Raw genomic sequence first — 63,570 nt, forward strand, 5'->3', positions numbered from 1 at the left:
ATCGCAATAATCGAAGAATACATATTCTTTCATGTTTGCTACGTGTAACTGCAAATTGTTAATAATAAAATAATTGATTTTACGTGAAGAGGATTATATCCTATATACAGCACCGCAAGATTGCAATAACATTGCAGCAACATTTTTCTGCAATATCGTAATATTGCAGAAACATTGCGAAATATTGCTACAACGTTGTTATGATATTGCAGCAACAGTAAAATGTCCGCCTACAAAAATATTACAATATAATATTACAGCAACATAGCAATATAATATATATGCAATAATGCTTTATGTATATTTATCGACATAATATCCTTAAGATATGAAAAAAATAATAAGAAATTTGGCCTATAAGAGTCAGGATCTATAGCGTGTATATAGTTTTTCTGTATTATAATAATAACGAAATTATAAAATGTAAATTTTTCAGTACACATTCGACTTCCTTCAGCGACAGAGAATATCTAAGAGAAATAAGAAAAAACTCAATTTGCAATTGCGTAAATTCACAATTTCTTTGTATCCGAAATATTCAGATATCCGGATGCAAAAAGATTGTGGTGAATTTACGCATACAACGAGTTTTTTCACATCTCTCTTGTCTTTATATAATCTCAAAATTTATTTATTAAAATCTGAAGTATCTTGCATATTAGAAAATTATTATCAAATTTTTGATTTTATATAAGAATGGAAACTATTAAAAGAATTCTTAGTCCAATGTCTCAGTCCCCTGTATTGGGGTCACATCATACGATGTTAAACTAACAAAATAGTTATTATATCTTTTTAATCTTACTTGCCGCTCTTTGTAAACTTTATATAATCATCGTGATTAAAAATTAAATGCGGAATAGATAGAACAACATGCGCTGCATCATAGTGGTAAACGAATGAACTAGCGATTATTGAATACTTTTTTTGTAATATTTTCGGAATGTTGCTGTAACATTGCTAAAGTTATATTGTAAAATAATGTCTTTGCAATATTTCTGCAACATTAAACTGCAATATGCAATATTACAATGTTGCAGCAATGTTGTTGCAAGCTTCAGTACTGTATGGGATGAAATTTATCGACACGCAGGCATAAATTTTAATGGCTCAACGTGCGTGCCCGCGTTAAAGAAAGAGGAAGTGCAATTTATGGCGTGTATCCTCCCCATTCGTGCCACATTCCATTGTCGAGATGATACATGTTGAAATATATTGTTATTTGTTCCAACGGAACAATAACGACGGCTACGTAATTATGCTTCTCTAAGTTTCACTATTTTCGCTAAGTTTCGCTAGTTAGAAAACTCGAAAACTCGCGAATACGATAATGATGTAATCGCTGCGCGACAGAATAAGATTATAGCAACAAATGGTTGAACCCTCTGGAAAAATGATTTTCGAGCGGATTAATAAGAATTTTATAAAATCATGGCTATCTATGACACGCATAATCATTGGCGCATTACAGCAAGTGGACGGTTACACACCTGGCGTGGACTATCCAATTTACAATTCGGTGCCGTTCGGACTCGCGTTTACCTGTGGAGGAAAGTTACCTGGATATTATGCCGATCCCGAAGCCAGATGTCAGGTGTGTCCATATGGTCACCGAACAGTCTCATTTCAATAATCGAGATTATTTAAATGTGTGTACGCGCACACGTGCGTACTATCATATCACTACCTGCTGATCTCATTAATAAAGATAGAAAAGAATGAACTCATATAAGAAATCGTTCTTACGAGTAATTTGCAAACTATTTTGAAAACTGAAACTTAAATATAAAACTAAATATAAATGTTAAAGATTATTTTTTTAAAATATAGATTATTATATAATTTTATTTTGCTCGGAAATATTAAATATGAAAAGATTTATTTGAAAATAGTCGTAATCAAAATTTGTTGTCGTCGTCGATGAATTGAATAAAAAAAAAGATAAATATTGATATTTATGATTCAAGGTGTGGCATTGGTGCTTGCCAAATGGACGTCAGTTTAGCTTCCTCTGCCCAAATGGTACAGTCTTTAGTCAAACGACTCGCGTTTGTGACTGGTGGTTCAAGGTATATACGTATATATATATATAGTATTTGACATAGATACTGTTCTTAGAGATAATTATTTTTAATTGTGATCTTAATTCTGTAAATTATATTTTCGCCACTGCAGGTCGATTGTAACGATTCACCGAGACTTTACGGCAACAACGACGAGCTCTATAGAGATGTGAATGGGAACAAGATTTAACAACTCCTATATTTTAATTAATAGTTGATTGTGTACATTAATAAATTCTTTTATAAATAATTTTTCGCCAACGCAACGCTATCCGAAATACTATTCGTATTCAGCAAAGTATTGAAGTACTGAATTCCTAGCTTGCCGATGCAGGAAAGTAACAAGGATGTCTGCTTTATTTATCGCTGTTAAATAAAATAAAATTTGCTCGAAAAGGATTAGACATTTTTTATAATTGTATAAATCGAATGCTTATGTCATCACGAAACATCGTTTTATTTTTAGAAACATATATGTTTCTGCTTCCTAGCTGCATGCTATATAAAACTTTCGAGAAATGTTAATGTCATATATATGTATACGTGTATAGATATATCATAAAAAAATTATAAATTAAACAATACAACTTCGGTTTTTTTTTCTTTTTTTTTTTAAACAGCGAATTAATCGCAACTAAAAAAGCGTTATTTGAAGCATCGAAGAAAATTCGCGTCGGACAATTTCTTGGCATGATTGGACAATAGAAAGTAAGAGCTCGTGACTGACCAGACGAACCCCACCCTCTTCTCTATCTTTCTCCCACCGATACTAACTTCGACCACTTAACTGCTATACTTTTACATTTGCGTTTTGCATGCTTGCCTCGTTACGCGAAACAGCTTTTCATCCTGTTTCGCAATTTCGTCTCACCGATCCAAGAATGCGCTTAACTTTACAGTTTATCACGTTCGTGCATCACGTTATAAAAGATTCCATCGCATTCGATTATAAAGTCTTCCGCATAAAAACATATTTATAGAACTCCAAGGATAACATGACGAACACTCTCTTAATTGAAAATGGTCTTATAACTGTAATGATAATAAAAGTGACGGGGAAATTAATCGGCTCCTATTCTTTGTATGCATTTACGGTCTCCTTTCGATCTGAGACGATAAGAAAAAAGGTAGAAAAGAATGGGGGAAAGAGACAGAAGGATACATCATAAAATTTATATATCGAGATACGAATATTAAACCGCAAATGACTTCTTATATTTCGTACGTCAAAATTAATATAACGCATCGAATAAGTCAAATGAATCTGCGATCATAAAAATTATTAAAGGCAATCTTTCGACGACCAACACGAAAAGATCATGCCAAACCTGATTTCGTATATTCGACCTTCCGCGCGAAGAAAGACCACAATCGCGAGCGAGGATGAAAAAAAAAAAAGAGGAAAATGGAGAAAACGAAGAATGTCGTCCTTGGTCGTCGATGATAGAGGAAAAAAGGATTCGTCGACTTCTCAAGAGACCAAGAAAGCGCCGCGAATCCCGTATAGTGAACAAAACTTGTGACACGAGGCCAGACGCTCCTTTCTTCGTAGTAAGCAGGATCCACTTCACTTAGCCGATTATCGATGAGATTTCTAGTATTTTCAACTAAAAATAAAGTCTATTCTAACATTTATATTTCATTTAATTTCTCACCAATTAACGATACAAAGACAATAACATCTACTTTTTATCAAGAATGGAATTTATCCTTAGCAAATAAATAAAACTATAAATGCGAATTAAATTGGCAAAACTCAAAATATAAATGATGCGTCTTTTCCTCTATTATTATGTAACCAATGCGATGAATTTTTCGCTTCGCACTATGTTACATGATGTAACATGAGGAATATGATAATTCTTATAACCAGTTTCTAATGATTACTGCGCTTCCCACGTGTAACGAGAAAGGGAAAACCTTCCCACGTATAACGCAATTGACACATGTATTGCTATTTTCTTCAAATGTCATTAGAAGTCGTTAATAAGACACATATAAATCCTATGCTTAGTGTCGTGTTAGGAGCGCTTTAATCTCATGGAACAGTCGAATAGAGGATCCGGTTATTCTCTTTGGTATCGGTGACAGCATCTATTCGACCGTGAAGATAATTTATTGAAAATCCGAAGAGATGGGAATTTGTACGCGTGATATCTCTACGAGCATTACGAAAGACTCGTCGCGTAGGAAAAACTAGCTCCCTACATTTCGACAGGATTCACATCACGATACTTTTATCAGTTGAAAAGTCAATTGAGACTAGTCATCTGTGCGACTATTTCTGGCATCTATCGTCAAGATATTAACGCTCGACGTTCCACTTTCACTCGACGCATCTCTGATTGATCTTTCGTACGCGTATCCTTCCAAGTGTGCCCAGGCTAAGTTTATTCGGTGACAGATGAGACGAAGGGATCGCGGCGGCCTTAGAAACCCCCGAAGGCAGTATAAAAGACCTTTGATAAAAGTCTCGATCGATCTGCCTCCACTTCATGATAAACGCATATACCTATTTATCATGACAATAGGTGTCGAACCGCTTCGCATTATGACAAATGTCATAAAAACTTAACTGCGCTCAGATCGACCGATTTCATCCACTCCCATCTGTCATTCAATTAAACATAGATCTCTCACAAAGCTCGAATATAACAACGACGCTTAATGCGTCGACCGTAATGGATCAACAATAGAAATCGAACATCCGCATATAATATATGTCACGCCCGTCGTAATTACACGTCAGTGCAGTTTGTTGTAAAGCGGAGTCGGAGATTAATCCTATGGCCGCAATGCGAGAGCAAATATCGCACGCAGCAATGACCTTACCAATTCGATATCAAGCCCCCTTTCCGGATGTGTATGTGTGGGTGCGGGTGATACGTCTGTGTGTTTTTCTCGTTCCGTCAGGTGGCGACGCAGGTGTCCGTCTCTCTACGTGCCTGTGCCTTTCTCTCGCGCGAACCTGGGGCCTCGAGTCTCCTCGAGAAGATTACGCCAATGCTCGGGATGGGGCCCCAAAGACGCCAATGTGCCGCTCGACTCCCTCTCCGCCTTGTCGCCGATCGTAGAAAGCTCTCAACCAGACGATGGTGGTCAGAGCCCAACGCTCCTGCTGGTGGCTTTTCCACTTCCATCGCGCAGTCTTCTGGCCGGACCGGACGCCGCGATCTCGCCCTGCACCCGCGCGAAAAACCTTCTTGTCCTGTCTCGTTTAATTTTCGCGGCCGAAGTACCGAAAGTAAAGCCAAACGGCGAGCATTTTCCCGGTGGCATATACGCATCAGTTTTTCGCTCGACGAAAAGTGCACGCGACTGCTCGCTCTTCTTCTTTCAATATACCCTTTTGAAATATACCTGTGAATTTGCATTTCAAGTGCCGGTCGATGTAAGGACGGTGGTTTCATGAGGAATTAGCGAAGAACTAGCGGAGCCGAGAGAGACAGGTTTGATACCCTTATCATCCTCGTTTCACGCAGTGCGTTATAAATTACATTCTCCTCTCTCGCAGAGGCTGCGTAATCGAAGAGATCGAGCGATTTAAAAAAAAAAAAAAAAAAAAACCTCGCGAATTTATTGGATCGTTCTCCATTTCGGAGTAAGGCTTTCGCAGCTCTCGCGATCTTACGAAATCTGCATAGTGTTAAATATCGCTCGTTCTCTCGAGAAACGTTTCGATCTCTCGGTGAAACGCACGATGTGTGCGCATGTTTTATTAATTTCGAACGCGCGATATTATAGTTTCTTTCATATCCATATACCCGTTTCGATATTAAAAAGAAAGCGAAACGCCGCGATATTTCGACGAACTTAATGAAACTTGCGTTACCTCACCGACCCTAATCACAGTGTTTATTTAGAAAGAGTCCTCAGGCTTCTGCCCGCGGTCAGAGTATCATTGTTCTCTTGCGACAGTTCATGTAAGTTGGCCCGAGGGAATAGCCTTAAGAGGAACGTCGAAAATTTCAAAGAACAAAGATTTTAAAACACCGTTTGTCTCTTTACTCGTATGAGTTATTTAAATATTGGGCGATTGCATAAGTTCGTGCCCGATTTAAATATAAACTTCAATAGATTATATTTTAGAGATAACACTTTTATTAATCAATTATATAGTCTCCATTCTTTTCTACAATGGTTTTCCAACCATCTATAAGCTTGTCGATTCTATTTTTGAAGAAAGAACTTGGTTTTTCTTGAAAAAAGTTTGTAAGGTGGTTTTCGACAGCTTCCTCGGAATTGAGATTCTTGCCATTTAAACTATTCTGCAAAGACCGGAACAGATAAAAATCTAAAGGCGCAATATCTGGAGAATATGGCGGGTGCTGCAGAATTTCCCATTGCGACTCCTGCAGTTTTCCTGCAGCTTATTCCTTTCAGTCGGGAGATGCGGCACCCACGTATCAAGCTTGGAAATGTATCCAAGCTTTTTTAAATGGCGAAAAGCGGTTGAATTATCGATGTTCAGCCTCTCAGCAATATCCTCAGTTGTAATCCTTGGGTTTCTTTCCACTAAGGCATGCACAATGTCATCATCGATGCCAGAAGGCCGTCCGGAGCGGGGTTGATCCTCCATGTTGAAATCACCATTTCGAAATCTGCCAAACCACTTTTTGACTGTTCGGAGAGCAGGAGCGCGGTCCAAATAAACGCTTTGAATATTTTTTTGTGCGATCCCAACACTCACGCCTTTCCGAAACTCATATTACATGCCGCAAATGCACCTTTCGTTCTCCATTTTTAATGATTTCTCTTATGCACAAATGGTCTTATCCGAACAATGTCTGACGCTAAATTGACATAAGACAACGTCATCTATTCGGTGTAAGCAACAATTACCACACAAAAACAATAGAACTCCGCCATGCAGCTACTTAATGCCATCTATGAAAATCGGGCACGAACTTATGCAATCATCCAATATAATAATATGCTTATCTCTCTGTCTATTTAAAATACAAATAACACGCGTATAATGGACGATTTATCCGAGTAGATGGAAAAGATCTAAAGAAACGCGAGCATTAAACCGAACCGCTTCGGAGATCTCGTCATAAAGACAGGACTTTCGCTTCTCGTTGCATCCTGTGCGTCTTCCTGCTCAGTCGTTTTCGCATCACGGTAACAAAATGACAAGGAGAGCGAACTGGTTTTATCATCGAATTTGTCGCATCTAACTTTCCACTCGGATGAGCGCGAAATGGAAAGAAAGGCGCGAAGAGCATCGTTTAAAAAATAGCGCGATGTATTCTCGATCCTCTTGCGTGATATTTTCCATCGCGAATAGTCGAGCGATCGCGTTCTCCGGCAAAGTCACGAATTTCTAATCTGCGAGTAACGAGAAGAGAGTTCGTCCGGCGTAAAGAGAGACGTATACTCGATCGCGGCACACACCTTCACGCACACGACGGCACGCACGCATCGGGCACGCACGCATCGTGTACTCGCTCCACGAATCTTATCGCCGATGGAAAGTTTTCGTCGATTTTATGGTAATTTATTCGTATTTATCACAGCAGGGAAAACAATTCATACGCCATTGCCATGAAATTGGGAGAAAAATTTTCGTCGACGAAGGATCCTGAAGATAAATTGTGTGAACAAGTGAAATAATTAGCTAATTTAAGCGCTCGCGTAATTAATCAGTAAATACGCGACGGGAGGAGTAAAGATTTCAAATCTCTCTATCGTGATCCCACAATCTGTGTGAGAAAATACACGAGTCGATGAATATAAAGGCCTGACCGATTTATTTCAGGAGCGACATTTTACTTTCAATCGAATTCGCGATAACAATATGTATCGTCACGTTCTCTTATCGCGGATTTATCTAAATCAAGAAATCGTCTCATGTATATACGCAAATTGTCATAATCGACCACTTCATCTATTAGGCGGAATAAGTTTTCCGTAACCTCGACGATACCTCAATCGACCGTTCTCTCTTTCCTTGCCTCCCTTTTACTCGTGTAATTCATCGTCTCACTTCGTCCAACACATTCTAACGCGTCCACCACGTTCACTTTCAATCGTGGTGGATTCCACGAGGCGATTGTATATACGTTGGAAAGTGAATTTAATTTGCGAGAGAAGTGCGTTAGACGCGACACGCCTTACAAGCTCTTCCTAACGAGATCCATCTCTTTCTCGCACTTTCTTCCACCAATTCTTGCGGTTAAAACATCACGACGTATTTTCACCACATCTCTCGAATCGCTCAATTTCAATGATTAAAATTAAAACCGATAAAAATCTCGCGTTGCCAGAATTGATGATACTCGATGATAATCGATCTTCCAACTTCGATCAACTTTCATTCCATTCTTTCCATTCTTGTAAGAATCTTCAAGTATCCATATGCATTTATATGTTTCCATAATCACTTTAGATTCACGAGGGGCAAAAGATCGCGCGAGAACGTCGTCGTTATGTAATTAAAAAAGTTTCATAATCACGCGGTCGGCCCGTTTTCTTAGCGCGCCGATGGATCGACGAACGGAAGGTGCAGCAACAGCAGCAACACGTGCTACCCCGATGTACCGTTTGCGGGATCTTTTTCACAAACAATATTGCACAGCGATACGGCGTTACGACATAATCCATATCCGCCGTCGCGAGCAAGAGCGAGCGACGGGTCGGCTTTCTCTCGATACGCCGGCGGAAAAATAAAGCAACGACTTCGCCATAATCGAACGCCCGGATTGTTTTGCGATCCGCGCGATTTGCGACGACGGACGGCGATTGAACAAAATTTCATTTCGATCCACCGTCCATACAGCACTGAAGCTTGCAACAATATTGCTGCAACATTGTAATATTGCATATTGCAATTTAATGTTGCAGAAATATTGCAAAGACATTATTTTACAATATAACTTTAGCAATGTTACAGCAACATTCCGAAAATATTACAAAAAAAGTATTCAATAATCGCTAGTTCATTCGTTTACCACTATGATGCAGCGCATGTTGTTCTATCTATTCCGCATTTAATTTTTAATCACGATGATTATATAAAGTTTACAAAGAGCGGCAAGTAAGATTAAAAAGATATAATAACTATTTTTGTTAGTTTAACATCGTATGATGTGACCCCAATACAGAGGACTGAGATATTGGACTAAGAATTCTTTTAATAGTTTTCATTCTTATATAAAATCAAAAATTTGATAATAATTTTCTAATATGCAAGATACTTTAGATCTTAATAAATAAATTTTGAGATTATATAAAGACAAGAGAGATGTGAAAAAACTCGTTGTATGCGTAAATTCACCACAATCTTTTTGCATCCGGATATCTGAATATTTCGGATACAAAGAAATTGTGAATTTACGCAATTGCAGATTGAGTTTTTTCTTATTTCTCTTAGATATTCTCTGTCGCTGAAGGAAGTCGAATGTGTACTGAAAAATTTACATTTTATAATTTCGTTATTATTATAATACAGAAAAACTATATACACGCTATAGATCCTGACTCTTATAGGCCTAATTTCTTATTATTTTTTTCATATGTTAAGGATATTATGTCGATAAATATACATAAAGCATTATTGCATATATATTATATTGCAATATTTCTATATGCGGACATTTTACTGTTGCTGCAATATCATAACAACGTTGCAGCAACATTTCGCAATGTTTCTGCAATATTGCAATCTTGCAGAAAAATGTTGCTGCAATGTTATTGCAATCTTGCGGTGCTGTATGGGCGTTAACGCCGAATAAATTCACGCTAAAAAGTTACGATGATTAACAGAGGGTCTATACACACAGAAAAATACTATATTTAAGTAAATATTACTTGTTTCAAGTATTTCAAAAGCTCACATATCCGCAAATCTATCATAAGTTCATATCAAATTTATTCAAAATGTATTCTGAATTCTAGTAAGTTTAAAAGCTTCGATCAAGATAATTAAATTTTCTAATTGAAAGAAATACATTAAATTTTTCTGATCTAATAAATTTTCTTACATTAGATTAATCACATCTGACTTTTCTTCGATAAAATTTTATAATGTTCTTCAAAAAAAAAAAAAAAATTATGATAATTACTATTTTTGAGCAGATGATAATGAGTTTTTCTAAAATTTGTGACAAGTCTATTTTAAGACTATTATCAAGAAAATATTCCTTGTTCAAGATAACTGTTACTTAAAAGAAGAAAAGTAAACTGAATAATCATTTTTCTTAGAATAATATTTGTCTGTGTGTACGTACTTGCATCCAAATAATAAAAAAATGTGTGCCGGGGATAAAAATATAATATATAACGGTAAAATATCTTCCATTCATCTCAGCGGTATCTTTTAAATAATTGCAGATACCGGAGATACGATTAAACGGAGATAAATAAAATTCTGTTCGCTAATAATAACGTCGGCTTAATAGTCTCTATTTGTTATCTTATACTCCAACACACCCTGAATTGGCCCTTACTTTTATCGTTATTTTTTGGTTCTTTATTATCTTATATCTATTCGATAGATGTATTTTTTGAAAAATATTTTGTAGTCTTCTATCATAGGCTGCATTCCGATAGTCACTGCCAGTACTGAAAATCTATAGTAACGTAGAAATTATAGATTTTACGATACTGATAGTGAATATTGGAATATACTCTTAATAATATCAATATTTAAAAACAATGTTTGATAAAAATTTTCGACAATATTAGAACTTGTAAATTACAATTTAAATTCCTATAAAGATAAGTGTATTAAAAAGTAAAGATATTAATATAAAAAATTAGAATCATTAAATAATTTTAATATAAAACGCTTGCTATATAAAGACTAATTTAGAGTTTTTAATTGTAATATAGATTATTACATTTAATATTGATTATTAAATAATTTTATAATCTTATAGCTTATTTTAGTATTACAAAAAACAAAAACAAAAACGAAAAAGTAACGAGTCGTTAATTTCCAAGTAACGGTAACGGTAACGCGTTACTATTTAAAATCAGTAACGAGTAACGGTAACGAGTTACTTTTATAGAGTAACGTTCCCAACCCTGCTATTCAATATCAAGTAAAAGAATTGTTGTAAAAAGTTACCATATTGATTCGAGGTAAGGTGAAAAATTCACGAATTTAACGAATGCTGGATGAGAATGATTATCATTCTCGTTAATAAACATCATTCTTTGCTGTTTCGATTTCTTCAAATGGATTAGTGTCGTCGGGTTTCATAGAAATTTGAGAAATAAATTGTTTTGATGCAACATGTGAATGTTAATTGTTTGATAAGAAATTATATTTTGAAAGCTCGTGACGTATCGCCCGGGGACGAAACGAAATTTGACCATCAGCACTTTCATAGTAAGAAAACCAGACCAGGTGATATCGAATGCGTCAACAAGCGAAAAAGTATGTCACACCTTCTTTGCGCGACATGTGATATTATTGCACGAGTCTACTTTCGACAAATATTTATTTATCTCGCAATCGAAATGTCGTGTATACGTGATCGGCGAATAAAATAATTTATAATTATCATTATGCAAGCGATACATATAATATCTCTGTACCGGAATTATTGCGACATTCATTCGTAATTATATTGCTTTATATCGTTATAAAAGTTACATAACAAACTTAATATGTAAAAGGTTGCAATAAACTACATTGTATAACTTAAATTTATAGCGCGATAGAAAGCACGTATGCCGTAAAATATTTCTTACATGGACCCCCGTCGATCTCATTGTGCTCTCTTCTCTAACGAACAATCGTTCGCACGGAATAGGAAGAGCAGGAAGAAGATGGCGGTGAAGCACCGGCATCACGACACATTAATCGCGCTAATTATACACGAAGCACAGGCCACTCTTCTTAGGGGAGAGATTTGTAGGAGGCGAAACGGCGAATTCGCGCGCGCCCGATTTTTCTCTCTCTCTGCCCGCTCTTAAATAATAACTTTCGAATAGTTTCGCCGGATATATCAAAACGGTATCCATATCGCGCGTTATTAGCACCTCGCGCTTACGTAAAAGCGCTCGTAATGAAGCGTGCAGAGTTATTAATCACGTTGATATTATATTAACGTTCGATCTTTGAAATTGAACCGATGTAATTGTCGAAAACGCAACAAATGTCCAATTTTTACCGTGCAGGTTTAGAAAAACCGCTAGATTCTCTTTTTCTCGATAATTATTGTCTACGCATATATTTTTGTATTTATCGTATAGATTTTACATAATAAGTCAACAAAACAACGCGAATAATGCTTTATGGTCGAATAAGCTTCATTCTCAATCAAGAGTAAAACTATTTGCAGGGTTGGGAAGTAACGCGTTACTTGTAACGTCGTTACCGTTACCGTTACTTCTTTTCGGTAACGATCGTTACTTTTTTCTATCTGTAACGGTAACGGTAACGAATTAGCCGTTACTTTTATCGTTACTTTTTCGTTCTTTGTTATCTTATATCTATTCGATAGATAGATGTATTTTTTGAAGAATATTTTCTAGTCTTCTATCATAGGCTGTATTCCGATAGTCACTGCCAGTACTGAAAATCTATTGTAATGTAAATTATAGATTTTACAATACTGGCAGTGAATATTGGAATACACTCTTAATAATATTATCAATATTTAAAAACAACGTCTGATAAAAATTTTCGACAAAATTGAAATTTGTAAATTACAATTTAAATTCCTATAAAGTTAAGTGTATTAAAAAGTAAAGATATTAACTATAAAAAATTAGAATCATTAAATAAATTTAATATAAAAAACGCTTGGTATATAGAGACTAATTTAGAGTTTTTAATTGTAACATAGATTATTATATTTAATATTGATTATTAAATAATTTTATAATCTAATAGCTTATTTTAGCATTACAAAAAACAAAAACATAACGAAAAAGTAGAGAATCGTTACTTTCCAGATAACGGTAACGGTAACGCGTTACTTTTTAAAATCAGTAACGAGTAACGGTAACGAGTTACTTTTTACGAAAAATAAGGGTAACGGTAACGCGTTACTTTTATAGAGTAACGTTCCCAACCCTAACTATTTGTTCCGGAATCGAAGTTTTCGTCTGAATCGGCAAAAAGAGTCAAAACACTTTTCGATTGAATGAATTCTGAATCGTTGCACAAAACAACAATTTTTAATAAAAATTAAGATATGTTTGGCCAAGAAATTGGAAAATAGCATTTTAAATGTAAGAAAATAGGTAAGAATATCAAACGATATCACATTATTGCGCAAGCAATTGCTTTGTGATAAATGAGTTTGATTATTTTAATTCCTGATCATTCGAGCGTACAATCAACTTCGTGAATACAAGTTTATTAGAAACTTATTTGCAAATATACCACTACAACTAAAAACTGTATATTTACTCGTTAAATTTGTTTTTCTGCAAGAAAAAAAGTTTTATATATTTCCTTTACGCGTAAATTAATAATATGTTATTTAAATAATATATAAAAATTAGCGAAATATACACCTACAAAGAAAGCTTATAAAATTATTTAAAAATTTCTAAATTCTAATAAGAGAAATCGTTCTAGCATTAGAACGGAAGCTTGGAAACGCGATATTATATTGGTGAGATAGAACAAAAATTATAGCACTTTAAGAAAATCTAGTGGCTCATGGAAATATAGTAAAATTAAGAAGAAAAATTTTCGTTCAAGATGAATAACGTTTCATAATAATTTCTCCCTGTTTATATTATAAATAGAAAAAAATAAAAATACAGTTTATCTCAAAATAATTTTTCAAATTCAACTGCTTACAAATTCAACTTCTCTAATTTAATTTGCTCTCTTTTTCAGCATTAAGAAATGTTTCTCCTGTTGGTTTATCTCCGATCGAAAGCATTACAAATTTTGTTTTCTAGTCTACTTATCGCTTTAATGCTCTGGAATGTAGAGATCATTTCTGTGGAGGCATTCCCATATTTAAGGGGGCATACCCGTTTGAAAATGAAAAACGAGTACATCTTTTTAGATTTTTTTGCAACGCAACGATAAAAATTTTTTTAAATTTGATAAAAATTTTTAATTTTTTTACACCGTGTTTTTTTTCACACCGTGTAGTCATCAAAAGTTTTTTAAACTGAAAATTTTTATTTAAGTAGTTAATAATATTGTAATTAACATAATAAAAAAATTAAAAATTTTTATCAAGTTGCGCTGCAAAAAAATCTTGAAAATGTATTCATTTTACGAGATTTCAAACGGGGTATGCCCCCTTAAACATAAAATGTTTAAGCTTACTCCTGTATTTAAACATGAAGCCATTAGTCATTCGCAAATATATATTTACAAAAAGAAATCAAAATCGATTCTTGCGACGTGTGTTTACTTCATTCTGGACACAGCTGCGCGGAATCTTATTTTGTATCCTTCAAAAATCTTCGATGCGGTCCTGGCGCTCATCAACAAACAAGCTCAATACAGATTCATACTCTACAATTAAAAAAACGATAGTAATCATAATTTACGAAGGATATTTCTTACGCGCACGCCCGATCAACCGCTTCCTTTTGCGATTATTAACGTTTGCTCTGCATATATTTGCCTTATACAATTACACACTTTCTACTTACAAGGCAAGCAATGCTCGTACCTAATGTAACGAATACCTTATGTTCGGAGAGCATGAAAATTAGAATGGCGAGAAGCGTTATGTTCGCGATCAATTCATTGATTTGAATAAATCTATTTCAAACAGGTTCGCTTTAAGTAAATAACGCATCCATCCTATGTCGTGTCTGATTTAATCTGGCTTAGTTCACTGCTTTAAGGAAAGTGGGCAAAACTCGCTGCGATAAGATCAATAATCTTTCAAAGATTTTTATCACTTTATTGCGTCCTTTATGACATCCTTTTATTAGAAACTTTTGCAAAACGATAAAAAATTACGTCCCATAAAATACATTTGTATCTTGATTTCTCGTGATATTTACCTTCTAAATGTCACTCACCAACTGTTTATGTAAATTATAGCTTCAAGCGATAAATGCGATAAATTACTGATACGATAAGTCACATTTAATTATAGGGTTCTCATCCAAATTACACAGTTTGTATTTTTCCATATTATTTACAATACATAATATATGATTTTATCTTATTTCTATGTATAAATCACACAGCAGTAATTTTCGTTAACGAGAAAAAGAACGATATTCTCGAAAAAAAAAAAAAAAAAACGAAGGAAATTTCCGTATCAACCTTTCACAACTTGCAGCAGCACATAATGGCATCTTTTAATTGACGTTTTCTCTCATCGTATCGCATTGCATTCGATATTCAGTCGCACAGTTTTTCTCAATCGATGATTAATTCGATAATACACCTCGGGGCGAATATTCGAATAGCACGCACGAGGAAATGAAAGCCTGTTATTTCGGCATACTGTGCTTTTGAAGGCTATCGAGTTTTGTAACCACACCTTAACGCAACGCCCAATCCAAAAATTTTGTTTGTCGCAACAGAAAAAAAAAACCCATAAAAGTTTCATATATAAATGATTAAAAAAAAAATAATAATAAAATAAATAAAACAACTAATTCATATCAGAATTCGAATTATTGCGATTATTAGAATATTATTATTTATATTTAATAAAAATGTTTGTGCGTTTTTAATCAGTCTCTCTCTTATGTTAGTCTATATCCAAGGAAAAAAAAAAAGAAAAGAAACAATCTTTAAAAGATTTTTCGCTACACACTCGCCAAGATTAAGAAACCTGATGAATCAAGTGACTCGTCGCTCACGTACGAGCCATCATTTCCGGTGACCTTTAGTGAGCATAGATGACCGTTACTCACCCGTATGTCATAACATAACGTAATTTACCGTAAGGTAATGTTATGCGAGTAACATATTCCGCGCATAATTTGACAAAGAAGACATCTCCGACAAGAGAAACGTTAAATAGTCGATAAAATATACGCAATGGATGTATTTAGAGATTGTATCTCTCTCTTATTTCTCGCATGATGCATAAACAAAGATCTTTTAGCCGTATGATAATTTTTCTAAAGGTTTATATTAATTTCTTTCACGTAATAATCTGTAATAATCATAAAAATACGTAATGCCATAAATTAACAGATAAAAATTGTAAATATTGACGGAAAATCAAATAAACAATAATAAATTGTATACCACTTGTTACAAGACGCAATAATATATATTGTATTTTGCTGAGTAAAAAGAGCTGTCCGAATATATTCATAGATCTCGTTAAGATTCGGGTCTCGTTTGCGCAGCTTCCGGATAAAATTAATCTTTAATCTGGGGATGTTTCCCATGCTGCCTGAGAATTCGTTCGCATTGTGACACGAATACAGGGAACAATTACGAAAACTTGTGTAACCGAATAATGTAGTCTTGTATGGCTTTAGCCAGCAGGGGAAGCATCCTCTCTCTTTCATTTCTACTTTTACAGAAATGATAAAAATCTGTCTAGGAACTAGAGCGCGATAGCGCACCTAATTAATGCGAGCATGTACGTGGTGCACTGCGTGCGATTTGCTCTAGCGTTCCACATTTCTGTGCGGAAACTGAGAAGAACGTGCAAGGAATCGCATAGATTTACGCTTGAAAATCACTAGCCGCCTTTCTTATTGTTAGTTAAAAAGACGATAGAGCGGAATTAAATTCTGTTGTGTATTTTAAATCAATTTTATTGGATTCCTTTATATAATCAAAATGCTTTATATGTATATATATATATATATATATATATATATATATATATGTATGTATAGAGCGATCTTATGTTTATTGGCGAGAGTGTCAAACTTATTAAATTTACTGTGATTCAAATCTCATTAATAGATAGTCGATCGTGCACACAAATCGTACAAATTTTAACAAATATGTAACTAGTGTAATATACTCATACAGCACCGCAAAATTGCAATAACATTGCAGCAACATTTTTCTGCAAGATTGCAATATTGCAGAAACATTGCAAAATGTTGCTGCAACGTTGTTATGATATTGCAGCAACAGTAAAATGTCCGTATACAGAACTATTGCAATATAATATTGCAGCAACATAGCAATATAATATATATGCAATAATGCTTTATGTATATTTATCGACATAATATCCTTAACATATGAAAAAAATAATAAGAAATTAGGCCTATAAGAGTCTGGATCTAGCGTGTATATAGTTTTTCTGTATTATAATAATAACGAAATTATAAAATGTAAATTTTTCAGTACATATTCGACTTCCTTCAGTGACAAAGAATATTTAAAAGAAATAAGAAAAAACTCAATTTGCAATTGCGTAAATTCACAATTTCTTTGTATCCGAAATATTCAGATATCCGGATGCAAAAAGATTGTGGTGAATTTACGCATACAACGAGTTTTTTCACATCTCTCTTGTCTTTATATAATCTTAAAATTTATTTATTAAGATCTGAAGTATCTTTTGCATATTAGAAAATTATTATCAAATTTTTGATTTTATATAAGAATGGAAACTATTAAAAGAATTCTTAGTCCAATGTCTCAGTCCCCTGTATTGGGGTTACATCATACGACTTAAACTAACAAAAATAGTTATTATATCTTTTTAATCTTACTTGCCGCTCTTTGTAAATTTTATATAATCATCGTGATTAAAATTAAATGCGGAATAGATAGAACAATATGCGCTGCATCATAATGGTAAACGAATGAACTAGCGATTATTAAATACTTTTTTTGTAATATTTTCAGAATGTTGTTGTAACATTGCTAAAGTTATATTGTAAAATAATGTCTTTGCAATATTTCTGCAACATTAAACTGCAATATGCAATATTACAATGTTGCAGCAATGTTGTTGCAAGCTTCAGTTCTGTATGGGTATATACTCGTGATATAACTAACAATAAAATTCACAAGATTGGTAATCTAATTTGATGCTGAAAGGTTGCAAGGTTACTTTCCCCAGATAAGATAAAAAAAAAAAAAAAGTCTTGGAAAGACATGATGCTACTGCAGGATGTAAATTATCGACAGTAATCGACATTTCGGAAAAATGAAGGTCATCTATGAAGAAATAATTCAAGATGGGAAGAAAATATTTTTTTTTTAACTCTTTATACGCGTAAGATTAAAGATTCTAATTCAATATTCGGAGAAAGAATACAAATTCTAAATTATTATATGAGAATGCAATATCTATCGCAATATTCTCGTGTATCTAGCATAATGAATTATTGAATCAACAGATTATCACAATTATCACATCGAGAATCTCTTCCGAAAGATCTCGCTAAGCAGATGCGTGCGCTGCAGAAGCATACCCTCTGGTAATTAGACATTCGCAATCGCTACTACAAAGTCACACCCGATATTACGTGATCGCGCATTTATATAACACCCACATTATCCTTGCATTATATGGTTAGCGGTGGTGACAGCACAGAGAAAGTTCCTATCCGTTCCCATATATGCTCGAGCACTTCTACAGTCTATACGACTATATAATGTTAAGGCTCTCTGCTTTGATTATGTTCGCCGATTTACAGTGCCGCGCAATTATCTCTCAACCTGAGGAATTTGATTGACCTTTCGCAAATAGAAACTTCTTCGTCATTTAGGACATTCTGCGTAAAAAAAAAAAAGATAAGGACAAAGAGATATTATAACAGATAAAATTTTAATAACTCTTATATATAAGAAGTATTTACTCTTTCTATTATACCATATCAAATGATTTAATTTTCTATTTAATATCTTCTAATTAAAGTAATATACGAAGTATTTCCATTAACTAACACGATTAATTTATTTGTTACAGTGCCAACATGCGGGAGAAACGATGGCCGCTGCTGCTCGCTCTGTACGGTAAGCACAATTTCTGGAGGATGATCCTTCGTTTCTCGCAACGATCGCGTTTCCCCAATACTAAGCGAAGCTTGTCAGCGAAACTTTTACTCGATTTCTACTATTTCTTGAAATCCCGTTTGTGCCGCTCCGCAAGAAGAGAGAATCTCCCTTTGTCCATCTCGGGATCTCCCCCTCTTACGTTGTGTCTTTAGTATTTTTGGACTTTTCATGGCCGGGGAATGCCGAAGAGGTAGCGAACGGCCTTCTACACCTGAGAAGCTAAAAAAAAATCACGCACGTAGATCGATTCTCACCGTGATTCCTCCGTGCAATACAAAATAACGACCACCTTCCACGACGAGCGAATTAAGTTGTGTGTGTGTGTGTGTGTGTGATGGATAATTCAAAGAAGTTAAATCTCTCAATATTAAAATTGAAGAGTTGACTATTTAAAAGTACATATTACCGTATGAAAGTGAAGTGATTAACTTAAAAATTATAAGACAAAATATTTCTCTCATATTTTGCTCACACAATTGTCAATACTAATAAAAAGCTTGTAAGAAAGTTTTGAAAGGCGACTTTTAGGGATCGTTAATAAAAAATACCGAATGCAAAGAGTACTTGAGCTCTGAATCGTCATGTAAGACAAGATTTTTATTAATCTCTTTCATCTTATGTCAAACATACATTTAGTATTCGTTCTGCGATCGTAGCTGCGTGTAATTCGCAAAAGCATTTTACAGAGAGGTTCCACGAAGAAAGGGGGACCTGTCGTGAATGTCAAGAGGACCATTTTCTTTGTCTCGTCATGAGACATGTGACGAATAATTTTAAGAGTCCGAAAATTCCAGATAAAATACTCGGTAATACGATAATATTTTTCAACATTTTTTTAACATTAATATTAATTTCGTAATCCCTCCATAATCGTTTTGTTGCAATAATAAAAATTCAAATCTAATAAAAATGGGAAATTCCATAAAAATTAGCGTGCCGAAAAAAATTACCTCGCGGCTGTTTACGACCCCATACAGCACTGAAGTTTGCAACAACATTGCTGCAACATTGTAATATTGCATATTGCAGTTTAATGTTGCAGAAATATTGCAAAGACATTATTTTACAATATAACTTTAGCAATGTTACAGCAACATTTCGAAAATATTACAAAAAAAGTATTCAATAATCGCTAGTTCATTCGTTTACCACTATGATGCAGCGCATATTGTTCTATCTATTCCGCATTTAATTTTTAGTCACGATGATTATATAAAGTTTACAAAGAGCGGCAAGTAAGATTAAAAAGATATAATAACTATTTTTGTTAGTTTAAGTCGTATGATGTGACCCCAATACAGGGGACTGAGACATTGGACTAAGAATTCTTTTAATAGTTTCCATTCTTATATAAAATCAAAAATTTGATAATAATTTTCTAATATGCAAGATACTTCAGATTTTAATAAATAAATTTTGAGATTATATAAAGACAAGAGAGATGTGAAAAAACTCGTTATATGCGTAAATTCACCACAATCTTTTTGCATCCGGATATCTGAATATTTCGGATACAAAGAAATTGTGAATTTACGCAATTGCAAATTGAGTTTTTTCTTATTTCTCTTAGATATTCTCTGTCGCTGAAGGAAGTCGAATGTGTACTGAAAAATTTACATTTTATAATTTCGTTATTATTATAATACAGAAAAACTATATACACGCTAGATCCTGACTCTTATAGGCCTAATTTCTTATTATTTTTTTCATATGTTAAGGATATTATGTCGATAAATATACATAAAGCATTATTGCATATATATTATATTGCTATGTTGCTGCAATATTATATTGCAATATTTCTGTAGGCGGACATTTTACTGTTGCTGCAATATCATAACAACGTTGCAGCAACATTTCGCAATGTTTCTGCAATGTTGCAATCTTGCAGAAAAATGTTGCTGCAATGTTATTGCAATCTTGCGGTGCTGTATGGGACATAATGCAAGAGCGTACTGCAAATTGAAAACAGTATCGATTTGTTCTCAATTCGTAATATCCATTAATACAATTTAAATTAAACATTTAAAAAGCTTTTTAACATTTTCTGCCTCTCGGGAAACATTCGATTCGAGTTCTTTAAAATCTCGCTTTAAAATTACGAAATAATCGAGAGACTGCTATTCTTACAGCATCGTAAAAGTTTTACGATAACCATATAACGCTATATAAACATTACGATGATAAAGATAACTAATGTTTAATCGTCATTATGTATCAGACGCAGATGTTTACGTAAATGCGTCTCTTAGCGTCGCAATTTCTCAATGAAAAAAAATCAGCGGCAAGGTAGAAAAAAGAAAACGTGATCACGCCCTTCGAAGAAGGAAAATGTCAGGACATTCCCATTCGATCGAGATTCCGAGGGGCCGATAGACAATTGGATGAAGCAATTTATTTATACGCCGACACAGTAATAGTAACAACGGTGATTTCGTCATGAAAACAGTTTTATCGTAACTGTGTGCATGGAAGGGGAGCACGCCCACATAACATTTCCCACAAACGGAATGCGAGCGCGTTCTCATAATTCATTTTTATATACGTACAACGTCGGCTTGCGCAGCGCGATTTCTTATCGATCGCGCAGCCTGGAAAAGTATGATTCCGTTATACGATCGGTTGTCGAAGTCCACTATGCACATTTTCAACAGCACTGTCGAGGACATCGACTTTCCGGTTCATGAAACCGCGTTCACGCAGCCCTAATCGAGGCGCGCGAACAAGTTTTTCCGCATGTACGAGCACCATATTCGAGAATCTAGACATCTAGAGTGTCGAAAATAAGGGAGCGCGAAACATAAAACGATCGTAAAAATAACATTACGAGCATTATAAAAGTGCTCGGTTACTTGCTTGCAATTATTTCCTTATTTTAAATATCTGTCAATTAATCCAATAAAATACGTAGCATTTATTAATTCACGCACTTCCTAGGTAGCAAGATGTCGTCATTACAAGATCATTTTAAGGTCATTTCTCGTCATATGACGTCAGTCGACTAAATAATGACGTAACACAGACGTGATACTTTTGACGACATACTGTCGTCACAGAAATAAAGTCATTTAATCGTCTTTTTAAGATTATTTACTGATCAATTAACTAATGTAAATACGTCAATATTAAAATTAACGTATTTATATAAGGAAAATAATAAATATATTTTATAATACTTGTAAAGTTTATATGACTTTCTGTTCAAAACCATTGAAAATACGATATTAAATATTATATTACAAAATTATGAAATATTGTTTAATATTAATAATTGAATTTGATGTGCGTGTTTATTTATGTGCAAAATTATTGTTTATTTAATATTTCATGAAAAATGTTACTGCGCGCAACATTTCAAAACTTTACAAAAAGATAGCTCATACTTCAGTCGCTAGTTCGTTTATTTACGATGCGCCCCATCTCGTATTTGAGTTTCAGTCATGACAATTATATGAAGCTTGCAAAAAGTAACTGGCGGGAGATTAAAGATGTAATTATTCCTATCAGTTTAATTTCTGATGCAATTCTAATACAGGGAATTCAGATATCAATATAAATAACCGAAAAAGTTAAAATCATCCGTTTATATACAGAGTGTCTTTAATTTAAATGGCAAAACTTCAAGAGCTTATAGGAGACCGAAAAGCTAAGACAGAAAGTCCTTTAGGAGGTTTGCTCGTTTTTGCTCTATTTTGGAGAAAATCACAAAAAAAAAAGAAACAAAACAAGTTTTCGTTTTTTTACTTATTTATTTACATTTTATTTATGTTATCATCTATTTAATGCAGATATTGTTCAAAATGTTGCCTCCTTGCAGCAATGCAAGCATTACATCTAACACTGACCTCATTAATTGCAGCTAGACATTGTTCTAGTGATATTTGGTGCACTGCATCTATGATTCGGTCTCTTAACTGCTCTCTTGAATTGATTGGCACCGTAAAGGATAACATCAAGTGTTTACATATGTAAGAAACCTTGAAGCAGAAAGTTTATTCGGTGCCAATCAAATCAAGGGAGCAATTGACAATGAGAGTTTGAAGTTTTGCGATTTTCTTTAAAATGGAGCAAAAACGAGCAATCCTCTAAAGGACTTCTTGTCTTAGTTTTTCGGTCCCCTACATGCTTTTGAAGTTTTACCATTTAAATTGGGGACACCCTATATATATATATATATATATATATATATATATATATATATATATATATATGTGTGTATGTATTTATATAAATCATATTTATTATATTTGTAATTCCATTAATATATTTTATAACAATTCTATGTTTATTTGATAAAGAATTGAAAATGCGATGGTTTTATACTATTGAAAGAACGGTAAATTTTGAAAAGTAGCCAAAGGTTCACCAATTTTATATGTCACCTTATATTAGAAAAATATCGTCATTTTATCGTCATAGATATGATGTCAACAGTCTGTGCTTTAGAACCGTCATTTTATCGTCACTTTTACGTCGTTTCGAAGGTGAATTTAACGTAACCAGTGACTAAAAAACGACGTTATAATGACGATACCTCGTTACCTGGGATTCTCTTTCCTCGAAAAATACCAGCGTATAAATCAAATATATTCTTAGAGCATAAATTATTGATTATATTCATGTCTATAAAGATGTGCGACCTCGGGAGGTAAAACATAAAAAAGTGAAAAGAAATATCTTTACTTTTTAATTCACATTTCGCAAACTGTTCGTTCCTTATGTCTTAGTTTCCTCAGTTTCCAGCTCTCAAAACAACCTTGAACTACTTCAAAACAATTACAAATGTGATTCAGTAACAAGGTCTACGAAGCCTAATAATTGAAAATTCCTGTTTTTTCACTCATTTTAAATAATTAAATATTATATTAATATAATATGAAATATTATATAACATAATATGAAATAACCAATAAACAAATAAAAGTGAAAAAAAGTAATTTAAAAACTAAATTGAAAAAAGATAGAGAGAGAGAGAGAGAGAAATAATACAAATTAAACAATAAAGGAAATAAATAAGAAAAAATTGAAAAATAAAGACTAAATATTTATAATGAACATTGATTGTAAATTGATACACGATACGTTATAAGCTTGTTACGTTGTCACGTATATGGTTCGATCGTAAATCAACGAAATATGGAAAGAAAACGATCAATAGACAGCCTTGATCCGTTTAAAAACAATTACCCAACCGAATGCACTCGCTCTCGGCGAGAGAAAATTGCAACACTTATGTTAGATTCTCACAACACTTCACGTCCAAGTTTTGCAACACCGACGCTTCTCCGCGATTTACGTAATCCGCAGATACGTGGTGGCCTTTTTCCTCAATGTATCGGATGGCTCTCATGAGAGCCATCGATACTCTTCAGGCAATTAAAGCAAACTATATTTATTTGGAACTGATTCGTGATTATTCTCAGTCGTAACGCTCCAACGATTCTTAAATTAATGCTCTCGATAACGAGATTGATTTTTTTTTTTTTTTTTTTTATTTGTAGGAATATTCTTGGCCCATGCGGTCTCCGCAGCACTCAAGGCCAGACCGAAATTCAAAATTGCGACAACCTCTACGACGACAACCACCACCACAACTGAGGAGCCTCACGTGGAGGAAAATGAAAACGCAAATTCGGAGGTATATATTTAAAAAACATTACCACATTTCGTAATAGCTCACAAAGTTAGATGATTAATTCTCAAATATTGTCTAATAATTCTTAACAATCAAATAATTATTCATAAAGCTCGGATTTTACGATCGATTACGACTTAAATTACAATATATAATTCTAGATCAGCGATTAAAATTGGTATAAATTCAATGCGCTCACTTTATGATACCATAAATGTTTTATACAAATTGTATATTTCTATCTAAAAAAAAAAAAAAAAAAAAAAAAAAAAAATTATTCCCAATCCTGATGCTAAATGTAGCAATCGTATTATTCATATAACGCATGCAAAATACACTCGTTGCAAAAGGGAACCTCGCGGATATATATACGAGACAAATACAGCAGATGTAAATTAACCGCCAATTAAACATTTTGCAAAAAAATGTAACCGCTTTATGACTAGCGTGATACGATGAAAATATCGTGAGTCGTGTTCTATAGTAACAAAGACATCACTATGTAATACTTGTATGCTGCGTAAATTCAATTTGACGATCGACTCATCAGTATCTGTATCTGCGAAGCCGCCGAAGCACTTCGATTAATTTATGTTGGCGTCAAATCGATTAACGTCAAACTCACGCGCGCGCGACAGACTCACCTTCGCACACATACAAGCGAGTGTGACATCAACAAATCGAGAACTCGAGCGTTCTTCCCTAAACGTTACTACACAGGTGGCTAACAGCGGCTTCTTCGAGCGTAAAATAACTTTTCTATCAGATAGTCTCGGACGCGAATGCTTTTCCGTTCACGGTATACGGAAATTGTTATTACGACAAAATCAAATCGATTTTTCCGTCAGGAAATGAAAGCTATTTTTATGAAATGTGACATAAGTTTGTATTAAAGTTTTCAAACCTTTCAAATAATCGTGCATGTGTATGTTAATTTTGTAATATTAAAAAAAGAGAGAGCTCGAGATCCCTCCAAAAATTATAAAATTTATTCTTCCAGACGACAACAGTGGCGATCGAAACAAATGGAACGACCGGGCACACTTTAACAGGAATTCCACAAATCGATTACATATGGGACCCGAATCTACCGCGCGAGTTAAATGGCTATAATCTCAGTGATTATCCATTCTATAACAGTATACCCGAGGATATTGACTTTAAGTGCGACGGCTTGCACGACGGATTCTATGCCAGCGTGCCGCACAAGTGCCAGGTAATTATTTTAATTATATTTATGTTGCAGAAATAATATCTAATCGGGGCGATATCAGCGCGATACGTATCTTTGAAAGCAAAAATGAAAAATATACACAACCGTAGCAATTTTACGTCGAACCCATACAGCACCGCAAGATTGCAACAACATTGCAGCAACATTTTTCTGCAAGATTGCAACATTGCAGAAACATTGCGAAATGTTGCTACAACATTGTTATGATATTGCAGCAACAGTAAAATGTCCGCCTACAGAAATATTGCAGCAACATAGCAATATAATATATATGCAATAATGCTTTATGTATATTTATCGACATAATATCCTTAACATATGAAAAAAACAATAAGAAATTAGGCCTATAAGAGTCAAGATCTAGCGTGTATATAGATTTTCTGTATTATAATAATAACGAAATTATAAAATGTAAATTTTTCGGTACACATTCGACTTCCTTCAGTGACAGAGAATATCTAAGAGAAATAAGAAAAAACTCAATTTGCAATTGCGTAAATTCACAATTTCTTTGTATCCGAAATATTCAAATATCCGGATGCAAAAAGATTGTGGTGAATTTACGCATACAACGAGTTTTTTCACATCTCTCTTGTCTTTATAAAATCTCAAAATTTATTTATTAAGATCTGAAGTATCTTGCATATTAGAAAATTATTATCAAATTTTTGATTTTATATAAGAATGAAAACTATTAAAAGAATTCCTAGTCCAATGTCTCAGTCCCCTGTATTGGGGTCACATCATACGATGTTAAACTAACAAAAATAGTTATTATATCTTTTTAATCTTACTTGCCGCTCTTTGTAAACTTTATATAATCATCGTGATTAAAAATTAAATGCGGAATAGATAGAGCAACATGCGCTGCATAGTGGTAAACGAATGAATTAGCGATTATTAAATACTTTTTTTGTAATATTTTCGGAATGTTGTTGTAACATTGCTAAAGTTATATTATAAAATAATGTCTTTGCAATATTTCTGCAACATTAAACTGCAATATGCAATATTGCAATGTTGCAGCAATGTTGTTGCAAGCTTTAGTGCTGTATGGGAAAGGACATGCCTATTACATCAAACAACAATCCTATGATCGAAATTCATTTCTTAAAGCTTTATCGCTGCTACTTTGTAATTAAAAATATAATTAGAAACAGACGATAAGCTAGAATTATTTGTTCGGCAAAAAGGCTGATGCTGTTGACGCTAACCACGATGACAGGGAAGTCGGTGTCGCTTGAATAAATTTTAAAGAAAGATCTGTGAACATAGCGATGTCTCCGTCGCGTAATAAGCAAGGTGTCAATGATCCGAGAGCATTACCTCGAGTTTGTTGACATTTCTAACGACGGTGAAAAAACAATAATCACGATTTGATTTGTACCAACAATGATATTTACAAAGAACTTGATTGATAAGCATCGACATCGACGCGAGCAGCCATGAACGAAAGCGAGTTCTCGAACGAGACGTGAATGCAAAAAAATGCGTATCGATTGAGCACACTTTTACCAATCATCGCTGAGAGCGATCGTTTCACCGTGAATCCTGGCATGACGAGATCGATCTGAAAAACGACCGACTGAGAAATCATCGTTGCAATGATGCAAATTTATTTTGCCTCGTTCGAATGGAATCATTATTCTTCCGATGTAATTACCATATACACACGAACGGTAATTATTGTAACTGTATAGAAGGAACAAGCGTACGCGAGATCTGACGTAATGTTTATTATACAAAATCTCGAGAAGATTAACATCGCGTTTACCGTAATTTAAATCACCGCGATGCAAATTTCTATAACGATACGCTCGCATAGACAATTAATGCAGGCTATTTCGATGATAACCAACAAGAATTTATAACAAGTATTGTATAATATATATATATATATATATATATATATATATATATATAATATTTGTTGTACATCCCCTAATTCGTGTCATAAAATAATCGATATTTTCGAAAATTGTCAAATAAATAAGGGTAAGTATATCGTTATAGCGTCGATTGTAAAAGCAACATGAGTAGAAATCGATATCGAAAGTGAAAAATATTTTGCCGGCCGCAATAACAAGGTCGCCGTGAAAATATAAGCCGAGGAAGAGGACTTTCGCGGTTCGCTACGCTTCCTGTCCCTGACCGTTCCGCGATTCACGTGCGCGCGAAAATTCTACGATTGTGAAAGCGAAGAATTACAAAGCGGAGCCGCCTTCTTCCCATCGTACTCGGCTCGATCATCTCTTATCGATCATTTTCACGGGGCCGTAGAGCGAGCGTATAGGTACCATTGTCATGCAAATATCGTAGGCGAAATTTGCCGGCCGAGACGCGCTCCACGTGTGATGCCGTGGAGAAGAAAAAAAAAAAAAACGATTGAAAAGACAATTTACATTACTGTGCTAACCTTGCAAAGGATTTGTCGCGGAAGAGAAATTGGGAAATGAGCAATTAATTCACCGCGGCCGGCTTCCTGCCAGGAAATCACTCGCGATCGCTTAGATTATTTTCTGATCTTTCCCCGGGCGAATTTACAATTGTAATGACCCTGGTAATTAATGCTGCCCCCCCCCCTCTCCCCCTCTTCCTCAAACGCGATCTATACAGAACGTTGTAACGTTTACGGGAAACGATAATGTTTGGAGTTTGTAGCTTATTAACGAAACTGAGGACGTGAAAGATTGTACGGAAAAACTCGTCAAATATAAAGAAAGACGCGTTTTGAATAATTTTAACGCCCAGTTATAATGCAAGTAACCGCGATTTTTTTTTTTTTTTTTTTTTTTTGCATTTGGCATAGAGGAAGCTCTGACGAACGTTTCGCCAACTTTCCACCATAAATTCTTTACAGAGTCGTAACTGCCGAGGATCAGAATTTCTCGAAAGAATCGGTGTTTCCTAAAAGAAATCTTAGCGAAAAATTACGAGAATCTCAGTGAAACTATGTCGAACACTTACCGGAAGGATGTGCTCTAAATGATTCTATAGATAATTCGCCAGATAATTCTCTGACGTTTGCGCGTAGATAATACGGCGAGTCCTAACGACTCTTTTTCTCTTCGTCTTCCTCTTCTCGTACCGCAGGATGCACATTTATGCGACTCGATGCAATTATTTTGCCGTCGCACACATGTAGCTGCTGTGTGAAAGCTACGTGCTGCGTACGGTATGATCGCTCGCGTTCGTTCGCGGTGAAAAGTGTGCTAAAATCATCGCGTCGACGTTTCGTTATACAAAGAGAACGTTATAAATTGGGAGAATCGAATAAAAATGAAAAAAAAAAAAAAAAAAACCTGCTCAAAAGTCTCGAAAACCTGACACGCGGCGCCAATTCGTCGCCCACTTTCACCCATCGATCGATTCGATTTCGTAAACGTCCGTCCATTCGTCATAATTTATCTCACCGGTCTTAACGATCGTCGTTATAAAAATAAATATGGCGCTAATTTTAGAAATCTATCGAATCTCTTTTTTAAGGTCTATCATCATTGTCTCTTTGGCACTCGCTACGACTTCCTATGCGCCAATTTCACGGCGTTCGACCAAAAGACCTTCATCTGCCACTTTGTATCCGAGGTCGATTGCGCCAATTCCAAAAAGTACTGGCACAGAAACGATGCTCTTTATCAAGCTGCCACGACTACGACTACCACAACGACCACCGTGATGCCGGTTACGGCATCGACCAGCCGACCGGCTGTACGCGACCGAATTCCACCCAGGAGAAGACCACCGGCGAGAAGAAGACCCTATGATTACTACGAGGAAGACTACTATGACGACGAGTACGGTCGTCCATCGCGAGACTTTGCCGGTCGAGACGAGTACGAGTACGACGACCGGAAGTACAGGCGTGATAGAGATCGCGAGTTCAGAGACCGGGATCGCGATCGCGACTTCCGGGAGAGAGATCCACCATCGCGCGGCAGAGACGATAGAGACCGAGATGCCGGTAGAGACAGATACTCGAGCAGAGGCAACAGAAGAGATCCACCGAGGTCGAGGGATCCGTTGGAGGACGACTTGAGACCACGGGGAAGAAATCCGGATCAGGGTATCAGATCAACGTCGAGGGAGGTAGACGATTTAGATGTGTACGATAAGCGAACGGAATCGAGAAACAGAGATACCGACGATCGAAGATACTCCGATAAGAGGTGAGAGAGAACTTGTTCGTCTCATCTGAAAGATCTCGGATATATATTTTAGATATAATAATATTTACATATGTTTTTTTGATATCTCGTATTGTTTGAGTAACATTTACAAGATATAATATTACGCTCACGCTAGGTACAGAGATGATTATGATGATAAGGAACCTGCAACGCCTTCGGTGAGTGCGACGTCCAACGCGGAAGGTCTGGTGAAACCAGCTGCGCCCAGCAGTTCGGTTTATGCGAGACCGAGAACGCCGCCCAAGATTAGACGACCGGTACCAATCTCGGAACAAGATAGATACGCATACAAAACCACTCCCGTACAAGCAACAGGTAAAATTGATCCCTTTTCAGAAAGTAATTATTAAATCGCTGTTTTAAAAAATATTTAAATTATGATTAAAGAGGAACCACGACGACGACCGACAGATTTGACGGAGGATGATTATTACGATTATGAGTTAGAAGATATTAGACCGATCAGGAGACCGCTCAGAAGAAGACCCTCGTATAGGGACAGAGACAGGGACAGAGATTTTTATGAAACTCGGGACAGGGACCGTCCCATCAGGTAAGGTAACGTACACGCAACACCCCGATACAATTATATACAATAAACTAAACTACTAAACACAAATCATATTCATATACATATTTAAAAAAGTACTAAATTTAAGAAAATTAATCTGTCATATACTGATTAAATCCTAATATCATCAGCAATGGATCATATAATTATATGAAAAATCTCATATCCTATCAATAATATCAAAATTAAGATTCTTAACATATAGTCGTTCATATGACATCATATATTTTATTATATTATATATAAATTTCAATATAACATTTTAAATTTATTTTTTAACAAAACACGGTTGCCAAAAATCAATTTCAAAAAGTTTAACGCGATCATTAAACATCACATTAATCATTAATTAATTAATAATCATTGATAATAATAATTAATAATTTTTCTAGAACTCGTTATCATTCATCGCCGGAAGAAACACGACTCAGAACGCATCAGGATCGCTCAAGGGATCGCTATTTCGATCGAGATAGGGATCGAGGTAGGGATAGATCTCCCGATCGTGGAAAAGATCGCGGTTCCGAGAGATCCTCGGATCGTGATCGAGGAAAATCGCAAGATTCCGAAAGACCCTCGGATCGTGATCGGGGAAGATCGCAAGATTCCGACAGGCAAGAACGACCATATTCGCCACGGCTTCTCGACCGCGAGAAAGACGTCGAACGACTGCGATCATCCTCGAGATCGAAGGATCTATCAGACGATACCGAAGCATCCAGAAGACTAAACTCGTACGATCGAACAACTGAGAAAACTACTGCTACCGCAACAACTACTACAACAACTACAACCACCTGCTTACCGGAACAGCTTATTCATAAAACTGAAGTAGACGCCAAAGATACGATGATTGATCCATCAGAAAAACCATCGTATTCGGAACGACCATCCAGACCTACTCAGACACAAAGCGATTATGTAACGAGTGATATTCAAGATTATCACAGAAATTTGTCTGGGCAATCTGAGAGAACGTCGCAACAAGCGGATTATCAAGACAGAGACCTGGAGAGTAAAAACGAACAGAGCCATCATCAAGTCGCATATACGGACGAATACTCGGAATATTATGACGAGCCGCTGGAAGATCCGTCCCCGTCTCCGTCTCCTCCTCCATCGCGAACTGCCGTTCGAATCGTAAAGAGGCCTTTCTTGCCATCTCGAGGTGGTAATCCTAATCCGAGAGGATTGTCCCCGGTTGGCTCCAAAGCGCCGCATTCACCTAGAAGACAGGAAGAAACAACCATTGATCATCAAAGCGCTTTACGCGAGAACGAACACAAGAGTTATTATGTACAAGAGGAACAAGAAGATAACAGAAACATCAATCATGAAGAATCACACCTGAAATCGGACAATAAACAGTATGATATTTACAAAACCATTCAAAGTGATCATCAGAAGAAGCAACAGCAAGACGAATATGACAGCGCGATATTCAGACCTGTGCTACGAAGACCGATCGAAAAGCACAAAGAAAAGGAGGAAGAAGAGGAGGTCTCGAGGAGTCCGGAAGATCCGTCCAACTTGTCCAAAGAATACTCTACTCAGAACCAATCCTACGATTTACGCAATCATCAAGATGACAGTCCAACGTCCAAGTGGACGGAGAATTATTCGAGCGATAAGTACGCGAACGCCGGCAATGTGCAGACCGATTCTCCGATCCGTAGCAAAGTCAGAGTCGGCAGCGAAACCACGCCAAACATCTACAGCTCGACGTACAGAAACGAAGACATCTCGGACCACTTGCCTTCAGGACCTGGCAATAGCTACAGAGTCAAACAGAGAATCAACGAGGTAACGCATCGACTTCAGGATATCCCCGAGAGTGAATACGACGTTACTCTGAACGATGCCCTGACGCCGACCTTGATTCAAGAAGCCAATTTGCCGAGCGGATTCGTCCTACCTGTTCACAGACAGCATCTGGGTAGAGACGCCGTGCTACAATCTTCCGAAAACAATTACAAACTCTCCAGGCCCATTAATCATCATCATCATCAGCAGCAGCAGCAGCATCCGCATCAACAAAAATCGTTCGTTCCGAGTCCTCAATTTCTGCCGACAAACATTAACAATAACGATCGAGCCCGAACGACATATTACAGAACACCGGAGGCTATACAGATCAGCGATACGCAATATAGACAGCAGAGGCAATGGCAAGATTACACCGTATATTGATGGAATATAACATTGTATGATGTATCGTATACGAAGGAGAAATTTGAAATTTTATCTTCAAGCTTCATGAACGATAAACGACTAATTTATATTGCCACCGATCGACTTATCTAGGAAGGACACTTTCGTGGAAGAAACGCTACTCACTTCTTTCTTTTATGAAACTGGCTTTCCGCGGACAGACATCGCGCGTTCGATACTTAGCCTTGTTGTAACGAAAGACGTGTCGCGCCGCTCCGAGGATAGAAAATAATCTGTAAACGATTCAGTTGGCTATTGATAATTTGTGAGATTTTTAAATAATAAATTGTTCGTTAAAATTTAAGAAAAAATAGAAACGAAATAGATCATGATATAAATCGCAAAATGCCACGCTATTTAGGAAGGAAAACATAATTCAAATGAGAACATGGAAAAAATGAGATATTCGTCATCCTGATACTTATCGATACACATTATGATTCACGCGTATCACAATTAGAAGCAAAAGCAAGATTAATGTTAAACAATAACATCGATCATCGATCAATAACATCAAAATTCGCAGATAATTCGTTGTGAGAAACTCTTCGCTGGAGAAATTCTATATTATATGATTATTAGACCCAGTTGTAATGATGTAAATGCTGCAGGATAATGTCGTATAATAAGCGCCATGTTTCCTCTGAATTAATAACGTGATAGAGAAATTAATTTAAAGCATGATACAATTTAATAATGATTTTATTTGCGATAATGCGTATTATTCATGATATTTAATCGAGATCGAAGTCTTTATTGAAATATTAGAGGCACCTAAAACATTTATTTTAACTTTATATTCTTCTTAATTCAAACCAACTTGTAAATAATTGTATGACACTCTATTCTATGTATATTCTCGTTATACTGCAAGTTATTCACTGTAATTCGAATTACGATAAATATATTTCCCTATGAAAAACTGTATACATTAAATCCTACCGTGTGTTAAATTTCGATTGATATTATTAGCGGATAAGTCTTCCTGAGCGTGTATCTTGTCTTAAGATTACGTCGATATTTACGTATGATATATAAAGAGTGAGAAAATATACATAACATTATGTGTTATTCATTGTGTCACACTGTCCTTCTTTATACATATACCTTGACGCCAGCTATAATGTAAATATAAAGAATGATACTTGAAAATATTCAGTTGCAGAGAACTTTTGAAGATCTTTATTATTATAGTACAAATGACATAAATTATACAACGGAATATCTGATATTGTAAGAAATATTCATAGACATTATAAGACCGAGTCGAGAAATCCTGCTGCAATCGTAGAGACAATCAAATAAAATTTCATACTAAAGTTTCAAGCGACAATCATTTTTTTCCAGGTAGCCTTAAACAACTGCTACTTACACTGCCTATTAACGTGCGAGAAATATATATATATATAGATCAAAAATAATATGTCGAACATTGATATCAGCAACAATATACATATAATATTTACACGAGAAATACTTGCAAGATTGAATCGTTCATTGTGCAAAAAAAAAAAAAAAAAAAAAAAAAAAAAAAAAAAAAAAAAAAAAGCTGTGGTTCGCGATCAACGATAAAAATTCAGTCGATAATAACATAAAATACATCACAGAATCATGATTTAAAACTTAACAGAGCCACGCATACACAAATTGTAATCGTTGTAAATACAGTTTTTCGACAAAAAGAAAATATCTGAACATATTGTAGATTTCTGGCGTGGGACCAGGATATTCAACAAATATCTACTATGACTTTTTGTATAAACGTGGCTGCAATATATATAGTAACAGTTAGGATACTCAGTCAAATCATTGAGATGCATTGACCTGATAACAAATAAGCAGACAGTACTAGCCATACTTCGGATGTGATAAGAGTTAGTTGTCGCCGTATTAAAATTAATGCAATAATAATTCGCCAGTACTACTCGTCATTCTTAAATTTGTACTCGCGAAACTATAAAAATATCAAATCTCGATCGAGACGGTCTGATCGATAATCAATGTCACTATACATCGAATAATTACTATGATTTAGGTTCTAGAGCATAGTTCTGTACAAAAAATGAGAGCGAGTACAAGAATAGGATGCGTATACAATATATATATAACTCTCGAAACTTTATTTTGTATATTAATCTTTCGCGAGCCGGAGCCCGTATGATAGACAGGTAATGTCTTCCTACATATCACGATTAGATTAAATTATAGGAAGAAGTTTTGTTGGCAAGAGTACGCATTCGTATGTGAGGCGAAGAATATTTACAAACTTTATTACATAGAAGAGATTAAAAAGGTGCGTCGGTTCTTTTGGTATAAACGCAATCGTTTCCAAATTTCTTGCAGTTTAAAAGGTAACTCTGTCAAATTCACACGTTCATTATAATTTATCAGAATACTTTGCATTACATTACCTTAAATAGCAAAAAGTAAGTACTAATTTGGATTCATAAATAAATTGATTTATTCCGTCATCATTGTAAATGAATGAATGAATGAATGAAGGAATCACGAAAATAATAAGACATTCAAAATAAGAAATTAATTGAAATATTATTGATGTATAATATTTGTATATTGATGTATAATATAATTGAAAAGTGGTATTATTTCAAAAATGCAAAAGATCTATTCAAGAACTGTTCATTACTTACCGTATATAAATTTAAGAACACTTTGTACCTAAAAAAAATTAAACTATAATTTAAGAAAGTGTCTTTTTTAATAGAAGTTTTGGAAGAATTTATGAAAAAAATATATAAATTCATCCGTGCGTATCAATTACATTACTCCATTCAAATATTTCTGTAATGAAAAATATGTAATCTTTTATAGACAATAATGGTAATAACGACGCGTTATTTAATATATGCAAAATTTCCCCCTAAATTTTGCATATATAATAAAGATGGTGACAAAAGAAATAATCACCAAATTATTATACACCTATATATTAATATTATGTAAAGTTTACTGACCAGCTTATTAATATCAATGTAAAAAAAATTATGCTCAGTGAATCGCTTAAAATTATCGTAAATGCAGTCCATTATGCCATATCCCTTACCCTTATAACCACCATCACATATGAAAATTCGACTACTAGTGCGAGTAATATAACGCTTTTATATATTATATATATATATATATATATATCTCCGATGAATGAAGTAAGCGTCAAAGTTTCGTCAAAAAATATTCCTTTATCTTAGAATTATGAATATACATTTATTATAATTATATATATGTATATATATATAATTATGTAATAATAGTATATATATATATATATATATATATGTGTGTGTGTGTGTGTGTGTGTGTGTGTGTTTCTATATAATTATATATATTTATAATTATATAAATTACATTTTGTATGAAAGTCAACAAAAATTTAATAATCTCTTCCTGTTTATAAAAGCGTAATTACTCGCGCGAGTGTGTCTTTGCATTTGGCCTCGTAATTCATTTCGTTCCCCATCTCTCATACATCCCATAGTTGAATCTCCTCCGCTGATATTTGCATGAAATTAGATAGGGGTGTGGGGGGGGGGGAGTAATGTTTCTTAAAGGTAAGACGCACAAGCGTCGCCGATTGAATGCACACGTACGTGTGTGTCAAAGTTTACTAGAACTCATCGCACCCGTAATTGCGTATATACTATCAAGAGAAGCGTACATTGCACTCGTTTAATCTCGGGTTTTGGTCAAGTGCGTCTTTTGTACACGCGATGTGTGCGTCTGTTCGCGTTATAACATTCTTATTTATTATTATTATTATTATTATTATTTATTTATTTTTATTTTTTTTTTATTTTAATTATTTTTTTTATTTACGCTATCGGCGGATCGTCGTCGTCGTCGTCGTCGTCTCTCGTGACTAGGACATTGCCGTAACGATTGTGACGAAATTGCCGAAATCGTTGCAGCCATTTGTATCGTCTCGCGCCGAAATACAGCAGTACACCGACTACTATGAGGAAGGTCGGTATTAGAAGACCGGCGGCTACGGAGCTACCTGAATAAAATTGATTGGGGTTTTCAGTCGCCAGCGATATTGTCCTGTTGATTATTACAATAGTTTCGCTTGCATTTTTTTCCATCTCTCTTATGATATCAGTTAATAAACAATAACGAAGCTAGATTATGTTATTTAATCATGAGCTAAGACAGCTACATTGTCCGTCTTCCAAAGTTATTCTCTCGAAAAATGATAATGATTTGGTCAAAAGTTGAAAATAACCGCTAGCAATGGGAGCACCTTTAAATCTTTCACAGGGTCTACATTTTAAGAGCGAAGCAATATTCAACGTTAATTTATTAATTAATTTACTTCAATGTACTTTTCAGCGTATACGTACCTCCTGATTCGGATCTACGATCTGGTTTAAGGGTGGTAGCGTCGACACTCGCCGCCGCAGATGTAATTCTAATACATTCCCCGTTAACTAAATGAAAATCTAGCTGGCATTCACAATGCGCCTTCTCGCCGTTGCTGCTTACACGGCATCTCTCATTCTTACCGCACTGCGTGTTCTCGAGCGTCGATACGTCGCACAGCTTTAAATACGTTCCATCTTCGCCCCCTGAAAAGAATCGCAGTCAATACATTAAAGATGAATGAATCGCCGAGAACGAATTGTCACCCACGTGCGGCGCCAACATTCTTTTCAACTTCACACTGCGAACTAACTCGCAATTCGGATCTTCGCTTTACGTACAACTCTATACATATCTCAAATGGTATATTAAATTAGTAAAATCAAAATACTTCTTCGCGATATATCAACATGATAATTTGATAACACTTTATTAAAAAAAAAAAAATAAATAAATAAATATAACTCTTAATCAGACATAACGTTTATATTTAAATGATAAGTACGAAAACATTTGATATCAGCGACATGTTCCAAAAGAACTCCGGAAATAAGCATTTACTGCAAAATCAACAAAGATAAATGATAAAATAATCATCAATAACACGAGTCTTCGAATTATTGATCACATTCGAGTTATACCATATATGATTCGATGAAAAAATTTTAATACGTCAATTGATTCAATTTAAAATATACTCGTTGCGAAATTATCTGCTAAAGAAAACGAAATCCACTTTGTTTACTCAACACTAGAATAATTAATAAATTAATTCATAATCGTCAAATCATATTCAGATAACTGTAAACGCAAAGCAATTTTAAAATTGTAGTTGCGATTTTTTTATAAGCTCTCTCTCTCTCTCTCTCTCTCTTTCTAACTTGATCTTTGATTCTATGGTATATTATTATCTACATTAAAGACACGATTTTGTAAACACAAAGAAAGAAGAAGGGAAAAGTGAAAAGATGTGAATCATACTCTGGTTACTGCAAATCATGCCTTAAGCTTCAAGACATTCTTGTAAAAAATTAATCATTCGAAGAACATGTTAAACGCACACATTCGTTATTTCAATAAAATATTATTAAAAAATTCTGTATTTAGTACACAAATTTCGTGAAATGTGTATTATTTGAAAGATTTGCTCTAGAAAGAGTCTGAATATATTCGCGAAAAGATAATCGATGCAATTGCTAAGCAAGATAACATATACAGGGTGTCCTAGACCACCCGTACACCCCTTTTCTTTCAAAAACTAAGCATTTTAGGGAAAAACGTTTCGAACAAAAATTGTATGGGTTTTGAGGGGAAGATAAGATGGTGTCATTGGTTTGACCTTGGATGGCATCGTTAAGGTCAAGTCAAGGACACCTTTAATTTCTCAAATGGAACCATCCCCTATTTTTTATTGCATATTCTCATAGCTTATGTCAAGAGCTTTCCAAAACACTATAATAAAGTATTTTTTCATTAAGTACTTTTTGAGTTATTTTATATTTTATAATCTGACATATTTTGATATCAAAAATAAAATATTTCGTAAAATATTCAGTTTTCGATAATCTTACCGTAATACTTTTATGTACAGAATAATGAGACAAATCAATTAGTATAAAAAATAATTGTTTTTAAGAAAATTATTTACAATGTGTTTTTTTTTTTTTTTTTTTTTTTTTTTTCCCTCCATATACCGATGATTGCGCATCATGCGAGACTTATTGTTAATCAAACGCGCTACATTTCTTATCCCATTTCATTATCGCCGACCAACTGTTTCGTTATCTCATCCAGAACAGAAGACACAAAGGGTGACACGAGGATGAATGACATTTTCGTAACTCTATCGAGCCCGCGTGACGCATGATTGGCTGAATCAGTTAATAGAGACGAATTTGTTTTATCAGCGGTATACACGGGGGTTAAGCGAGGCTGAGAATTAAGCGTATTAAGGGACCTGTTTTTGATTTAAGTGACTGGTGTGGCATTAATTCTATAACATCATTCGACATGATTTGTCTCATTGAAGTATCGACGCAGAAATACGCGGAAATGAACATCTTGTTACTGTAATCCGTAAACGTATCCGGTGTAAAGGAAATATTATTTGAAAAAAGAAATTTTTAATATCAACATTTTCTTACAATCGCGCGAGTGATATTAATATATAATATAACGATCGCAAAACGCATTAGATACAATCGCATCGGATATAATTCAAATCGTCAGATTTATCAAATTTCGACAATTCCGTAAGTTCGAAGTATCATATTTGGTTTCCATTCATTTATTGCATTCTTGTAGAATCGCGTCATCACACAATACGAGGGAGAGACGAACGTTTTTCAGCGATAACGTCGTAAAATCGGACCGTTTGGGTGAACACAAAGAGTCTGTTCATCTTAGGATCACAGCTGGCGAACGAACCTTCGTTAAACGGCACCAGAATCGGATGCTTCCGTTCGAAAAGACACTATTCTTACCTACCCTAGAGTTAAAATTTTATATGTATAGACTTATGTGAGAACTTTATGTAACCCCATTCTTTTCTCAATAAAATACCAGAACAAAAAAACCAACAAATGTAATCATTGCAAGCGAACAATCGCTTGAAATCGAAGCGACTCAGATTCATTATTAATTGCGCGCAAAAAATAGCAATGTTTTATTATAAAATCTTAGAATCGGAGTTTCCAAAACAGATAAAAAAGTTGCAAAATACTGTGAAAAAATATCATTAATTTAACATTAAAGTAATTGTGATTGACATTTAATGCTGATATCTTTTATACAATTTAAACGATAGCTATCGCATTTTGAATTATTGAACAACGGATTGATAACGACAATACCGAATCAATGTAACATTCAACGTATATTTCGAATTAAATTTGGAGATATAAAATCATATCAGTTTGCTGTTATTGTTATCATTTCTGGATAAATGTTCAGAAAATAATCCATCACTGATACAGTAAACAATAACAAAGAAATATAAAATAAAGTATAGGCGCGCAGATTTTTCAAGTAAAAACTAACCTTATGACGATAAATATAAGACTCTCGCAACTCTTATTCGAAAAGAAATATCCCTCGCGTGTTTTCGCTCAATTTCGCGTCAACTATCCAATTTCGTCAGACCGAATTTCGTCACGTAAACGCGAATTCGCCAAAGGATTTCATGTGCACGCGCAATACAATATCCTGTTGTATACTTATCTCGTTTATTACATATAAGGCATAAATATATATATATATATATATATATTTGCATAAAAATTTTGACTTTTGTGAAATATATCAGGACATATTTTACATGTGCATATTTTTTAAAGAAAATTAATTGAAGAAGAAGATACAAGAGAAAATGCGAAAGACGCTCTGTATCAAGACCGATACTGCCAAGTAAATTTATTTATATTCTATGATTATATATATGTTTCGCGTTATTAATAGTCTGTACATATCTTTTTTAGGGTTGCACGAGACCCAAGACAAGACAATATTCGCAAAAATATTGTATTGGTGTTGAAAATTTTAATCTTGTCTTGGTCTTGAGAGGATTTTTGTATCAAAGATCTTGTCTTGTCTTGTCTTGCCTTGATTTTTATTAACAGTTTTTATTTAACACTCAATTATTTGTCAGCTTGATAAAAAACAGAAAATAGTAAGTATATCTGATTTCTTTTGTTATCCGAAGCACCGAGCACGATTTTCGTTTATTCTTTACTGCGTATGCTCACGTCTCGATTGTGCAGACGCAGTCTAAAAACTAAGTTCTTCTGCTGAACATGCAAACATTTCCGAAAGTGATAATGAAAGTTCGGAAGTAAGTGCAGTTAAACAATGCACATAGAAAACTTATTTCAAGTATGAAACAAGAAACAATGAAAAAATCGGCGTATGTTTATTATGTCAAAAAGAAAATGTGACTAAAGAAATAAAAATGAAAAATAGTAACGCTACTGGATTAAAAAAAAAAAACATTTGGAGAAAGATCATAAAAAAGCATATGAAGATTTATTTGGATTAAAGGCAATGAAAAATAAAATATTGTCAGAAAAATAAAAAGCGATAGATATATTTTTAAACGTAAATATTGAAATTAAACTTTATAAATTAAGTAATATAAAGTAATTAATTTGCGCTATTTTTATGTCACATTAAAGTGTGTAATGATAATGATGCGCAGACTCTTTTAAATTTAAATTTTTTAAAGTTTTTAAATTTATAAATGTTTTTATTTATTAACAATAAATAAAATTTTTTGTCTTTCTCGCCTATTTCCATATCAATTAAAATCTCCGTTCAGAGATCGGGAACAATTAGATAACTTTTTTTAAAAACCAAGACTTCTCGATAAGATCAAGAATCTTGATATATTGTCTCGATAATTAATTTAAAATCTTGTCTTGATCTTGTCTTAAAATTCAAGACAACATCAAGACAAGACCAAAACTAGTCTTGGTATCTCGTGCAACCCTAATCTTTTTATTATTGTGCACAAATGCATAAGTAGATAGCCACGTGTGGTATACGCGTACATGTCGTATATGATTTATTTAAATATAATTTAAATAAAACAAACGTACCAGAATGTAAGGTGGGCGGGGGAAAATCGCCTACTGAGAAGGCGCCTTAAAATATACTGCGAAATCATGTTTGCAAATGCGAATAACATTCTACCAGTTTTCTTTTCGACAAATTCTTTGCGCGCGTTTATATAATCTTCCGGTTATTTAAATTAATACAAAAAATTTCGCCTGTAACGTGAAACGCGTCCAAAAGCATTACTTTCGATAATAGTCGAACCAATACAAATATGTGATTAATAAAAGCGAATAAAACAGGATCGCGTCGACATAGTAAAATCGATTGCAACAGATGCAAGTGATCAACATGCTGATATTTCGAGAAAAGCTTCATATATAAAAAAATCATAATCTTCAAAATGTTATGATATATATATATATATATTATATATAGGATAGGGAATTTATATTGAGACATCTAAATATTTAAAAAATAAAGTAAGATAGAAAGAAATGTTTCGGACAAAAGTTGTTCGGTTCTAAGGGGGTCATGAGATGGTGCCATTAGTTTGACCTTGGATAGAGGCTCTTCGGAGATTTCAATGTCAATCTTGTTTTTTTTTTTTTTTACACCAATTAATGTCTCTTATTTTTCGAGCTTAAAATATTAAGGTAACATTATTGCAAAATAAATAATTTTATGAGTTTTATATTTCATAGTTTATGTAAAATTATGTCCAAGTAAAGTTATAAAATAAAGTATAAAATATCTCGTAAACTATTAAACTTTTGGCCATCACACCCTTATAACTTTTTATGCGGAATATTGCGAGGAATCGATTTATGTACAAAAATTGGGGTGTTTCCATTTAAAAAAACAAGATTGACATTGAAATCTCCGAAGCGCCTCCACCCAAGGTCAAACTAATGGCACCATCTTATGATCCCCTTAGAACCGAACAACTTTTGTCTGAAACATTTCTTTCTATCGTATCTTGCTTTATTTTTTAGATATTTAAGTGTCTCAATATAAATTCCCTATCCTGTATATATATATATATAAGGATTTTTTTTGTTATAAAACTTCAGAATTAGAGTTGAACAAAACGCACAAAGCGATTAACTCATCTCATAGAAAGTATCACAAAACCGACATAATGAAGAAAATAATAAATGAAATATCAATAAAAAATATGCAACGTTTCTTTTGCTCTCAGTTGCACATGTATGATAAAAATATCCAACTCGTAAGCATAATTAGGAGAAAAAAGCGTTCGATATTTCATAATAAACTTATGCATCACGATGCCGATTTCTACCCCGAAGCTACTAACGATTATGTCATACAAAAAGAAGGAATATATCGAATCGATGCGAATCGCACGGATTGACAACGAATGGCACAACACGAGATAAAAAAAAACACACACACAATCCATCTCCTTAAAGAGAAAATATATTATTGCAAATATATTTGTATTCGTGCACGTTTCGACATCGTAATTATCCGGGAAAATACGGGACTTTTGCAACGAAGCGTTTTAAATTAGCATTCGTAATGCGTTGAATGAAATATAAAAACGCTTTTAAATATAAAAATACTTTTAATTGATATGAATAAGTCAGTTCTAAGCAAGCATGAAAATATGATTATTCTAAAAAAATATATGTATATAAAATGCATGTTTAATTGGAATTTGATTGTGTGCAAAAGCGATATAATGATATATATATTTCTTTATTCATACATTTATATATCAATATTTTATCTTCAAATATGTTGGTACGATTACGTCAATAGCGACTGTGCGAGCAAAATTTCCATCGATATCTATCTAAATTCTTCGGAGCAACTTGTATTTTTAGTTTGACTTTGTCAACAACAGCCTTGGCCAATTATTTATGCTTTTATCATATCACGCGCAATTATTGTAAAACACGATATCGCTAAATTATCGCTGTACGTATTTCCCGTAATTCGCGAAAGACATAGATATAAAAATTTTGCATTTTGCAAAAAAAAATATTACAGATATATACATAAAATATACTCGAATCAATTTCGGCAGGAATTGCCCAAAGCTGCTATTGCCGTGGAAATTTTTCGCATAGCAAAAAAAAAAAAAATACATTCTCGACGCTATATGTGAAATTACCGGAAACAGAAATGCGTCACGTGTTGCGGGTTGATCTCGATTCCGCGTAGCAGCGCGGAGGGTGCTCACTCGTTTCTCGAATCGGAGATTTCGAGAAAGACAGAGATAAACGGCAGAAACGGGGAGATGAAACGGACACAGAGAGAGAGAGAGAGAGAGAGAGAGAGAGAGAGAGAGAGAGAGAGAGAGAAAGAGAAAGAAAGAGCGGAAGAGGATTATTGCGACTAAGTTGGGGTGACTGTCGTGGATTAGCTCGGACGAAGCAATTTCGTGACCGCTCGCGCTTTAATTTACCAGTCAGACAACGTAGGCTTGACACAGAGTCTCTCTCATATTTTTTTCGCGAGAATATTTAGCGAAAATGAATGCGACGTGCGTGTATATATATATATATATATATATATGATATGTACTCACCTGCACGGCCGAGCGTCGACAGGACAGCGAGAATCGCCACGATGAGATAGCAGAAAATATTGGCCTGCGCGATCTGCATTTTCTCTCGACTTTCTTCCTGTTTTCCTTGCGTTGTTGTCTCGCGACTCTCCGATCACATAATAATAAACGCGGTTATTCAAAGGTCGCCCGTTACGCTCACTCGCGCGTCACGCTCTCTCCGTCGCTCTCGCGTACTTGCCGCCGCGTCGTCGTTGTCCTCGTCGTCGTCGTCGTCGAGAAAACGGGATCGCGTTCTCAAGTCTTATACACCTCGCCGGTTAAACGCTCAACAGACGCGCGTCAACCGGCGGCGCGTCACCGTTCGTCAGCCGGCCGCCACCGCTTTTGACAGATAAATGCTATGCCGCGCGCCGCGGAACGCGTTCAATCATCTGTTATTAAACGACCATTTGCAATTATCGAAGCCAATTGGTCCGAGGGGTCGCCGTCGTCGTCGCCGTTGCCGGTCGACTGTTGGTTTCGTGAGCTTCGCGACTACAGCGCTACTTCGAGATATCGAAACATTGCGGGAGGCGCAGCGCGGGAATTTTTAAATCGAAACACGGTGTACGAGAAATTGACGAGTAGATATTAATATTTTCAAACTCTGATCTGATTCAACTTTTTAATTCGGCACATTATACATTCACTTTCAGATATCCAAGAGACGCAATGCTAAAAGATCTTTGAAGACACGCGATACACATTCGATACGATTTATATTTTGTCTCACGCGAAGAACATAAGGACTAAAGCAATTATTTAAACTAAAAGCAACAAACGAAGATCTTTTTAATAGATTGCAGAGTTTAGAGAATGTATGTCTAACGCGATTTATAAATAGACATTTTTCAAATATATATATATATATATATACAGGGTGTCCCATTTTAAAAGTTCCACCCTCATAACTTTTCAGAATCGACGTTTGAAGGAAAACGACTCGGATAAAAGTTGTAGGGAACAAAGGGGGCTATCTAATAGTGACCTTGACCCCCCCCCCTAATTTTTCATTACGTATTCTTGTAGCTTATCTCGAGAGCTTTCCAAAACACTATAATAAAGTATTTTTTCATCAAGTACTTTTTGAGCTATTTTATATTTTAATCTGACATATTTTGATATAAAAAATAAAATATTTCGTAAAATATTCAGTTTTCGATAATCTTACCGTAATACTTTTATGTACAGAATAATGAGGCAAATCAATTAGTGCCGAAAAAAAACAAATAATTGTTTAAAAAAATACATTGTAAATAATTTTCTTAAAAACAATTATTTTTTACGCTGATTGATTTGTCTCATTGTTCTGTACACATAGAAGTATTACGGTAAGATTATCGAAAACTAAACTTTTTAAAAGGAGCACCCTGTATATATATATATATATATATATATATATATATATATATTTGAAAAATGTCTAGTATTTATAAATCGCGTTAGACATATATTCTCTAAATTCTGCAATCTATCAAAAAAATCATATATATATACATATACGCGCGCGCACACACCGAGTAGACGCGCGCATGCGCATCCTGTTCGCGGGAAACAGCATAGACATGCTCCTTGCGCTCTCTGTCGCTCGCATGTAGCATAGCGAAAGAGTACGCTATGCTACTTGCGAGAGAGAGAGAGAGAGAGAGAACGCAAGAAGCACGAAACAGGGTATATTCTTTCGTACATACATCTTTATCCCCACTCCTTAAATAAAGACAAACGTTCGGTCTAGATATATTACGTCTATAGTCTAGATTCTAGATATACTATTGGCGCGTTCCACTTAGGGTGCGTTCGGGGAGCTTGCTGTCGCGCTGTAGACTGTTCGGAGAGCCAATAAGACCTTAGCGCAGTATCATGGCGGCTCCTAATACATGGTACTGTACGTGACAATACCCGTTGAAATCATGGAGCAAGATAGACAAACTTTATTAACAGCAGTAGCACTTATAGCGCGAGAATGAATAGATTCATCAATAAAACCATTTATAAAATCTTTTATAAATCATATAAAATTATATTAGCATTTATTATCGTTACATCTTTTATATTTCTTTTCTTTTTATATTTTTAAATCTTTTCCAGGATTTTGTAAATGATGCTCGCGAGCGTTGCGATCGTTAAGTGGAACGCGCGCCCTATGTCTATTGGATACAACTTGTAGAACGACAACAGCGGCACGTGTGTGTCATGGCGAACGCTGTTGTCAGAAACGCCGTAAAGTGAGCGTCTTGCGTCGGTTGGTCGTAAAACTAACATAGATTGACTTGAAAGCGCCAATATGAAGGAAGATTCCGTATTGAGTTTCAAATGGCAGAGCTTCCCATCGCATATGGTAGTCTCGCTAGATACCTGTTACGAAAAACAACAGTTTGTCGATCTCTCACTGGTGTGTAAGGACAATACAATCCTAAAATGTCATAAGATGGTATTGGCCAATGCAAGCTCGTTCTTCCGCCGATTAATCATGGCCAACGATCATCCTCACCCGATGATCGTCCTGCATGACGTCGAGGCCGACGATCTCAAAACTCTCGTGAACTTCATGTACTGCGGCGAGATACAGGTAGTTCAGAGCGAGGTTAGAAGGTTGCTCAAGCTCGCCGAAACTCTAGAAGTTACCGGATTGCGGCATATCCCGTTATCAGTACTGTCCGGAGAAGCAGACAACAACACCGCGAAGGAACACTGCGATGTATCGAAAAAAACCGCCACAGTATCACGGCTAAAGATAGAAGAAGCTAGAACCTCGTCCAGCAAAAGTATCAATTCTGAACACGAAATAAACACAAAAACGCAGAGCAAAGTAACCGTACAGCCAAAACTTATTCCGAAGGTAAATCCTCAGAAGACACCGATTAAAGTTCCTCATGATACAAAGAAAAAGGAGTTCAGTATAAACGAGTTATATCAACGACTGGAGAATAGCAATTCTGGTATCAGTATCGTAGACATCAACGATATGCCGAGTACAAGCAAGGGATTGCCGAATATACCGAATATACCGAATATACCGAATATATTACAAAAGAGAAAAGAATCCTCGGATCCTGTAATCAGTTGGCCACATGTATTATCCACGATATCAAATGATAAACCTCTACCGTTCAAGAAATTACGTTGCATCATGGACGAAATAGAGATTACACCGTCGGGAAGATCTTCTATTCCTGTGCTAGACACTAAACAAAATGAGCCGTTAGATAGAAGGAAAGTTAAGAAGAGTTCCAATGAAGATCACAGTATGAACACAATTTATATAAAGGACGAAATCGACATATCTTCGGACTTGGAAGAAGATGTCGACATGGATCCTCTTGAGGTTGACGACAATGACAACGAAAATTCAGAAAACAATAAAACGTCTACGCAACAGTTCTTTCCAGAGATATTCCATTCATTAAACAAAAATGCTTGTTCTCGTACAGAATTCTCTATTAGAAAAAATTCAAACAGTTAATGCAAAATTTCGTAAATTGGAAAAAAATCATGCAAAAATCTAATTCTTTTTATATATCTTGCGAAGGAATATACTTTGATTTTTATACCTATAACAATGCTGAAAGTCTCAATAACTGTTGTCTTTTTCTTGAGTATTTTATTACACGATCATACTGTTTTCATAATAAAACTATACAAAGCAAAGCTTGTTTTACAATAAATCCTGTTTTAATAATATTATTAAATATTAGTAAATATTTTTATGCTGTAATTTGATTTAATTAATACATGTATTAGTTAATATTGATTATATATAAGTATATAGTAATACGGTAGACATAGCGCCCAACAAACCATAGCAACATTATTATGTTTCTATAGAAACAAATTACTCGATATTTCTTTGTCTATAGTGCATATGCCGGATTTCCTAATTGTTTCTACAATTTTTATATAAAAAGAAATGGATGTGAATATGAAGAATGAAATAAATTGTGATAAAATAGAAAAGGCAAGTCATATTATTAATGACTTAAACCCTGATAAAAATGTAACCGAGGAAGAATTTCAAAATTTCATGCACCGTGTTACCGAAGTAGGTAGGTATTCGTGTGACTGCGTACTGCAATTTTATATTTTTCAATAATATTCCTTATTCAAGAAAAAATAGTCAAGAAGTTAGCATCTTCTGATCCAAAGGAACAAGAATGTGGAAAAAAGTTAGCCGATGAAATTTTAGAAAAAAATGTTCAAAAGGAAATTTATGATGATGAAGAGATAAAAATTAAAACTAATCGATCAATAATTAATAAATATTCTTCAAAGGAGGATAGTTCTTTTAATGATCCAAACAAGATATCACGAGGTAAGTTATTTTTCGAGCAATACAATACTGTCATTAAACAAATGCAATGAATTATAAATTCATACAATTTATATAGAAATGTTTATTAAGAGCATAGAAAATGATGCTAAAAAACGAACTGAAGATCGTAAGATAAGAAATGAACGAGCAGAAACATTAAAGAGAATTGCAAACGGTGCATTCAAAGAAGGGGATTACGAGAAGGCCGTGACTTATTTTAGTAAAGCATTAGAACAACGTAAAGATTCGTCTGTATTATGGAATAATCGTGCGTTATCGTATATGCATCTCGGATTATTCGAAAAGGCCTTACATGATTGCAAATGGGTGTTAAAACTGAACGATTCAAATTTGAAAGCTCTTTTGAATAGCGCTAAATGTTATTTGAATCTTGGAAACAGGGAGAAGAGTAAAGAATACATACGGATGGCCAAAGAAAGAAATCCTTATTTCAACATATTTATTAATGGTATTACAAGTTTATTAGTGGTATTGAATATTTTTAAACAACTTAATTTTATATCATTTCATATAACAACTACTTCATATTTTACAGAGTTTGAAGAAAATTTAGAGAGGAAATTTAAATTCAATATTCAGGTAATTAATGATGAAATATAGTAACCTTTTTAAAGGGATAATGTAGAATATTGTTTCAATATAAAGTAGTATAATAAATTAGCAATAAAGGTATATTTGGTATCGACGTATACTTCCTTTGTAATTGCCTAAATAATGAGTAATATCAAGATGGTTCTATTTTCATTGCGTTACTTTCTTTCATTTCTGATAGAGATCTTGGTTCGTGTAAAAAAACTGTACACTCAATGCCCTAGAAAAATGTACAATGGTATCTGTATAATATTAACTTTTAGAAATGTACAAAAAGATTAATCCTGTACAATGTATATGTTTACCTGCATACGTGCCGCTCTTACAAATCCTTCATTAGCAGAAACAGTGATACTTTTCATATTTTCACCTGTTGCGAAAACCAATCGCGATCGATCCTTAATTTTGCCGCCTAAACGCAATTCCATAACTCGACCAGTGGTTATATCATCAACAATTCGAACTTTTTTTAATAATTCGTGAGCCCGCAACGTCTCTTTTGGACCACCAATGACATCAATGATATTCATAAAATTATTATATGCTGTCTGGCAAACTATAAGTTCTTTCTTACAAAACAAATTTTCCAGAATTGGTTTTATAGGACGCTTTCTTTCCATTTCTGTCTGTTGTGTAAGCAGCGGTTCACGATAAATATAATCATTATATCCATTAGACATATTAGTAACATAAGCCAATAGCGTTGATACATCTAGATTCAGGAGTTTAATCTCAGTCGAGAGTGCAGATGTATTTAACAAGTGTAAATCCAAATTCTGTTCAGAATCATTCGTAGAATCTTTCAGCAATTCCAGATCGTGTTCTACCTCAAAAACATAAATATACACAACAATGAATACATACTATATATATTGTATAATGCTTGATTTTTTTTATATATATTTATCAAATTATACTGACTATTTAAAATATCATTATCCATATCTATTCTATCTCCTTCAACTATAATACCCATTTGCTCCAAACGCAAGGCTAAAGGAATCTCTATGCCACAAGCAAAGTGAAATATCACATCTGGTGGCTTATAATGATATAGATGGCATTTGCTACACATAAGATACAAATTAGCTTGATCCAGAACAGATTTCTGTCCGTATTCTCCTTTACCAAGAGATATCAAAGTTAAAGCTCTAGCGTTTCTCGCTATAACTTTCACCCATGAAGCGCCATTGTTACACACTATATCAACTTCCAAACGTGACTTCTGATGCTTAAAAGGTCTCATTACACTGATAAGATCCTTGGCGCAAGATAATCTAGCCACTATAGCATTAAGGTGAATCAGATTCGTACTCTGTAAATGTTTCTTCTTCAAGTTCCCTGCACAATGCACCTTTGCAAAGAAAAAGACAAAATTATTAATCTGCTAATGAAATTTGTGCCGATCTACTTTATCACAATTGATTAATTGTCAACGTAGCTTTTTTTTTTCTTTTTTATCTATAGATCACAATAGATTTTATTATTATCTTAACTGCATTTTTTCTGCATTTGAGATAAATTAAATGTATATATGTATATATATATAGACTTTACAAAACATAAATTTAAAAAAGAGAGGGACAAATTTAATATCGATTAGAATGTAAGCCGTTTAACGCTGCTCAATTTTTAACAGAATCGACAAAAATGTATCTTACTTTTTCTAGAAACTTTATCTCTTGTTGGATCTTTCGTATCAATTTGTCAATCCCATCGATCTTGCCCATGAGCTTCAGTCGCTCGATCATATCGCGGCCGCTGGCGATTTTCTCCTCGTGGCACTGAACCAGCTCGTCCTTGTCTTCCATCGTCGTCGCGGATTCTCCATCGACGATCGGCCGCACGTGCGAGATCGAATCTTTCCTATTGCACGTGACAATTCCGTACGGTGTCCAAGAACGTCGACGAGCGTAGCGTGCGCGGCCATCTTACGCCGCAGGTCAATATCACGCGCCGCGTAATGTCGTCGGCTTGTGTCAAAGGCGGCTGGAATTAACCTAACAAACTTTTCGTCCCCGACAAGTGACAGTCGATGCCAACGTACGAGTCGCGGCGCGACGTTACGTGCCGTTATAGAACGGTGACGCGAAACTGTGTCAAGTGCAATACGACGAGGAGGAATTCGCGACGCGCCGACACACGAGCGCGGAGTCATAGTGTCATCGCGAATCGCGACGCAAGCCTGTCAAGCTTCGCCGGACGAAGATAATTGTCGCTCGGATAAAATCTCCTCCCAACGCGGAGGAAATGTCCAGCGCCAAGATCATAGAGAATCCAGAAGTGCCGGGTGAGTCGTCCTCGTCCATCGGCTCGGAACGATCCATTCTCTCTCTCTTTCTCTCTCTCTCTCTCTCTCGATTCGTTACGTCGCTTCGCGATAACGTGCGCCTGTGTGCGACAACAGGGTATAGAATCGGTGTTATGGGAAAAAAAAAAAAAGAAATAAAGAATACCGGCCGTGACAAGGCGTTAGAATCGTGACATATTTCGTCTGTCCACCGGATATGCAAGTCGAGAGAGATTGACCAAGTGATGTGGATTTAATCCGCGATTACTTGGAATGTAATACTCGCGCTATGAAACTGCCATCATGACACGCCGGACAAGATGATTAGCGTGTATACATTGACGAGTAAATTGCGCGAGTATCGTATTCCGAGGAGCGCGTGCATAGATCACGCGATATGCGAACGCACAATGTTATATACGGTAGATCTGACCTGTAATGTGATTTCCGATCAAACTTTTATTGAATATAGTCACGATATTTTCTACCGCTTTATGTCGATTCCGTTGATTTTATAAAAGAAGTTTATCAATTAATCGAGGGCATGTTTAAAAAATAGAAATATCCAAATTTCAATATATCCAAAATATATATATATATATATATATCGTAAATATTATTGAATCTAAGTAAATATTATTATTATATTTCGTAAATATTATTGAATATATATATATACTGAATGGCTCATTTTAATCCATCCAGTCGAATATCTCGAAAAACCAAGCCCGAAAGAGAAAAATGTTTCAGACAAAAGTTGTGTGGCTTCAAGAGGGCCATAAGATGGTGACAATGATTTGACCTTGGAACATCATTTGAAGGTCATGTGAAGGTCAACTTTAAAATCTTAAATGGAAACCCCCATTTTTTATTTAGTATTCTTGTAGCTGACATCGAGAGCTTTTCAAAACACTATAATAAAGTATTTTTTTATTAAGTACTTTTCGAGTTATTTTATATTTTAATCTGACATATTTTCATATAAAAAATAAAATATTTCGTAAAATATTCAGCTTTCGATAATTTTACCGCAATACTTCTATGTACATAATAATAAGACAAATTAATTAGTGCCAAAAAAAACAAATAATTGTTTAAAAAAATACATTGTAGATAATTTTCTTAAAGACAATTTTTTTTTTATACTAATTGATTTGTCTCATTATTCTGTACATAGAAGTATTACGGTAAGATTATCAAAAACTAAATATTTTACGAGATATTTAATTTTTTATATCAAAATATGTCAGATTAAAATATAAAATAACTCAAAAAATACTGAATAAAAAAATAGTTTATTATCAAATCATCTTATGGCCCCCTTGAGGCCACACAACTTTTGTCTGAAACATTTTTCTCTTCCGGGCTTGGTTTTTGAGATATTCGACTGGATAGATTAAAATGGGCCACCCAGTATATATATATTTAAAATTAAAATGTAATAATGTTTAAACAACATTTAGCAGAAAAATATATATGCCTTATAATTATAAAATATAACATAATTTTAAATATAAATGATAATAAAAATTAATTTGCTTAGATTAGCATATTCGAAAATGAAAAAATGCAACTTGAAATCTTTTTTGTCTGTAATCATACAAAATTCATTTGTATAGAGGCTACGCTGTAAAATATATAACTGTTTCGTATATTTGTTTGCCAGTAATATTCAAATCATAAAACAGTTAACGGGCGTTGAAATAAATTAAGCCATGACTGTGACACTAGACACGTGATAAGCTAAATATTATATACCGCTGTCTGGACGCACGAGATGTATTATCGGGTGTGAAAACTCTTTAAAAAATGTAATTAGCGCTGAGTGAGTTTATTGCCGGCAATTAAATGCAATTCCTTCGTAAATTATAAGCGCGCGATAAGCATCTTGTCTTAATCGCCGCGCGAAGCGCATCGCTTCTTTCTCAATCGCTTTTTTATATTTTTCCGCAAAACCGGAATTTTGGCGGATCGTTATCGGTTCGCTGTAAATGCATTGTTGTAATCCGGATGCCCTAATAAACTCACTGTCTCTGATGCCCTTAATCAAATTTAAAAAACTCTCTTTATTCGCTTTTTCGCTCAATTTATTTTACCGTTAGAGATTAAATAATGGCGCGAAATAAATTTAAATAAGAGGAAATAATACAAAACTGTGGATCATATATCGCTACATAATTATTTTACCATGTCGCAAACTTGAAAACTTTTTCTGTAACAAAACTTTGAAAGATTGCCGCAATAAAACAGCGGGGTACGATTTTCAAAACAGCTGGCTTTTTTATTTTTTTTATTTTTTTTTAAGCGAGAAAAATATGGTACTGTTCCGGGATGAAGAGCCCATTTTTCTTGCCTCGAGACTCTAGCACAGATGACTCTCGAGAAAAACCTTTCGTTTACCTCAATTTTCTCGCAATAGGATTCGAATGCTTTCTGCCACCGCCACCGCCACCGCCGCCGCCGCCGCCTCCCCCGCCACCACCACCGCCGCCTTCTTCTTGTACGAATAAACCCTCGGACAACAACAATGGACAATCGACAACGACGAAACAGCAACGAACGACGAGCGAGAACGTGATGACTGTCGGTGCAACGGCACCGATTGCGACCGCCAACGACGGGGTTCCTCCGACCCTCGGTACATTCTCGAACGTCCTCCCCGTGCCACCGAGTCCATACATGCTGCATCCGACGATGCAACCGCAAACTCCCGGACAGCCATCAACCCCGACCCCATGGTGGATACCCACCGACAGCGATACCTCGGACCTTTACGTCCAATGGTACGATCCGACCTATAAGGGTGCAGCAACCGCGACGGCAGTCTCTCCCGCGGCGACACCAGCCATTGGAAAAAACAAGAGCAAGAATTTTTACAAACGCAAGAATGAGTTTATCGATCCCGCGCAGGATGCAGGTAATTAAGAGAGTGGCGTTTTGAAAATATATTTGATTTTAAAATCGGTCTGTATATGATATATGAATCTTAAAAAAATGAAAAAACAAAAAAAATGAAAACGGAATTGTTATTTTATATATTTTGTACTGTATAAATATTTAAGAGAACGTTAACTCTTTTGCATTGATTTCTCAGAGAAAGTGGCGAGTGCGCAGAGGGAACTGTCGGCGCTGATGAAACCGCTCAAATGTGATCTGTGCAATGCAGTCGTAAGGCTCGGCTAATCATAATCGGATAATTAAAGAATCTTCTCTCTCTCTCTCTCTCGGTTTAAATTTAGTTTAAATTCCAAGAATAAGTCGTCGATGTATAAATCTCTCACGTCGAAAAATTATGAGCATCGTATATCGACGAAGCGAATCGTACTTTGCAGATGAACTCCACGTTGCAAGCGAAATTGCACTATGACGGCAAGCCACATCAGAAAAAAGTATCGATGTTTCTCAATCAGAGCGTTAAAAAACAGAAAACGGAAGATGGCCAAGTGAGCAGTACGACCAATAACGACTGGCAAAACTACTGTGATGTAAGAGGCCTCCAAAATGTGTTTTGCCTACAATTATGTATTTTTACATACATAAATTAATATGTACCTTGCATACGATCTGCATTGCTAGATATGCAAAACATGGTTCACATCGCAAACAGACGCCACGCAACACTACGCGGGCAAAAAGCATATTAGAGCGGCGAACGGTGGACCTCGCGCAAGGTATTTACCTACATATACATCATGTTTCATAATAATAATTGCATTAATATAATCCTACGATATATATCTAATAAAAAATTTAATTTAATAATATTCACACACACAGACACAGAGTATAGCGTGCGCATTAATAATGTAGATTGAGAATTTAGTGCGATTTGTCATAATAACGATAATAAGATGTTGCGTTTCACAGGCCATCAAAAAAGTCGCAGAATCAAAATCAGTACAATCAGGTGGATTCGACGGGTCGCTTCGGAATTGGAATGGCTTTCCAGGCGGATGTGCAACTTGCGCCGACCGCGGCACCGGTGGTGCCCGACGTAACCGCCGCGACTCCAAATCCGGCCGCGGCTCCATCTATTTACACAGCATCATCGTTCCTCACACCGTTGCGTTGCGACTTGTGCGGAGTTTCGGCCAACCGTCAGGATCAACTGGAGACGCACAAACGCGGAGCCCGACATTTAAGGATGTTAAAGCTCAATGGACTTACTGTGCCTGAAGCCGGTAATATCCGTGAATGAGATAAATACATATTGTACGATAAAACTTATGGACGCTTTCTATTCCATTTCAGTTGAAAACGAAAACATCTCCAACATCTCGGAACCTATAGACTATTCTATTTATCGGACACCATCGGGTAAGGAAATATATATATACGATGTATAGAGAAAAAATTCGAGGAAAGAAAATATAGTTGCATGATTATAGCGGAATATTAATGTAGCAATGGGTTTTTGTTTTGCAGGCCAATATTACTGCGCACCGTGCAATCTATCGTTAAATTCGGAGACCACGTTCGCTCAGCACGTAGAAAGCAAGAAACATAAAAATCAGTCTAATCCAAAGTTGCCCAACGCTGTGGTAGCGGCAAAAAAAGCCAGATTCAAGAAAAAATAAAATTGCGATAATGATATTATTTTTTAATGCAATGACACAGTGTTCCCCAGCTGATTCGTTTATCCATTTCTTTAATCAAAACTTTGACTATGTTTTTGTTTCCGCGTACGCGTGTGTTTCCATTTCATGGACATTGTATGATAAGAAGATTAACCATCTTTGTTTTGCGTTAAAAATGCAATAAACTGTGATAAACTGTTAAACGTTGGAATGTTTTCAAAATCGTAGCCGTGTCTCTTGAGGCGTACGCTATTAAAATCTTCGTACGTCGCCGAATTTTATTAAACCGCAGACGGAAGAGGTGTCGAATATTGCGAATTAATGCGAAGATAGATCGAGCGTCGGCGCGACTGATGGGAAACGTAAATGTGTTAGTTACGCGGAATGAGTATATTTTAATTAAATACCGATTAACTCTAGATTAAATTTGTAGTAAATCGAGCGCGATGATTTAGACGGCGGCTCGTTAAAGCGCGTCTCGAGCGTCGCGTAATCGTCTTCCACATTTATTCAATTACCGAGGTTAACACGAACCACATGATAGAACTGTCGTAAGATTCGCGAAATTCTCGCGTGAATGTGTGTGCGTGTCTGTGCGTGGGTGCGTGTGCGTGCACGCATGCGTGTGTGTTATACTGCGCCACTATATAAAATTTATGCGTCGTTCAGTTCTATCTCGCGACCTTGCACCGCGTTTTATGGGCAAACAAACGAGCCAAATCCTCATAAGACACGTATAACGGATCAACGTTTTCCGCTTCTTTTTATTGTCATTTATTTGCGACGAATATATCTCTTGTAAAACCTGCGGCGAAAATAAAAATGTCGGGTAAAACATGAATCAAACAATAAAGTACCTGCGGAGGCAGCAGCAAGATCAGCAGCAGCAGCAACGTTTATGATGGGTATCCAAAAATAGCAGTAGAAAATGAGCAGTCTTCAAATCGAATCGTCCAGCAAGGAGAACGGATGAATGTCTCCCGGTGTTTAGGAGAATTCTTGATCATCGCGACGATAGCGTCGCGTAATTTCGAAATACAAGTTTTCAGGGCGAATGAGAATTGAAGAAAAAAAGGAACAAGTACATGAAGAAGAGTTTGAAGAATCTGAACTTCAAAGGTGTACTCGAAATTCCTCTGGGCTTTAATAGTTCCCCCGAATACACGACGCATCGCATACCAGAGATTTTCTAATGAACCTCGGCAATTTAGCGGCCGCGCTATTCACCGGCTTTCGACGCTATCTTTTTGGTTTTCGTAGAAATCTCTTCTTTCCCCCTCTCAGCGGTGCGACGCGCGAGATTAGGATCGCTCTCGCGAGTGGACTTGTAGATTGTTGGTTTATACCTGCGCTTCGGAATTTTATGACCTCTCTCGTTTCACGTGTAACATGTATTCGTTTCGTTTTATTTTCTACTACGTTCTTTCCCGACCGACCAATGTCCCTTTTTCATCTTTTCGTCTCCCACGAATAAACGCGTTGTTTTCATCTTCGGTTTTATAACCCGAGACCTACGAAAGCGTAGTCACTTTTGTACTGTATTTTGTCGTACAAACGGAATTTATGATGAAAGAGGTACGCGCGCAAACTTTTCGTCAAATGATGAAACATGATAACACGGTCCGATTTCCAGCCGCTGAAGCGAAGAGAAAAAACAAATTAATCTATGACGCGGCGGAGATTTTAAGCAACGTATAAAGCCATTAATCGTCCGTCCTGAATTCCGATGGAATTCGTCTCGATGACTGGAGAGAATTTCTGAGAAGCCTCGGTTCAAAGTAAAGAGTCTCTTCCACCTGCAACGGGCAGTGGCGGTGCAACCAGACGCCGTGAAAAAATCAATCGATCGATCGACCGACCAACCGATCGCTCCACTTCGTGGCCCTTCCCCCTTTTCCCGTTCTCAAGGTTCCGCGATCGGCTCCTCGTTGTTCTCTCTCGAACTCGGCTCGATCTCTTGGATCGAAACGCGCAAAAATCACCTATTTGCCATGAAGAAAATCTCAACCGCTACGCAACACTACGTGCTATTAGGAACGCATGAATAACCAGAGAGCAAGAGCGAAAAGAAAACCTTGGTGATTGCGATTATTCCATGGAAACACGAAGAGATTTCTGTAATCGACGAGTTTGCCCTACAAACAGCGCATATATAATAATATGGAAATAATAATTACGAAAAGAAGTTTCAAAGCTTAAAAAAAAAAAAAAAATTTGTGTACGTGTGTGCATACTTTTTTAAAAATATAATAAAAAATATAAAATGATAATAAAAAATAGATAATAATAGAAAATATAAATATATATATATATATATATCAAAAATATAAAATATAATAGAAAGTATAATCTCTCTCTTTCTCTCTGGAAAATAATTTTCTGACAATAAAATAAAAAAATTGAAAATAAAATCATATAATTTCAATTACATATTCATGATTACATTAGCTGGTAATTATGTATTTCATATTTTGCGCGAAATTTATATCTATACATCTGCGAATTTCGCAAAGTTCAGCAATTTCTTGACGATACCTACTTATTTTTAGCGCAACTCTACTCTATCTAAACGCAGCCCGGTTTGCCTCTGATTTCGTAACGGACGATGAATGGGATTAACACGTAAGGAAACCGACGGATGCCAAAAACGGGGCATAATCGGTCGTTACGGAATCGTTCGCGCAGAAATCCTCTTCCGCGGTCCGCGTTGGATCTCCTCTATCAAGAGAGAGTAATATGCCGATCGATAGATTGTTTCGGATGATTGGTGACCCGGATACGGACGACGGGTTGAACAGTCAGTTCTATCGAATCTGAATGCATTTTAAGGCGTAAACGACAAAAATTAATAATAATAAAAAAAAAACAGGGCTAGAACACTCAACCTTGATGTTTACCTAGATAAATCTGTAATTATATGCGCGTACTTTCTCCTACGTGATCAATCGCTAACATTTAGACGAATCGTCAATCCATGAAATTATCCTGTAAAACGAAGATGTGACTTATATCTGCCTACATCTACATTTTCGACGCGAAAGAGTTCACAGCGCGCGTAACTTCCGTTTATATATCCATTCGCGAGTTTTCCGAAGCTCTAATTGTCTGCCACGAGCGCTTCGCTGGCGAATCGCAAGCGGCCGGCAAGGTTTTAAAACGTGTCATTTTTCGCGATCTTTTCTAATATCGCTAACAAATGGTTAACCGAGTTAGAGCGCCGGTCGAACGGTACCGTGTATAAACCGGAGGAAACCGGACGAGAGAGTGTAGAGGCAGCTCCTTTGTCCCGACGTCGATTCCATTGTTCCGGACCGATGCGTAGAAAAAACTTAAAGGAACAACACGATGACGGTACGGGCGCGCACGAATTTCTTCGACGAGATGACGGCAACTCAGCGATCGTTCCGACAAATTCGTACAATTATTTCTCGATTAGGAAGGAGAGCCGGGAATGATGCGCGAGATTATATCACCGGTGTGCTAATGGAACGAGTATGGACGCATCAGTCGAGTTTTACATACGTTCTCCGTTGTCTCGATTCATTCGCGATAACTGTCTGATTGCAAAAGCATGGTGGACAATTCCGAAATTAATAATATTTTATTTGATTTGATATATCGTAAGATAGAGAAAAAAAACTGTCGAGAGGAGGGGAAAAAAATCTTAATTTATTACGTGTTGTAGGAATACGATCTCCCTTTTAGATAGCACAATATTATGTATACTTTACACAAGTACACGATAAAATTTTAACGGCGGGAAATCGTATATAAATAAATTTTTAATAAATACATTTCACACGCACGCATAATAGGAAATAAATTAAATTAGATAAAAAAAGATTTATTTAAAGAAGACACGAGACGATGACAAGCTGGCATAAATAAGATCATGAAAATGAATCACGATCATAACTTAAACAAGTCTGACTTAATCTTCAACATTATTGTCGTATTAAGAATAAGAAGTCGTAATCTCATACAACACTAAATCAGGAATTTCCTAACTGCAATAAACAATTATAGACTTTCGAGAAAGATAAAGAAAAAGGGAGAAACATCGTTCCGAACGAGGAGCGATGCATCGCTGAGAGCAGAGTTGTAAGGGCGGGAAGAAGAAGAAGAAGAAGAAGAAGGGGGCAATAAAAACTGATCGAAACGTGTCCCGATGGGACCGATCTTGCGGGCCACCAATGTCGAGAGAGCCGTCGAGAAAATAGAAAATTGTGGTGCTCCCTAAATGCGGGCGATGTGATGTCATGCGGAAATAGCCGTCCGTCTACTCTCGCCAATATGCCTCTATACCACACCACGTCGCCGTCGCGGCCGCAACCACACAAGATAGAGGAACGATCTCGATCGATCACGAACGATTACCCTCTTCGTCTCAGCTACGAAAGCAGAAGCCGATAGCTCGCAACACGGAGCCGAGACTGGTATAATCTCGATGGATCCAAAGTTCGAAGTTAAGTCGCAGAGAAACATCCGACGATAATCCCGTCTTTATCAACACTGATAAGCCACCAATAAACTTTCATTCTGATTGAATAAATATCTTTATGCATATTAATTTATTATTATAATATTTTTTCTCCCCGATTTTTATATTCCGATTATATATACAGGGTGTCCCATTTTAAAGGACCCACTCAGGAATATCTCAGAAACACTGCGTTAAATCGAAAAATGTTTCAAACAAAAGTTGTGTGGCTTCAAGGGGCCCCGTAATATGGTGACAATGATTTGACCTTGGAAAATCATTTGAAGGTCATGCGAAGGTCAACTTTAAAATTTTAAATGGAAATCCCCATTTTTCATTTAGTATTCTTGTAGCTGACATCGAGAGCTTTCCCAAACATTATAATAAACTATTTTTTTATTCAGTACTTTTTGAGTTATTTTATATTTTACTCTGACATCTTTTGATATAAAAAATTATATATCTCATGAAATATTCAGTTTTCGATAATCTTACCGTAATACTTTCATGTACAGAATAATGAGACAAATCAATTAGTGCAAAAAAAAAAAAAACAAATAATTGTTAAAAAAAATACATCGTAAATAATTTTTTTAAAAACTATTATTTTTTTACACTAATTGATTTGTATCATTATTCTGTACATAAAAGTATTACGGTAAGATTATCGAAAACTAACTATTTTATGAGATATTTAATTTTTTATATCAAAAGATGTCAGATTAAAATATAAAATAACTCAAAAAATACTGAATAAAAAAATAGTTTATTATAGTGTTTTGGAAAGCTCTCGAGGCAAGCTATAAGAATACTAAATAAAAAATGGGGGTTTCCATTTAAGATTTTAAAGTTGACCTTCGCATGACCTTCAAATGATTTTCCAAGGTCAAATCATTGTCACCATCTTATGGCCCCCTTGAAGCCACACAACTTTTGTTTGAAACATTTTTCGATTTAACGCAGTGTTTCTGAGATATTCGAGTGGGTCCTTTAAAATGGGACACCCTGTCTATATAATTGTGATAAATCAAGAAGATGAGATTAAATCGTTTAATCTCTTTTTCTTGATTTATTGAGGATTAAAACATATTCATCGAATTAGAATTCAATGAGTAATATCTTTAATTAAGCTTTCAAAACATTACAAAACATTTTCAATTACGCGGAATTAATCATTCTTTTAAATGACAAATCCACAAAACAAAGTGTAAAATGTGCAATACATTATTAGAGTTAAATTGGGGAGATGATAAAAATAATTATATAAAACATTTTTATCTTAAATTTCTCTTAAAAATTATGAAAAAAAGGAAGAGACGAAAATTTATCTATGATGTAGATGTAATACATGCAACAATCGTTGACATTTGTGATTCTGTATACGCTGACCTATCATATGTCTCTTCTCGACACTTATATCCATCCCTCGAACTATCACTATCCATCGTTTACGAGCCTCTAATAACCATAACTCGTATCGTTCGCGACGATTACAATTTTCCTGGCCGTATCTGCCGCAATTATGGCAACTAATTTAATGCTTCCGGCGCGCCCCGACGAATATAGGTATCGGGCCGGATCGATGAAGATCGCTAATCTTTCTGTTATCGGAAATTGTAATTCAGTTGCGGCTAGAAAGAGAGAGAGAGAGAGAGAGCGAGCATTGAGAACAGCCTCGATGATCGGGATTTTTTCTATTTTGCGCCAAATCAAGTCAGATTAATATTTTCACATTGAAATTACATATTTTAATCGTGTATACTAATTGATAACAACGTAATTTTAGTTATAGACCAATCTTGGCTCTAGTAAAATGATAGATACTCACAAAACCAAGATCTTCCCAGGATCTTCCAAATATTTAGTAGCGGAAATTAAAGAATATTAATATATATCATAATTCGCGTAATTCACTTTTATCAGATATTTCAATAACATTTATAGAGAATGATTCAGATTTTAAATAATGTTTCTTTACAATTGGCTTTAAAGAGCTATGGATTCTTGAGACTTGGATATCTTGATATATGAACTTCTCGGCTGAATGCCTTTTCAGGATATGAATGATATAGAGGTGCGAAAAGATCTTGAGGGGCTTTCATAACATTCCTATACCCAATGTAGTTAAAAGCACCGCGAAGAGTCTCATGCAGTGTTTTTTCTAGTTCCAGCTGACAAAGAGACTCGGTTACTTGCGAAACGGTATCACGAATGTGCGAAATCATAAGTATTGCAAAATGTTCTTACAGATTGAGTAAAACACGTTGAAAATTCGAGATCTTTTCTTAAATTATATTGCTTAAAATTTAGAACATATATTATAATTTTTAGATAAAATTATTTTTTTTTTTTCTTCCACACAGATACAATTATTTTATCAAAAATATCTACATTTATTTATAAATATGCTAATAAATGACGTATACAGCGCATTCATAAATAAATATAGTTATTTTCAATAAAATAATTGTATCTACAAAAAAATATAAATTTATTTAAATATTTTTAAACGATAGTATAATATATGTAAAATAATAATATTTATTTCTTGACATTTTATTCTCTGTATTGAATGCACGTCATTATTAAGAACAATTTTTCCTTTGTCTTACTGCCATTTAATTAATTGTCTCAATAAATTAATATTTAATTCCTTATGTATATAATCATTTATTTCAATAATTCAATAAATTTAATTTGAAGTCATTACAAAATCAAATCATCATTGTAATAAAACCTTTAGGGTGAGTGAATTTATTTTATCATATTTATATAATATATATCAGAATATATTTAGCCTTTATATTTATAAATTGTAAAAACCAGAGAAAATTAAATTAAAATTCAAAAGATTTATCTTTATCAATTTTAAGACTCTGTGGGTTTAAATATAAAAAAATTAATTTTATTATACTTTAATTTTGTAAATAAAAAACTATGTAGATATAAGTATTTTTGACAAATATCCGCAGGATTGCGAATCTCATGTATCCTACTGAGCAATTCCTCTGAT

At 35.1% G+C, this 63,570-nt stretch overlaps 7 protein-coding genes across 8 annotated transcripts in view; 5 read left to right on the forward strand and 2 right to left on the reverse strand.

The window, feature by feature from the left end:
* LOC138941175 (U-scoloptoxin(01)-Cw1a) overlaps positions 1 to 2,446 on the forward strand; it is a 4,796-nt gene extending 2,350 nt beyond the window's left edge. The window contains exons 3-5 of the mRNA XM_070310587.1: positions 1,472 to 1,594; positions 1,968 to 2,069; positions 2,176 to 2,446. Of these exons, the coding sequence (XP_070166688.1) occupies positions 1,472 to 1,594; positions 1,968 to 2,069; positions 2,176 to 2,253 (303 nt within the window). The 3' untranslated portion in view covers positions 2,254 to 2,446. The remainder of the gene's footprint in view (positions 1 to 1,471; positions 1,595 to 1,967; positions 2,070 to 2,175) is intronic.
* A 2,722-nt stretch (positions 2,447 to 5,168) lies between these two features.
* On the forward strand, positions 5,169 to 33,817 carry LOC138941000 (uncharacterized protein DDB_G0283697). Of its 2 annotated transcripts, none has more exons than XM_070310249.1 (8): positions 5,169 to 5,512; positions 18,860 to 18,906; positions 24,450 to 24,586; positions 25,584 to 25,799; positions 29,304 to 29,983; positions 30,126 to 30,319; positions 30,392 to 30,557; positions 30,968 to 33,817. In XM_070310249.1, exons 2-8 carry the CDS (start codon positions 18,867 to 18,869, stop codon positions 32,763 to 32,765), a joined length of 3,231 nt encoding a protein of 1,076 aa, XP_070166350.1. In that variant the 5' UTR covers positions 5,169 to 5,512; positions 18,860 to 18,866; the 3' UTR covers positions 32,766 to 33,817. The 2 variants fall into 2 exon arrangements, with proteins under 2 accessions (XP_070166350.1, XP_070166349.1); XM_070310248.1 differs by having other exon boundaries at positions 30,120 to 30,319; positions 30,968 to 33,816.
* A 2,505-nt stretch (positions 33,818 to 36,322) lies between these two features.
* On the reverse strand, positions 36,323 to 44,747 carry LOC138941001 (uncharacterized). Its single transcript, XM_070310250.1, has 3 exons — positions 44,269 to 44,747; positions 37,145 to 37,369; positions 36,323 to 36,801 (listed from the first exon to the last, which is right to left on the reverse strand). The coding sequence occupies exons 1-3, from the start codon at positions 44,345 to 44,347 to the stop codon at positions 36,617 to 36,619; spliced, it is 489 nt and encodes a 162-aa protein (XP_070166351.1). The 5' UTR covers positions 44,348 to 44,747; the 3' UTR covers positions 36,323 to 36,616.
* A 1,404-nt stretch (positions 44,748 to 46,151) lies between these two features.
* On the forward strand, positions 46,152 to 47,846 carry LOC138941071 (uncharacterized). The gene is made up of 2 exons (XM_070310414.1): positions 46,152 to 46,169; positions 46,378 to 47,846. The coding sequence occupies exon 2, from the start codon at positions 46,574 to 46,576 to the stop codon at positions 47,750 to 47,752; it is 1,179 nt and encodes a 392-aa protein (XP_070166515.1). The 5' UTR covers positions 46,152 to 46,169; positions 46,378 to 46,573; the 3' UTR covers positions 47,753 to 47,846.
* Positions 47,847 to 48,194: 348 nt separating this feature from the next.
* Positions 48,195 to 49,452, forward strand: LOC138941072 (tetratricopeptide repeat protein 12). The gene is made up of 4 exons (XM_070310415.1): positions 48,195 to 48,332; positions 48,395 to 48,598; positions 48,675 to 49,067; positions 49,155 to 49,452. The coding sequence occupies exons 1-4, from the start codon at positions 48,197 to 48,199 to the stop codon at positions 49,217 to 49,219; spliced, it is 798 nt and encodes a 265-aa protein (XP_070166516.1). The 5' UTR covers positions 48,195 to 48,196; the 3' UTR covers positions 49,220 to 49,452.
* LOC138941070 (UPF0415 protein C7orf25 homolog) lies at positions 49,100 to 51,814 on the reverse strand. The gene is made up of 4 exons (XM_070310413.1): positions 50,872 to 51,814; positions 50,132 to 50,564; positions 49,516 to 50,033; positions 49,100 to 49,430 (listed from the first exon to the last, which is right to left on the reverse strand). Exons 1-4 carry the CDS (start codon positions 51,019 to 51,021, stop codon positions 49,344 to 49,346), a joined length of 1,188 nt encoding a protein of 395 aa, XP_070166514.1. The 5' UTR covers positions 51,022 to 51,814; the 3' UTR covers positions 49,100 to 49,343.
* LOC138941069 (zinc finger matrin-type protein 3) lies at positions 50,893 to 58,327 on the forward strand. The gene is made up of 8 exons (XM_070310412.1): positions 50,893 to 51,500; positions 53,920 to 54,417; positions 54,595 to 54,668; positions 54,833 to 54,985; positions 55,077 to 55,171; positions 55,368 to 55,681; positions 55,752 to 55,817; positions 55,926 to 58,327. Exons 1-8 carry the CDS (start codon positions 51,461 to 51,463, stop codon positions 56,075 to 56,077), a joined length of 1,392 nt encoding a protein of 463 aa, XP_070166513.1. The 5' UTR covers positions 50,893 to 51,460; the 3' UTR covers positions 56,078 to 58,327.
* Positions 58,328 to 63,570: the final 5,243 nt, after the last annotated feature.

Source organism: Polyergus mexicanus, unplaced genomic scaffold (assembly GCF_030449975.1).
Source record: "Polyergus mexicanus isolate NDT 795.1 unplaced genomic scaffold, iyPolMexi1.0 SCAF_18, whole genome shotgun sequence".
Classification (NCBI taxonomy): Eukaryota; Metazoa; Arthropoda; class Insecta; order Hymenoptera; family Formicidae; genus Polyergus; species Polyergus mexicanus.

Excerpts from the sequence above, each read along its gene's own strand:
- LOC138941072 (XM_070310415.1), top strand. The coding sequence starts at position 48,197 with ATGGATGTGAATATGAAGAATGAAATAAATTGTGATAAAATAGAAAAG. Across the intron at positions 48,333-48,394 it reads GCACCGTGTTACCGAAGTAG|AAAAAATAGTCAAGAAGTTA; the intron begins GTAGGTATTCGT and ends TCCTTATTCAAG. Across the intron at positions 48,599-48,674 it reads TCCAAACAAGATATCACGAG|AAATGTTTATTAAGAGCATA; the intron begins GTAAGTTATTTT and ends CAATTTATATAG.
- LOC138941071 (XM_070310414.1), top strand. The coding sequence starts at position 46,574 with ATGAAGGAAGATTCCGTATTGAGTTTCAAATGGCAGAGCTTCCCATCG.
- LOC138941070 (XM_070310413.1), bottom strand. The coding sequence starts at position 51,021 with ATGGAAGACAAGGACGAGCTGGTTCAGTGCCACGAGGAGAAAATCGCC. Across the intron at positions 50,034-50,131 it reads GGATAATGATATTTTAAATA|AACACGATCTGGAATTGCTG; the intron begins GTCAGTATAATT and ends TTTTTGAGGTAG. Across the intron at positions 49,431-49,515 it reads TAAGAGCGGCACGTATGCAG|GGCATTGAGTGTACAGTTTT; the intron begins GTAAACATATAC and ends ACATTTTTCTAG.
- LOC138941000 (XM_070310248.1), top strand. The coding sequence starts at position 18,867 with ATGCGGGAGAAACGATGGCCGCTGCTGCTCGCTCTGTACG. Across the intron at positions 29,984-30,119 it reads CGAAGATACTCCGATAAGAG|GTACAGAGATGATTATGATG; the intron begins GTGAGAGAGAAC and ends CGCTCACGCTAG. Across the intron at positions 30,320-30,391 it reads CACTCCCGTACAAGCAACAG|AGGAACCACGACGACGACCG; the intron begins GTAAAATTGATC and ends TTATGATTAAAG.
- LOC138941001 (XM_070310250.1), bottom strand. The coding sequence starts at position 44,347 with ATGCAGATCGCGCAGGCCAATATTTTCTGCTATCTCATCGTGGCGATT. Across the intron at positions 37,370-44,268 it reads GTCGACGCTCGGCCGTGCAG|GGGGCGAAGATGGAACGTAT; the intron begins GTGAGTACATAT and ends GATTCTTTTCAG. Across the intron at positions 36,802-37,144 it reads TCGTAGATCCGAATCAGGAG|GTAGCTCCGTAGCCGCCGGT; the intron begins GTACGTATACGC and ends AATTTTATTCAG.
- LOC138941069 (XM_070310412.1), top strand. The coding sequence starts at position 51,461 with ATGTCCAGCGCCAAGATCATAGAGAATCCAGAAGTGCCGG. Across the intron at positions 54,418-54,594 it reads CGATCCCGCGCAGGATGCAG|AGAAAGTGGCGAGTGCGCAG; the intron begins GTAATTAAGAGA and ends TTGATTTCTCAG. Across the intron at positions 54,669-54,832 it reads GTGATCTGTGCAATGCAGTC|ATGAACTCCACGTTGCAAGC; the intron begins GTAAGGCTCGGC and ends CGTACTTTGCAG.